At 35.4% G+C, this 72,089-nt stretch overlaps 1 protein-coding gene across 1 annotated transcript; it reads left to right on the top strand.

The window, feature by feature from the left end:
* The first annotated feature begins 31,532 nt into the window (after positions 1-31,532).
* LOC117322526 (sclerostin domain-containing protein 1-like) lies at positions 31,533-65,178 on the top strand. Its single transcript, XM_033877489.1, has 2 exons — positions 31,533-32,128; positions 61,946-65,178. Exons 1-2 carry the CDS (start codon positions 31,954-31,956, stop codon positions 62,383-62,385), a joined length of 615 nt encoding a protein of 204 aa, XP_033733380.1. The 5' UTR covers positions 31,533-31,953; the 3' UTR covers positions 62,386-65,178.
* Positions 65,179-72,089: the final 6,911 nt, after the last annotated feature.

Below are 72,089 nucleotides of genomic sequence, written 5' to 3'. Positions count from 1 at the left end.
CCAGTCTCACTGTTAAGGATCTCTGCTGAGTGGCATGGTTCATATCAAAATGTCATTTTAACAAACAACAATATGGGTTTTATGATCAATGTTAATAAGGGTATTTACGACTGTTTGGCTGAGACCTGGCCTTGGATGTCGTCTGGCAGTGCTACGTCACTGAGCCTGACACGGCCAGCTCGTACCGGGAGGATTTAAGTCTCAGACAAATGATTTGTAAACTTTCGGCACAGCGGTTCAGTCGTATCAAGTAATATAATTGCAAAAAAAAAAAAAAAATTAAAAAAAATATATTGCTTATGAATAAAGATATAGTTTACCTTTAAAATGAACTCTGAGGTAAAATTATAGTTCAGTAGCTAAACAGTTTAAAGACTGTAAAATAAAATGTGACATAATTTGTGTATATCCATAGATGCTCCGGTTACAGATTTTAAATTTGAAGAAACTAAGTAAGTATCATCGATGTTATAAAAGTGTCTATGAACAAACATAAATGCGAAGGAGGGTATAAAGTTGGCCATTTAAAGAAATCACTATGTAAGGATAATCAATGAGGTATACTTTTGGTAAAAGAAACTACGGAATTGATATTGAGTCACGTGCTAATATGACGTCATCACATATCTGTATAGGTAAATAGAGTATAATTAAACGTAAAGCATGGTACGGGAATAGAGACTCGGTATCAAGTTTTCCTCCTAACATACCAACACCGGTATTACCTATATTGTAGAAATCTAAACATGAGATAGGTATTGTTAATATATAAACATGAGATAGGTATTGTTAATAAATAAACATGAGATAGGTATTGTTAATAAATAAACATGAGATAGGTATTGTTAATAAATAAACATGAGATAGGTATTGTTAATAAATAAACATCAGATAGGTATTGTTAATAAATAAACATCAGATAGGTATTGTTAATAAATAAACATGAGATAGGTATTGTTAATAAATAAACATCAGATAGGTATTGTTAAGGTATTGTTAATGAATAAACATGAGATAGATATTGTTAATAAATAAACATCAGATAGGTATTGTTAATAAATAAACATGAGATAGGTATTGTTAATAAATAAACATGAGATAGGTATTGTTAATAAATATACATGAGATAGGTATTGTTAAGGTATTGTTAATAAATAAACATGAGATAGGTATTGTTAATAAATACACGTTTATTTGACAAAAAACTGTCGTTGTCAATATCTAGTTCATATTAAACATTAACAATGGCGTTTTGTTAATTAGTGTCGTCCCATTTAACTATTCATTACAAGACAAAGTTTCTAGTATCAGTCAGACACTTTGGCATCACTATGCTTTAACCATGACGCACTCATCCTCACGCATCACTATACCTAAATTATGCGTCGTTAGTATGAAAAGTTGAGACTACGTTTGTTTTTTCTGTCTGACGTATCCATATCGGCCATAGCTATCAAAACACCACTTTGTAAACATTGTCGGCGTAGTCCCATGCCGGAAGTTGTCATATAAAAGCTATCTTCAGTACCTTGACCTGGCTCTATCTGAAAAGTAAAGCATCTGATACAGGCAATGCAAAAGTAGTTTATATTATAGGTGTGGTGTTAGTAATATTATAGTGTGTGATAAATATAGTCTGACATATTTATAAATATACATTTTATGTTATAACACTCACTATCATTTAACGGCTAATTACACGACAAAGAGCGCAAATGTATAATGCGTGCATGTTTGCATGTGTGTGTGTCTGTTTAAAGGCACGTGTCAGTTACCAAATTAACGGGGGAAAAAACAACAACAAAAAAGGGTTAATCTACCAATTGAACACATCAAAACATGAATATATTTGAAGCAGTTTAAACCAATGTACTGGTCTTTCAGGTAATACGGTAGCATTCTATATTGATCGACTTTCGTGGCAGATTCTGATTTACTGAGGTTACTGTGTATATGTGTTATATATACATTACAATTTGTATCTAATACCGAGTAATCAGCATTGTCTACACTAAGTTAGCCTATCTCTGTACAGACTGCCTACAGAGCGGCAGCCTAGCTGGGTCCTGTAAGTGTTGGTAGGTAACTGTTTCGCTATACCGCCACTTTATATCAGAGTTGTATATTTGAATCGCTCATTCATAAGTTGTGTGACTTTGTCTCGAGACTACACAGGTAATGCTCGTCGTAGATAGGGCTGTCAAGCGGTTCATGAATGGGGATAAATGATCTATATCTAACTCTGGTACCCGGGCAAGCACAGCCAGTTCGATTTACATAATACTGGTTAGTTTTACTACATGAACATCTTCTTGAAATTGTTTGTATATTATTAGAATATGACCATTGTTTTACTATGCAATATTGTCAGAGATATTGCAGCTTGAATAATTTATTATTCGGCGGAATTCATTTAAATACATCAGATTATAAATCAAAATATCCGTTTTACCATTCAAATAGGTTAACACAGTCAGAGATTTCATGACTTTAGTTACACAAATTATAGTAAATATTCAAATGAGTATGTTAATTTTACACATTAAATGTGCCCACCGTTTATCGAGATGGCGGAATCTAAAATAAGGTACAATCCGGACATAGGCCATGGGGACTATTTACAAAGTTAACGTTGTAAAACAGCGTCTTTAAGCTGACCAATCAGTTTCTACGCTATATATCACTTCACCACCCGTCAACAATGACGAATTTCTACCGGGGCTTCCGACAGGATACCCGACCGTCCACAAGGGCTTCCGACAGGATACCCGGCCAGCCACAAGTGTGTTTATATCCCCGAACAGAAGCATGAACAGACCAAGATATATCTAGATCAACAGAAAGGTCATACCGTCAGTCTAACGTTAGCCAACTACACCTGTAGTGTTTATTGTGGGGCACCAGTGAACTACCACCCCATTAGGTGACCTTGTCTGAAGTGGAGTCACGTGACCACTTGTCGCACGCTTATCCTCAAGTAATACCCCTCATGCCAGCGTCGTCACTTGTCAGCGGTCGCCATTTGGCGTGATTAAATTTAAATAAAAGATAGATAACGATGACTTTCAAAGTAAGCCAAGGTCAGGTTGTGTATTTAAATCGCAATATTGGATGTGTATGATTCAATACATAATGAATAGATACCGTTATATGAAATCTATGAATGACTTTTATACATTTAAAGTGATATGTTTAACCTTTTTTTTTGTAGCCGCTCAATCTGAACTGCTTTAAAACGATTCTCCATTTGACTATATATGCTCAAAAGCATTTAACAAATGTTACACAAATAAAATAGGGAAAACAAAAATTGAAAATATAAACATGTCAGAATAGACTATTTCCAACTGGTGTTATTTTAGTCCGGCATTGAATAAAAACACCTATGGCTTAATATTGTTAAGATTTCGAGAGTTGTATGATTGACATCAAAGTTCTTATCAGAAACTAAGTCAGACTGTGTATGTGGTATACCAGTAAGTCAGACCTGTATGTGGTATACCAGTAAGTCAGACTTGTATGTGGTATACCAGTAAGTCAGACTTGTATGTGGTATACCAGTAAGTCAGACGTATATGTGGTATACCAGTAAGTCAGACTTGTATGTGGTATACCAGTAAGTCAGATGTGTATGTGATATTCACGTCAGACCTGTATGTGGTATACCAGTAAGTCATATGTGTATGTGGTATATCAGTAACTCAAACATGTATGGGGTATACCAGTAAGTCAGACTTGTAGGTGGTATACCAGTAAGTCAGACTTGTATGTTATATACCAGTAAGTCAGATGTGTATGTGGTATATCAGTAAGTCAGACGTGTATGTGGTTGATCAGTAAGTCAGACATGTATGTGGTATACCAGTAAGTCAGACGTGTATGTGGTATACCAGTAAGGCAGATGTGTATGTGGTATATCAGTATGTCAGACATGTATGAGGTATACCAGTAAGTCAGACGTGTATGAGGTATACCAGTAAGTCAGATGTGTATGTGGTATATCAGTATGTCAGACCTGTATGTGGTATACCAGTAAGTCAGACTTGTATGAGGTATACCAGTAAGTCAGACGTGTATGTGGTATACCAGTAAGTCAGATCTGTATGTGGTATATCAGTAAGTCAGACTTGTATGTTGTATACCAGTATGTGAGACTTGTATATGGTATACCAGTAAGTCAGACGTGTATGTGGTATACCAGTAAGTCAGACCTGTATGTGGTATATCAGTAAGTCAGACTTGTATGTTGTATACCAGTATGTGAGACTTGTATATGGTATACCAGTAAGTCAGAATTGTATGAGGTATACCAGTAAGGCAGACCTGTATGTGGTATACCAGTAAGTCAGACCTGTATGTGGTATATCAGTAAGTCAGACTTGTATGTTGTATACCAGTATGTGAGACTTGTATATGGTATACCAGTAAGTCAGACGTGTATGTGGTATATCAGTTTGTCAGTCATGTATGTGGTATATCAGTAAGTCAGACGTGTATGTGGTATATCAGTAAGTCAGACATGTATGTGGTATACCAGTAAGTCAGACGTGTATGTGGCATACCAGTAAGTCAGACGTGTATGTGGTATACCAGTAAGTCAGATGTGTATGTGGTATATCAGTAAGTCAGACATGTATGAGGTATACCAGTAAGTCAGACGTGCATGTGGTATACCAGTAAGTCAGACTCGTATGAGGTATACCAGTAAGTCAGACGTGTATGTGGTATACCAATATGTCAGACTTGTATGTTGTATACCAGTATGTCAGACTTGTATGTGGTATACCAGTTAGTCAGACGTGTATGTGGTATACCAGTAAGTCAGACCTGTATGTGGTATATCAGTAAGTCAGACTTGTATGTTGTATACCAGTATGTCAGACTTGTATGTGGTATACCAGTAAGTCAGACGTGTATGTGGTATATCAGTTTGTCAGACATGTATGTGGTATATCAGTAAGTCAGACGTGTATGTGGTATATCAGTAAGTCAGACTTGTATGTGGTATATCAGTAAGTCAGACTTGTATGTGGTATATCAGTAAGTCAGACTTGTATGTGGTATATCAGTAAGTCAGACTTGTATGTGGTATACCAGTAAGTCAGACCTGTATGTTGTATACCAGTAAGTCAGACCTGTATGTGGTATATCAGTAAGTCAGATGTGTATGTGGTATACCAGTAAGTCAGATGTGTATGTTGTATACCAGTATGTCAGACTTGTATGTGGTATACCAGTAAGTCAGACGTGTATGTGGTATATCAGTTTGTCAGACATGTATGTGGTATATCAGTAAGTCAGACGTGTATGTGGTATATCAGTAAGTCAGACTTGTATGTGGTATACCAGTAAGTCAGACTTGTATGTGGTATACCAGTAGGTCAGACATGTATGTGGTATACCAGTAAGTCAGACTTGTATGTGGTATACCAGAAAGTCAGACCTGTATGTGATATACCAGTAAGTCAGACTTGTATGTGGTATACCAGTAAGTCAGACTTGTATGTGGTATACCAATAAGTCAGATGTGTATGTGGTATATCAGTATGTCAGACATGTAGGTGGTATACCAGTAAGTCAGACTTGTATGAGGTATACCAATAAGTCAGACATGTATGTGGTATACCAGTAAGTCAGACGTGTATGTGGTATATCAGTATGTCAGACATGTAGGTGGTATACCAGTAAGTCAGACATGTATGTGGTATACCAGTAAGTCAGACATGTATGTGGTATACCAATAAGTCAGACCTGTATGTGGTATATCAGTAAGTCAGACGTGTATGTGGTATACCAGTAAGTCAGACTTGTATGTGGTATACCAGTAAGTCAGACTTGTATGTGGTATACCAGTAAGTCAGACATGTATGTGGTATACCAGTAAGTCAGACATGTATGTGGTATACCAGTAAGTCAGACTTGTATGTGGTATACCAGTAAGTCAGACGTGTATGTGGTATACCAGTAAGTCAGATGTGTATGTGGTATACCAGTAAGTCAGACTTGTATGTGGTATACCAGTAAGTCAGACGTGTATGTGGTATATCAGTAAGTTAGACATGTATTTGGTATATCAGTAAGTCAGACATGTATGTGGTATACCAGTAACCCAGACATGTATGTGGTATATCAGTAAGTCAGACGTGTATGTGGTATATCAGTAAGACGTGTTTTTGGTTTATCAGTAAGTCAGACGTGTATGTGGTATATCAGTAAGTCAGACTTGTATGTGGTATACCAGTAAGTCAGACGTGTATGTGGTATACCAGTAAGTCAGATGTGTATGTGGTATATCAGTATGTCAGACATGTATGTGGTATACCAATAAGTCAGACGTGTATGTGGTATATCAGTAAGTCAGACATGTATGTGGTATACCAGTAAGTCAGACTTGTATGTTGTATACCAGTAAGTCAGACATGTATGTGGTATACCAGTAAGTCAGACCTGTATGTGGTATACCAGTAAGTCAGACGTGTATGTGGTATATCAGTAAGTCAGATGTGTATGTGGTATACCAGTAAGTCAGACGTGTATGTGGTATACCACTATGTCAGACTTGTATGTTGTATACCAGTATGTCAGACTTGTATGTGGTATACCAGTTAGTCAGACGTGTATGTGGTATACCAGTAAGTCAGACCTGTATGTGGTATATCAGTAAGTCAGACTTGTATGTTGTATACCAGTATGTCAGACTTGTATGTGGTATACCAGTAAGTCAGACGTGTATGTGGTATATCAGTTTGTCAGACATGTATGTGGTATATCAGTAAGTCAGACGTGTATGTGGTATATCAGTAAGTCAGATTTGTATGTGGTATATCAGTAAGTCAGACTTGTATGTGGTATATCAGTAAGTCAGACTTGTATGTGGTATATCAGTAAGTCAGACTTGTATGTGGTATATCAGTAAGTCAGACTTGTATGTGGTATATCAGTAAGTCAGACTTGTATGTGGTATATCAGTAAGTCAGATTTGTATGTGGTATATCAGTAAGTCAGACATGTATGAGGTATACCAGTAAGTCAGACCTGTATGTTGTATACCAGTAAGTCAGACCTGTATGTGGTATATCAGTAAGTCAGATGTGTATGTGGTATACCAGTAAGTCAGATGTGTATGTTGTATACCAGTATGTCAGACTTGTATGTGGTATACCAGTAAGTCAGACGTGTATGTGGTATATCAGTTTGTCAGACATGTATGTGGTATATCAGTAAGTCAGACGTGTATGTGGTATATCAGTAAGTCAGACTTGTATGTGGTATACCAGTAAGTCAGACTTGTATGTGGTATACCAGTAAGTCAGACGTGTATGTGGTATACCAGTAAGTCAGACTTGTATGTGGTATACCAGAAAGTCAGACCTGTATGTGGTATACCAGTAAGTCAGACTTGTATGTGGTATACCAGTAAGTCAGACTTGTATGTGGTATACCAATAAGTCAGATGTGTATGTGGTATATCAGTATGTCAGACATGTAGGTGGTATACCAGTAAGTCAGACTTGTATGAGGTATACCAATAAGTCAGACGTGTATGTGGTATACCAGTAAGTCAGACGTGTATGTGGTATATCAGTATGTCAGACATGTAGGTGGTATACCAGTAAGTCAGACCTGTATGTGGTATACCAGTAAGTCAGACATGTATGTGGTATACCAATAAGTCAGACCTGTATGTGGTATATCAGTAAGTCAGACGTGTATGTGGTATACCAGTAAGTCAGACTTGTATGTGGTATACCAGTAAGTCAGACTTGTATGTGGTATACCAGTAAGGCAGACATGTATGTGGTATACCAGTAAGTCAGACATGTATGTTGTATACCAGTAAGTCAGACTTGTATGTGGTATACCAGTAAGTCAGACGTGTATGTGGTATACCAGTAAGTCAGATGTGTATGTGGTATACCAGTAAGTCAGACTTGTATGTGGTATACCAGTAAGTCAGACGTGTATGTGGTATATCAGTAAGTTAGACATGTATTTGGTATATCAGTAAGTCAGACATGTATGTGGTATACCAGTAAGTCAGACATGTATGTGGTATATCAGTAAGTCAGACGTGTATGTGGTATATCAGTAAGACGTGTTTTTGGTTTATCAGTAAGTCAGACGTGTATGTGGTATATCAGTAAGTCAGACTTGTATGTGGTATACCAGTAAGTCAGACGTGTATGTGGTATACCAGTAAGTCAGATGTGTATGTGGTATATCAGTATGTCAGACATGTATGTGGTATACCAATAAGTCAGACGTGTATGTGGTATATCAGTAAGTCAGACATGTATGTGGTATACCAGTAAGTCAGACTTGTATGTTGTATACCAGTAAGTCAGACATGTATGTGGTATACCAGTAAGTCAGACCTGTATGTGGTATACCAGTAAGTCAGACGTGTATGTGGTATATCAGTAAGTCAGATGTGTATGTGGTATACCAGTAAGTCAGACATGTATGTGGTATTCCAATAAGTCAGACGTGTATGTGGTATATCAGTAAGTCAGACTTGTATGTGGTATACCAGTAAGTCAGACATGTATGTGGTATACCAGTAGGTCAGACGTGTATATGGTATACCAGTAAGTCAGACTTGTATGTGGTATACCAGTAAGTCAGACATGTATGTGGTATACCAGCAAGTCAGACTTGTATGTGGTATATCAGTAAGTCAGACGTGTATGTGGTATACCAGTAAGTCAGATGTGTATGTGATATTCAAGTCAGACCTGTATGTGGTATACCAGTAAGTCAGACGTGTATGTGGTATACCAGTAAGTCAGACGTGTATGTGGTATATCAGTATGTCAGACATGTATGTGGTATACCAATAAGTCAGACGTGTATGTGGTATATCAGTAAGTCAGACATGTATGTGGTATACCAGTAAGTCAGACTTGTATGTTGTATACCAGTAAGTCAGACATGTATGTGGTATACCAGTAAGTCAGATGTGTATGTGGTATACCATAAGTCAGACATGTATGTGGTATACCAGTAAGTCAGACGTGTATGTGGTATATCAGTAAGTCAGATTTGTATGTGGTATACCAGTAAGTCAGATATGTATGTGGTATACCAGTAAGTCAGACGTGTATATGGTATACCAGTAAGTCAGACTTGTATGTGGTATACCAGTAAGTCAGACATGTATGTGGTATACCAGTAAGTCAGACTTGTATGTGGTATATAAGTAAGTCAGATGTGTATGTGATATTCAAGTCAGACCTGTATGTGGTATATCAGTAAGTCAAACGTGTATATGGTATACCAGTAAGTCAGACTTGTATGTGGTATACCAGTAAGTCAGACTTGTATGTGGTATACCAGTAAGTCAGATGTGTATGTGGTATACCATTAAGTCAGACCTGTATGTGGTATACCAGTAAGTCAGATGTGTATGTGGTATACCAGTAAGTCAGACGTGTATGTGGTATACCAGTAAGTCAGACGTGTATGTGGTATACCAGTAAGTCAGACTTGTATGTGGTATAGCAGTAAGCCAGACCTGTATGTGGTATACCATTAAGTCAGACCTGTATGTGGTATACCAGTAAGTCAGACCTGTATGTGGTATACCAGTAAGTCAGATGTGTATGTGGTATACCATTAAGTCAGACCTGTATGTGGTATACCAGTAAGTCAGACCTGTATGTGGTATACCAGTAAGTCAGATGTGTATGCGGTATATCATTAACTCAAACATGTATGTGGTATACCAGTAAGTCAGATGTGTATGTGGTATATAATTAACTCAAACATGTATGTGGTATACCAGTAAGTCAGACTTGTATGTGGTATACCAGTAAGTCAGACATGTATGTGGTATACCAGTAAGTCAGACCTGTATGTGGTATATCAGTAAGTCAGACTTGTATGTGGTATACTAGTAAGTCAGATGTGTATGTGGTATACCAGTAAGTCAGATGCGTATGTGGTATACCAGTAAGTCAGATGCGTATGTGGTATACCAGTAAGTCAGATGCGTATGTGGTATACCAGTAAGTCAGATGCGTATGTGGTATACCATTAAGTCAGACATGTATGTGGTATACCAGTAAGTCAGACATGTATTTGGTATACCAGTATGTCAGATATGTATGTGGTATACCAGTAAGTCAGACGTGTATGTGGTATACCAGTAAGTCAGACGTGTATGTGATATTCAAGTCAGACCTGTATGTGGTATACCAGTAAGTCAGATGTGTATGTGGTATACCAGTAAGTCGGACATGTATGAGGTATATCAGTAAGTTAGACATGTATGTGGTATATCAGTAAGTTAGACATGTATGTGGTATACCAGTAAGTCAGGTGTGTATGTGGTATACCAGTAAGTCAGACGTGTATGTAGTATACCAGTAAGTCAGACATGTATGTGGTATATCAGTAAGTTAGACATGTATGTGGTAAATCAGTAAGTCAGACATGTATGTGGTATATCAGTAAGTCAAACATGTATGTGGTATACCAGTAAGTCAGACCTGTATGTGGTATATCAGTATGTCAGACATGTATGTGGTATACCAGTAAGTCAGACCTGTATGTGGTATATCAGTATGTCAGACGTGTATGTGGTATATCAGTAAGTCAGATGTGTATGTGGTATACCAGTAAATCAGATGTGTATGTGGTTTACCAGTAAGTCAGACCTGTATGTGGTATACCAGTAAGTCAGACGTGTATGTGGTATACCAGTAAGTCAGACGTGTATGTGGTATACCAGTAAGTCAGACGTGTATGTGGTATACCAGTAAGTCAGATGTGTATGTGGTATATCAGTAAGTCAGACGTGTTTGTGGTATACCAGTAAGTCAGACTTGTATGTTGTATACCAGTAAGTCAGACGTGTATGTGGTATATTAGTAAGTCAGACGTGTATGTGGTATATCAGTAAGTCAGACATGTATGTGGTATACCAGTAAGTCAGACGTGTATGTGGTATACCAGTAAGTCAGACATGTATGTGGTATACCAGTAAGTCAGACCTGTATGTGGTATATCAGTAAGTCAGACGTGTATGTGGTATACCAGTAAGTCAGACGTGTATGTGGTATACCAGTAAGTCAGATGTGTATGTGGTATACCAGTAAGTCAGACGCGTATGTGGTATACCAGTAAGTCAGACGTGTATGTGGTATACCAGTAAGTCAGACGTGTATGTGGTATATCAGTAAGTCAGATGTGTATGTGGTATACCAGTAAGTCAGACATGTATGTGGTATACCAGTAAGTCAGACGTGTATGTGGCATACCAGTAAGTCAGACGTGTATGTGATATACCAGTAAGTCAGACGTGTATGTGGTATACCAGTAAGTCAGATGTGTATGTGGTATATCAGTAAGTCAGACGTGTTTGTGGTATACCAGTTAGTCAGACTTGTATGTTGTATACCAGTAAGTCAGACGTGTATGTGGTATACCAGTACGTCAGACGTGTATGTGGTATACCAGTAATTCAGATATGTATGTGGTATACCAGTAAGTCAGACCTGTATGTGGTATACCAGTACGTCAGAAGTGTATGTGGTATACCAGTAAGTGGTATGTGGTATACCAGTAAGTCAGACCTGTATGTGGTATACCAGTAAGTCAGATATGTATGTGGTATACCAGTAAGTGGTATGTGGTATACCAGTAAGTCAGACCTGTATGTGGTATACCAGTAAGTCAGATATGTATGTGGTATACCAGTAAGTCAGACCTGTATGTGGTATACCAGTAAGTCAGATGTGTATGTGGTATACCAGTAAGTCAGACCTGTATGTGGTATACCAGTAAGTCAGACCTGTATGTGGTATACCAGTATGTCAGACCTGTATGTGGTATACCAGTAAGTCAGACGTGTATGTGGTATACCAGTAAGTCAGATGTGTATGTGGTATATCAGTAAGTCAGACTTGTATGTGGTATACCAGTAAGTCAGACGTGTATGTGGTATATCAGTAAGTCAGATGTGTATGTGGTATACCAGTAAGTCAGACTTGTATGTGGTATACCAGTAAGTCAGACCTGTATGTGGTATACCAGTAAGTCAGACGTGTTTGTGGTATAACAGTAAGTCAGACGTGTATGTGGTATACCAGTAAGTCAGACGTGTATGTGGTATACCAGTAAGTCAGACGTGTATGTGGTAAAGCAGTAAGTCAGACGTGTATGTGGTATACCATTAAGTCAGACGTGTATGTGGTATACCAGTAAGTCAGATGTGTATGTGGTATATCAGTAAGTCAGACGTGTATGTGGTATACCAGTAAGTCAGACGTATATGTGGTAAAGCAGTAAGTCAGACGTGTATGTGGTATACCATTAAGTCAGACGTGTATGTGGTATACCATTAAGTCAGACGTGTATGTGGTATACCAGTAAGTCAGACCTGTATGTGGTATACCAGTAAGTCAGACCTGTATGTGGTATATCAGTAAGTCAGACGTGTATGTGGTATACCATTAAGTCAGACGTGTATGTGGTATACCATTAAGTCAGACGTGTATGTGGTATACCAGTAAGTCAGATGTGTATGTGGTATACCAGTAAGTCAGATGTGTATGTGGTATACCAGTAAGTTAGACCTGTATGTGGTATATCAGTAAGTCAGACGTGTATGTGGTATACCATTAAGTCAGACGTGTATGTGGTATACCAGTAAGTCAGATGTGTATGTGGTATATCAGTAAGTCAGACGTGTATGTGGTATACCAGTAAGTCAGACGTGTATGTGGTATACCAGTAAGTCAGACGTGTATGTGGTATACCAGTAAGTCAGACGTGTATGTGGTATACCAGTAAGTCAGACGTGTATGTGGTATACCAGTAAGTCAGACGTGTATGTGGTATACCAGTAAGTCAGATGTGTATGTGGTATACCAGTAAGTCAGACGTGTATGTGGTATACCAGTAAGTCAGACGTGTATGTGGTATACCAGTAAGTCAGACGTGTATGTGGTATACCAGTAAGTCAGACCTGTATGTGGTATACCAGTAACCCAGAACTAGATTTCTGTACGCCTTGTGCTATTTACCTAGTACTGTTAAAGGGTCATCCATATCTAAAGTACTGTTGATAATTTTGCCACATTTTAACTTAGTTTTGTTTTAATGTCAGTATGCTCTGTTATTGTGTGATGAAGTCAGAAGATATACATACTATTTGTAAACTTGTACCAACTGTCAATGTTATCTTATTAGTACAAAGGTATGTATCGCTGGCCGAATAAGTCGTCAGGCCACTACCCGTAGGTCAATAATTTGTTCTGGAATGGGAAGATGATGCAATCTTTTCCGCGGGTAATGAAATCTCATAGTTTATCAAAACATAATCTCTGATATCGTTTTAACATTTTCATCAGCAGTAGACCGATGCGTTATATTCAGGCCCTGTCACACAGTCTCGGACAGTCAGTGCATGATACTTGCGTGGGGGCATTTTTTTCTAACCAGAGCTAACCGCAGACGGCCCGGACCTGGCCGTATCTTACAGGAATCTCACATACACATGCAGGAATCTCACATTTTCAAAACTTGTTTCGGGTAAGTCTCGTGAGTGTGCCCACTCAGAACACCAGCAGAGGGTCCTTTGTGGCCGCGAGGTACAGGCAGTTAACCCGCTAGAAGAAAGTATGTTGGCTATGGGCATGCTGTCATTTCGCGCCAACGCTTGTCGGCAGCGAGCATCCCTGGGCAGAAATCGGGCGTTTTGCGGACAAGGAGTGCGGTATACCAGAGTGAGGGCGTCTTTAGTTTCGGTCCAGTTCCGGAGCTAGCTGCGGCTATGTTGTTGGGTTCTACGAGAAACATTTCAGTATCACTGTGCCTCTTGCAGAACATCTTGGTCTCATGCAGAAACAACTGGGCCTCATACAGACACAACTGGGCCTCATACAGACACAACTGGGCCTCATACAGACACAACTGGGCCTCATACAGAAACAACTGGGTCTCATACAGAAACAACTGGACCTCATGCAGAAACAACTGGGCCTCATGCAGACACAACTGGGCCTCATGCAGACACATCTGGGCCTCATGCAGACACAACTGGACCTCATACAGAAACAACTGGACCTCATACAGACACAACTGGGCCTCATACAGAAACAACTGGGCCTCATAAAGAAACAACTGGACCTCATACAGACACAACTGGGCCTCATACAGACAACTGGGCCTCATACAGAAACAACTGGACCTCATACAGACACAACTGGGCCTCATACAGAAACAACTGGGCCTCATACAGACACAACTGGGCCTCATACAGACACAACTGGGCCTCATACAGACACAACTGGGCCTCATACAGAAACAACTGGGCCTCAGGCAGAAACAACTGGGCCTCATACAGAAACAACTGGGCCTCATGCAGAAACAACTGGACCTCATACAGAAACAACTGGACCTCATACAGAAACAACTGGACCTCATACAGACACAACTGGGCCTCATATAGAAACAACTTGGCCTAATGCAGACACAACTGGACCTCATACAGACACAACTGGACCTCATACAGACACAACTGGGCCTCATACAGACACAACTGGGCCTCATACAGAAACAACTGGGCCTCATACAGACACAACTGGACCTCATACAGACACAACTGGGCATCATACAGACACAACTGGGCCTCATACAGAAACAACTGGGCCTCATACAGAAACAACTGGGCCTCATACAGACACAACTGGACCTCATACAGACACATCTGGACCTCATACAGACACAACTGGGCCTCATACAGACACAACTGGGCCTCATGCAGAAACAACTGGACCTCATACAGTGCGGCAGCATTAATTGGTTCAGATGACGGATAGAACAGAGGTGGACCAAAGAACTGTTGATCCTTGTGTGGTCGAGTCCTGAGATACAAAGACGATCTGGATTGTGCGACCAGCTCATAGTGGCTGGGAACCTGCATGTATATGCCCTTGCGATTTGCAGGCAACTCCCACGCAGCTGTCACGCAGGTGGCCGCAATGCCCGCATGTGGCCCCGAGCTCACCGACCTGTCTGGAAGCCCTCACGCGTCATCCACGCGCCTGACACGTTGGTCACACGAAGCACACGCAAGTACCAAGCAAGCACCACGCGTCCAACAGGCATGGTCCATGCGAAGCTCACTTAAATATCGGCCCGCTTGCAGAAATAATGCTGCGTGCTGCAAAATCCCTAAACAAACCAAGTCCGTATGGCCTGCTCGGAACGACATGAAAGGGCATTTTTAAGGGCCTGACACATCGTGTCGGACATCAATTGTTTCCATTGGTTTACACAATCCTACTTCCAATTCTGAGAATCAAAGTTCTACCAAGCATGCTAACAGTTTTGAATAGTAATGCATCACATAATTTAATAGATACCGGGCAAAATAGATTCTAGCAGCCTCTGCCAATTCCATCAGAAGACATTTTTAGCATCTTACGACAAGGCTTTTAGGCAAGATACATTCTGATATAATCTACTAGCTTCATGAAGCGTGGTACCAGGGATTTTCGGATTAATTCTACCTTGCAATGTATGTGGTCTTCGTGTCCTATCCGCATCTTGTCATTTTGTAGTTACCGATATTTAGTTTGTCCGCCATTTTGTTGGGATATGTTTATCTATCATTTACTCTCATTCAATAATTATAAAACAATATAAACTTCCATTTAAAGACAATCATCCAAATTGCGTGATGCCTTACGCTTTATCAAATAATAACAATTATAATATCTTACGCTACATTGATGACGTCATGAAGTTAATGACGTCACAATACTCACATGCGACATTTTTTCGGCATAGCCGTATAATATTCTTTTGGCTCTGGATATGACGCGACAGGTGGCGTTACTGGTCAAGATGAAGTATGTGATTGGTCAATGTAGCGGTAGATGCAAAAAGCAGATATGCAGTTTAAAACGAAACAAAGTTAAGATTGAATGGAAGCTGAATAAGTGGATGTATCTTTTCAAATGACACATTGATAAAATTATATTCCTGATTCAAATGCAGCCTTATCTTCACCAAAAAATATTTAAACTGATATAATTTTGTTATCCATGCTGAAACGCATTAGTTCATTGATTTATTTCACCAGCAGTTTTACATTATAACTACCAGCATTAAAACTATGTCGTTTATCTTTTTTAAAGATATTTCTTGTTAAATTTTGTTTTTATCTCTTGGAATACCCAGTAAAGTAAGCTTCGTGTTAGACGAACACAGTGTTAATATAAATATACCCAAAACATTTTCTGAATCACCGTGTATAATTGTAGCTCGCTTTAACAGTGTTCAATACTTTCCTCGTATATTATTAAGCAAACAGAACTTATATCTCTGGAGTTTATCATATATACACATAGGTATTACTTAAACAATCCCCGTATATAATGTCAACAGTCCAAAGCCTATAGGAGTCAGAGTGCGGGTAAGACTGGACTTATCTATCGAGACGACTTCTCCAATGATATCCACGTAAAATGATATCATTGACAGTCCTCTTACATGTGGATACCTTACTCTGTCAGTGTGGTCTGTTAAAAAAACTTAGATACAAGGATAGGTGTATACTTATACCTGTACAGTACAAACAGAACTGTAAAAGGGGAATATTAGTTACGTGTTTTAGTGTGTAAAGAGGGAAAACTGTGTACGTTATAATAACATATAGAGGGAAAACTGTGTACGTTATAATAACATATAGAGGGAAAACTGTGTACGTTATAATAACATATAGAGGGAAAACTGTGTACGTTATAATAACATATAGCGGGAAAACTGTGTACGTTATAATAACATATAGAGGGAAAACTGTGTACGTTATAATAACATATAGAAGGAAAACTGTGTACGTTATAATAACATATAGCGGGAAAACTGTGTACGTTATAATAACATATAGCGGGAAAACTGTGTACGTTATGATAACATATAGAAGGAAAACTGTGTACGTTATAATAACATATAGAGGGAAAACTGTGTACCTTATAATAACATATAGAAGGAAAACTGTGTACGTTATAATAACATATAGCGGGGAAACTGTGTACGTTATAATAACATATAGAGGAAAAACTGTGTACGTTATAATAACATATAGAGGGAAAACTGTGTACGTTATAATAACATATAGAGGGGAAACTGTGTACGTTATGATAACATATAGAGGGAAAACTGTGTACGTTATAATAACATATAGAGGAAAACTGTGTACGTTATAATAACATATAGCGGGGAAACTGTGTACGTTATGATAACATATAGAGGGAAAACTGTGTACGTTATAATAACATATAGAGGGAAAACTGTGTACGTTATAATAACATATAGAGGAAAACTGTGTACGTTATAATAACATATAGAGGAAAACTGTGTACGTTATAATAACATATAGAGGGAAAACTGTGTACGTTATAATAACATATAGAGGGAAAACTGTGTACGTTATAATAACATATAGAGGGAAAACTGTGTACGTTATAATAACATATAGAGGAAAACTGTGTACGTTATAATAACATATAGAGGGAAAACTGTGTACGTTATAATAACATATAGAGGGAAAACTGTGTACGTTATAATAACATATAGAGGGAAAACTGTGTACGTTATAATAAATATAGAGGGAAAACTGTGTACGTTATAATAACATATAGAGGGAAAACTGTGTACGTTATAATAGCATATAGAGGGAAAACTGTGTACGTTATAATAACATATAGAGGGAAAACTGTGTACGTTATAATAACATATAGCGGGAAAACTGTGTACGTTATAATAACATATAGAGGGAAAACTGTGTACGTTATAATAACATATAGTGGGAAAACTGTGTACGTTATAATAACATATAGAAGGGAAAACTGTGTACGTTATAATAACATATAGAGGGAAAACTGTGTACGTTATGATAACATATAGAGGGAAAACTGTGTACGTTATAATAACATATAGAGGGAAAACTGTGTACGTTATAATAACATATAGAGGGAAAACTGTGTACGTTATAATAACATATAGAGGAAAACTGTGTACGTTATAATAACATATAGAGGGAAAACTGTGTACGTTATAATAACATATAGAGGGAAAACTGTGTACGTTATAATAACATATAGAGGGAAAACTAGTACGGTATAGATGTTTATAGAGGGAGATCTCGTACGGTATAGATGTTTATAGAGATAAAACTCGGTACGGTATAGATGTTTATAGAGATAAAACTCGGTACGGTATAGATGTTTATAGAGATAAAACTCGGTACGGTATAGATGTTTATAGAGGGAGATCTCGTACGGTATAGATATTTATAGAGATAAAACTCGGTACGGTATAGATGTTTATAGAGATAAAACTCGGTACGGTATAGATGTTTATAGAGGTAAAACTAGGTACGTTATAGATGTTTATAGAGGGAGATCTCGTACGGTATAGATGTTTATAGAGATAAAACTCGGTACGGTATAGATGTTTATAGAGATAAAACTCGGTACGGTATAGATGTTTATAGAGACAAAACTCGGTACGGTATAGATGTTTATAGAGGGAGATCTCGTACGGTATAGATGTTTATAGAGATAAAACTCGGTACGGTATAGATGTTTATAGAGATAAAACTCGGTACGGTATAGATGTTTATAGAGGTAAACCTCAGTACGTTATAGATCATTTATAGAGAAAAAAAACTCAGAAACTCTAAACCCAATGAAATCCACATGTGAATTCTCATCAGAAATAAACATGAAAATACTGGGCAACACTGAATTGTACAAAAAATGGAGGAATAAGGTTACAAATACGATCAGAAATGCAAAGGAAAATTACTTTTCGGAAGTCTTAGAGCAATGCACTGGAAACATTTCAGAAAACTTTTCCCTAAAAACTGAAAAACGATCTCGAACATTTATTCATTTTGAAAATAAAGACATAACAGACACAAATGAAATCAGTAATGTTCTTAACCAGTATTTTACAAACATTTCGTAACAGTATATACTAAACACAAATGGAAGTGTTACCCCGAACATTTGAGTACACTTCAACAGTTTACTGAAGAAAACCTTAAGGATGCCTCTTTTGATATACCTAAAATCGAAGAACAATTTTGTTGAAAAAAAATTGGCCAATATAGACACTTCAAAGGCAACTGGACTTGCCAATATAGGAGCTAAATTTTTGAAATGTTGTATCAAACCCTTTGCACCTGTGATTTGTAAACTGATAAATTCTAGTATCAAAACAAATACCTTTCCCAGTTTTTGGGAAAATGCTAAAGTAAGTCCTCATTTTAAAAAGGGGAAGAGAGAAGAAATTTGTAACTCAAGACTAATATCAGTATGACCAATTCTATCTGATTGTCTAGAAAAACATATTCATCAACAGTTTTACAACTTCTTATGCAGTCATGATCCTATCTTAGAATGCCAATCTGGTTTTAGAGCTCAACATTCCTGTCAGACAGCTCCCTGTCTCAATAAACGATGTAACAATAGAAAATGTGAAACAAGAAAAACTTCTCGGAATTACCATAGATGATTGTCTAACGTGGGACAAACAAATTGCAGAAACATCAAAAAAGTCATCTTACCAAATATTCCAAATGAGACGTATTCGACCTTTTCTCACCGAATCATCCTGTCTGACTTACTACAATGGTTTCATTAATCACCATTTCGACGTCTGTTCTACCATATAGGGAAATGCTTCACAAAATCACATTGCTAAAATTGAAAAAAAAAAAATCAAAAACGTGCTGCAAGGATTATTTTAAAATGTGATTTTTACACACCATCAACAGATATGTTTAAAAAAAACTGAAATTGCTTACTTTTAAAAACGGATTCTATACAAAAACTATTCTGATGTACACAGTCCTTAACAATACGGCCCCAGATTACTTCAATAACTTTAAGTTGTCATCCGAAATTCAAACAAGAACTACCAGATCATCAACACAGAATGTATTTTACATGCAATCTTTTAAAACAAATATATTCAAAGGATCTTTTACCTACCAAGGTCCTTACATATGGAATAGTCTACCATCTTATGTAAAAAAATGCAAAAGTCTTTTCTTTTAAGAAATGCGCCAAACAGTATTTTATGGTGTCGTAATGCAATATGTTTGGACTTTTTTACTATTGAAATATACTATTTAGATGAAAGCATTCAAACCTGTGATAGAAGTATCTGTACTAATTAAAATTGGTAAGTCAGTGTGGAGCCTGGTCAGTCATGCTGATGACTCTGTAGTCGTGGTAAGAGTTGATATGACCAACACAGAAGCATAGCCCTTTGCATGATTGATCAGGCTACAAGAAAACTGGGAAATAAGTGTTATATGCCAATCTCAAATAATATAACTGTGATACTTGTCTATCATTATATTACTATTAAACTATTAACAGCTGCATCTATTACATATTTATGTATACAATTATTATCTTAACTTAACCAGTTGTATTTCTATTTAACTATTAACTATATCAATATTGTAATGATGTTGTAAATAATGTACATTTTACTTGAACATATGTAAGACGTCTCGTTGACTCAATATGTCATCTAGAATAAATAAAGCCTATTATTATAAGAACATTATATATATTTCATAGAAGGAAAACTTGTTAGGTTATAGATGACGTATACAGGATAAACTCGGTATGTCATAGATTATCTATAGCGGAAAAAAATGGGAAGGGTACCGATATTTATGTAGGGGAAACTTGGTATGTGTTATAAATGATTTATAAACGGAAAACTTAGAACGGGCATATCAGCTTAGCTTAGAAACAGAATGTATACTGGCTACTTTATGATTATCTAACAAATGTAGATAAACTGTGAAATTTAATTAATGTACATTATATATATTATGGTTTCCTTACGGATGTAGATAAACTGTAAGTTATGAATAGTGTACAGTGGATACTTTATGATAAACTGTACGTTATAAATAGTGTACACTGGATACTTTATGATAAACTGTACGTTATAAATAATGTACACTGGATATTTTATGATCAACTGTACGTTATTAATAGTGTACATTGGATACTTTATGATAAACTGTACGTTATAAATAGTGGACACTGGATACGTTATGATAAACTGTACGTTATAAATAATGTACACTGGATATTTTATGATCAACTGTACGTTATAAATAGTGTACACTGGATATTTTATGATCAACTGTACGTTATTAATAGTGTACATTGGATACTTTATGATAAACTGTACGTTATTAATAGTGTACACTGGATACTGTATGATAAACTGTACGTTATAAATAGTGTAAACTGGATACTTTATGATAAACTGTACGTTATAAATAGTGTAAACTGGATACGTTATGATAAACTGTACGTTATAAATAGTGGACACTGGATACTTTATGATAAACTGTACGTTATAAATAGTGTACACTGGATACTTTATGATAAACTGTACGTTATAAATAATGTACACTGGATATTTTATGATCAACTGTACGTTATTAATAGTGTACATTGGAAACATTATGATAAACTGTACGTTATTAATAGTGTACACTGGATACTGTATGATAAACTGTACGTTATAAATAGTGTAAACTGGATACTTTATGATAAACTGTACGTTATAAATAGTGTAAACTGGATACGTTATGATAAACTGTACGTTATAAATAGTGTACACTGGATACGTTATGATAAACTGTACGTTATAAATAATGTACACTGGATACTTTATGATAAACTGTACGTTATAAATAGTGTACACTGGATACTTTATGATAAACTGTACGTTATAAATAGTGTACACTGGATACTTTATGATAAACTGTACGTTATAAATAGTGTACACTGGATACTTTATGATAAACTGTACGTTATAAATAGTGTACACTGGATACTTTATGATTACCTAGTAGATGTGGATAAACTGTACGTTATAAATAATGTACACTGGATACTTTGATAAATTGTACGTTATAAATAGTGTACACTGGATACTTAAGGATAAACTGTATGTTATAAATAATGTAGACTGGATACTGTATGATAAACTGTACGTTATAAATAATGTACACTGGATACTTTATGATGAACTGTACGTTATAAATAGTGTACACTGGATACTTTATGATAAACTGTACGTTATAAATAATGTACACTGGATACTTTATGATAAACTGTACGTTATAAATAGTGTACACTGGATACTTTATGATAAACTGTACGTTATAAATAGTGTACACTGGATACTTTATGATAAACTGTACGTTATAAATAGTGTACACTGGATACTTAATGATAAACTGTACGTTATAAATAGTGTACACTGGATACTTTATGATAAACTGTACGTTATAAATAGTGTACACTGGATACTTTATGATTACCTAGTAGATGTGGATAAACTGTACGTTATAAATAGTGTACACTGGATACTTTATGATAAACTGTACGTTATAAATAGTGTACACTGGATACTTTGATAAAATGTAAGTTATAAATAGTGTACACTTGATACTTTGATAAACTGTACGTTATAAATAGTGTACACTGGATACTTTGATCAACTGTACGTTATAAATAGTGTACACTGGATACTTTGATAAACTGTACGTTATAAATAGTGTACACTGGATACTTTATGATAAACTGTAAGTTATAAATAGTGTACACTGGATACTTTATGATAAACTGTACGTTATAAATAGTGTACACTGGATACTTTATGATAAACTGTACGTTATAAATAGTGTACACTGGATACTTTATGATAAACTGTACGTTATAAATAGTGTACACTGGATACTTTATGATAAACTGTACGTTATAAATAGTGTACACTGGATACTTTATGATAAACTGTACGTTATAAATAGTGTACACTGGATACTTTATGATAAACTGTACGTTATAAATAGTGTACACTGGATACTTTGATAAAATGTAAGTTATAAATAGTGTACACTTGATACTTTGATAAACTGTACGTTATAAATAGTGTACACTGGATACTTTGATCAACTGTACGTTATAAATAGTGTACACTGGATACTTTATGATAAACTGTACGTTATAAATAGTGTACACTGGATACTTTATGATAAACTGTACGTTATAAATAATGTACACTGGATACTTTATGATAAACTGTACGTTATAAATAATGTACACTGGATACTTTATGATAAACTGTACGTTATAAATAATGTACACTGGATACTTTATGATAAACTGTAAGTTATAAATAGTGTACACTGGATACTTTATGATAAACTGTACGTTATAAATAGTGTACACTGGATACTTTATGATAAACTGTACGTTATAAATAGTGTATACTGGATACTTAATGATAAACTGTCGTTATAAATAGTGTATACTGGATACTTTATGATAAACTATACGTTATAAATAGTGTATACTGGATACTTTATGATAAACTGTACGTTATAAATAGTGTATACTGGATAATTTATGATAAACTGTACGTTATAAATAGTGTACAATGGATACTTTATGATAAACTATACGTTATAAATAGTGTATACTGGATACTTTATGATAAACTATACGTTATAAATAGTGTATACTGGATACTTTATGATAAACTGTACGTTATAAATAGTGTAAACTGGACACTTTATGATAAACTGTACGTTATAAATAGTGTACACTGGATACTTTATGATAAACTCTACGTTATAAATAGTGTACACTGGATACTGTATGATAAACTATACGTTATAAATAGTGTACACTGGATACTTTATGATTACTTAGTATATGTGGATAAACTGTACGTTATAAATATTCTACACTGGATACTTTATGATAAACTGTACGTTATAAATAGTGTACACTGGATACTTTGATAAAATGTAAGTTATAAATGGTGTACACTTGATACTTTGATCAACTGTACGTTATAAATAGTGTACACTGGATACTTTATGATTACCTAGTAGATGTGGATAAACTGTACGTTATAAATAGTGTACACTGGATACTTTGATAAATTGTACGTTATAAATAGTGTACACTGGATACTTTGATGAAATGTACGTTATAAATAGTGTACACTGGATACTTAATGATAAACTGTACGTTATAAATAGTGTACACTGGATACTTAATGATAAACTGTATGTTGTAAATAGTGTACACTGGATACTTTATGATAAACTGTACGTTATAAATAGTGTACACTGGATACTTTATGATGAACTGTACGTTATAAAAAGAGGAAACTGGATAATTAATGATAAACTGTACGTTATAAATAGTGTACACTGGATACTTTATGATGAACTGTACGTTATAAAAAGAGGACACTGGATAATCAATGATAAACTGTACGTTATAAATAGTGTACACTGGATACTTTATGATAAACTGTAAGTTATAAATAGTGTACACTGGATACTTTGATAAACTGTACGTTATAAATAGTGTACACTGGATACTTTATGTTAAACTGTAAGTTATAAATAGTGTACACTGGATACTTTATGATAAACTGTACGTTATAAATAGTGTACACTGGATACTTTATGAACAACTGTACGTTATAAATAGTGTACACTGGATACTTTATGATCAATTGTAAGTTATAAATAGTGTACACTGGATACTTTATGATCAACTGTACGTTATTAATAGTGTACATTGGATACTTTATGATAAACTGTACGTTATTAATAGTGTACACTGGATACTGTATGATAAACTGTACGTTATAAATAGTGTTAACTGGATACTTTATGATAAACTGTACGTTATAAATAGTGTAAACTGGATACGTTATGATAAACTGTACGTTATAAATAGTGTACACTGGATACTTTATGATAAACTGTACGTTATAAATAGTGTACACTGGATACTTTATGATAAACTGAACGTTGTAAATAGTGTAGACTGGATACTGTATGATAAACTGTACGTTATAAATAATGTACACTGGATACTTTATGATAAACTGTACGTTATAAATAGTGTACACTGGATACTTTATGATAAACTGTACGTTATAAATAGTGTACACCGGATACTTTATGATAAACTGTACGTTATAAATAGTGTACACTGGATACTTTATGATTACCTAGTAGATGTGGATAAACTGTACGTTATAAATAGTGTACACTGGATACTTTATGATAAACTGTACGTTATAAATAGTGTACACTGGATACTTTATGATTACCTAGTAGATGTTGATAAACTGTACGTTATAAATAATGTACACTGGATACTTTATGATAAACTGTACGTTATAATTGGTGTACACTGGATAATTTGATAAAATGTAAGTTATAAATAGTGTACACTTGATACTTTGATCAACTGTACGTTATAAATAGTGTACACTGGATACTTAATGATAAACTGTACGTTATAAATAGTGTACACTGTATACTTTATGATAAACTGTACGTTATAAATAGTGTACACTGGATATTTTATGATAAACTGTACGTTATAAATAGTGTACACTGGATACTTAATGATAAACTGTCGTTACAAATAGTGTACACTGGATACTTAATGATAAACTGTCGTTATAAATAGTGTACACTAGATACGTTATGATAAACTGTACGTTATAAATAGTGTACACTGGATACTTTATGATAAACTGTAGGTTATAAATAGTGTACACTAGATACGTTATGATTACCTAGTAGATGTGGACACTGGATACTTTATGATAAACTGTACGTTATAAATAGTGTACACTGGATACTTAATGATAAACTGTCGTTATAAATAGTGTACACTAGATACGTTATGATTACCTAGTAGATGTGGACACTGGATACTTTATGATAAACTGTACGTTATAAATAGTGTACACTGGATACTTTATGATAAACTGTACGTTATAAATAGTGTACATTGGATACTTTATGATAAACTGTACGTTATAAATAGTGTACACTAGATACTTTATGATAAACTGTACGTTATAAATAGTGTACACTGGATACTTAATGATAAACTGTCGTTATAAATAGTGTACACTAGATACGTTATGATTACCTAGTAGATGTGGATACTGGATACTTTATGATAAACTGTACGTTATAAATAGTGTACACTAGATACGTTATGATAAAATGAACGTTATAAATAGTGTACATTGGATACTTTATTATTACCTAGTAGATGTGGATAAACTGTACGTTATAAATAGCTTATAACGAAGGAATAATCTCGGTCTGCACGGGATGCGACAACACGAAAAGAGATGTGTGTCAAATAATAAATACATTGTAAACACAGTTTTAAATAAACAATACACTGATAAAAATATCCCATTGAATTTTATTCCAATGATAGAACGCTAGAATCTATTGGTGAATATAAAGTGGCCCGACCACTGTTTAGGCTATAGTCTGGTGTCGTTTGTATCTGATTTATACGATAACACGTCCGGGTATCTATAATAAATATCGTTATTCTCATATCCCTATCCACTTGTACTTTAATGTCACAGATAACAAGTGATCTTAAGATTACTGGTCGGGATGTACTGCGTAAATAATCTTTCCTTCGTTATTTTGATTTTGCTTTCATGAATGGAAATCTTTCAATTTTCATGCCGGATCAATATACCAGACCGACCAGGGAACTCATTTATTAAAACATTAACTCATAAAAATCCCACTTCAGCAAATATCTCGAAAAAATATACTTGTCGTGAGGAAATACAACGTACAAGCAGAATGAAGTTTTGTAATGATTTGCTAAGTAATATATTAGTAAACAAAGAAAACAGCTACTTACATGTATATGTGTGTCATGCTAAAAAAACATGCGAAGGAAGAGCAATGAATTAATTCAAACGAATAATGACATACACTTCACGAAAGAAATATAATTAAAGTACACAATCTGGAAAATAAATGTTAGATTTCTTTTTAAGCTAACAGAGCTTCACAAAACTTGGTATTGGATAATTCGTGTTATCGCGTTTCATATTTACTGACACTGATAATTGATTTATCTCGAGATTAACTGAACCTGTTATTGATATGTATAGAAATAAGATATATGAGAATTCGGGATTTACATGGAGAACGTTACTAATATATGCTCAATGGTACCCCAGGAACGCGTGTACACTAAAGCACGGGTATATACGGCCGTGAATAACAAAACAAAACATCGATCTTGTAAGATTTTATGAATGATGGTTACGGAACAAAAGCTGTAAGTTCTTATGAATGATGGCCATGAAAAGTTAATGATTCTATAAATGATGACCATGGAATAAAAGTTGTAAGTTCTTATTAATGATGGCCATGAAGCTATGAAAAAAATAGGTTTTGTAAGAAAATATGAATGGTGGTCATGGAATTAAAAACTCGATGTTGTAAGTCTTATGAATCAAACAAATTTGTAAGTTGTTATGAATGATGGTCATGAGAAAAATCCTCGTGAATTGAATAGAAAGATTAGGTTCTTATTAATGACGGCCATGAAACAAAATATGAAAGTTCTTATGAATGATGGCCATGAAACAAAAGATGTAAGTTAATATATGAATGATGGCCGTGGAAGAAAAATTGTAAGTTCTTATGAATGATGGCGATGAAAAGTTGTTGATCTGGTGAATGATGGTCATGAGAAGTTCATATGAATGACAGCCATTGAACAAAAGTTCTTATGCGTGATGGCAATGGACAAAAACCGAAATTTTAAGATCTTATGAATGAAACAATGCTGTAAATTGTTATGAATTGAAGTAATGAAAATAAAAGATCTAAGAATAATGGCCATGAAAAAAATAATGTTATCAATTATGCTTGATGGTGACAATGATGCAGATGTGTAATGTTATAAATTATTTTGAATGGCTTCCTCAGTTTCTACACATGTATTTCATGTTCTTGAAGATTTATTCGATTTCCATTGTTTCCACCCAGATTGAATTAAAGGGTAAATACGCATCATGTTGTGTAATGTAACTGATATCCAATAAATATACAGATGATTTGTTTTAGTTATTCCCAGAGTGTTAGAACCAACGGATGCATCATCGGAAGATGTAATATTATTCACCAGCTTTTTGGTTAAACAACAAGATGACTTACCAAATGACTCATATATTTTCTTGCCGTATATCATCCCTAAAAAAGGTTTTCTACAATAAACATGTGGATCATCTGCACGGCTGGACAATGTCGCAAATACCGGATATGGTTCTGGAATGGGTTCCTGTTAAACTTATCGACATACTGGAACATAATTTACGTTTATTAACCACGCCAATAAAATAAATATTAGATGATTCAGAGAAAAGGCGATACCAGGATGGTTCTGGGTAATGAACATCTCATCTCAATCACCTATCAGAAACAGCTGATCACTGTTCACGTGTCGCAGTAAACAGGTGGGGCAATGCATCATTGTATCTTCCCTTTTGATTCGGGTTGTTCGTTTTGATGCTATTATTGGAATAGCCTAAATGCGTTTGAAAAGAAGTAGCTTTCGGTAACATTCGATACAAGATTATGGGATAAAAATATAAATAACAAGTTTATTGGTATGCCCATGTTGACATCTGGTTTGTTTTGGATCAACTGATTATGCAAAAGGTCTACACATCATTTGAACATTTCAATAAAAAAGTAGTAAGATTTTACTTGAGCCAAAACGTGAATAACACTGAACCATGTAGCTCTTGCGTTTGTATACGATTCTTCGCTGATGCAAAGTACTTAAACTGTTGATACACCTTGAATGCAGTGGAAAAGGTCAAAAGTAAGTGAATAATTCAACATGTAGATGTGTAACCTGACCTAATTATTACTTAGATTCTCATATCAATTTCTGTTTGTGCACAGTCATTGTAACAAAAGAAACGTTTTCTGACTAAGGTATGTAATGTATTGGTGAGTATAGATTATCGGACATCCCAGGTAGCGTGCAGGTGATTCATGTGTTTAGGATAATCAACGGCACCAGGTGTGTGTCATACAGGTGAGGTATATTGATGAGACCATTATATGTATGAGTAGTAAAGGTCATGTACTGTAGCTAGTAAACACAACTTTATTGACACACATTTTAACACTCCATTGACAAAAAGCATTAGCTTCTTGTAGCCCAATGCAACGTTTTAAGAGGCAACTAATGTGACATTAATATAGTATCGAGGATTTTCCTCTGTAAAAGACCGCTGTGACTTTAGCTTGGGAAGTTACTTTACATCTGTATTCAGGAAGTTATTATAGAAAATTCTAAAGAAAAAAACACTCATTAATAAAATATTCAAAAATAAAACGCAGTAGAAATGTGAACATATTGTCTTTACCTAATTAAAAAAAATAAAAATAAATTCCATTTGTCTAAAATACGTACATTTTAAGTAACCAACAGAGCGCCTTTCGGACGCATTGTTAATAATTTGTATTACTTTTTAGATTGTTAATGTTTTCTGTCAATCATACCACATCCTTCCACATATAGCTGTGTGCTTTCAAAGCAGAACCTAATGAAATACTTTGTGTGATCACAAGAATTGACTTTGGAAATCAACTTCACAATAGCTGTAATGCCATCATTGAAAATATGTTACTGTTCAATATATAGTATGGACACAAAGTTGTTATACTTTTCAGAAATTAATTTGCTGATCAAGTTATAATTTCTAGTCAATCAACAAATGAAATCAAACGTGAATTCCATCTTAATCCGTATAAAATATGTTTTATTGTATCCCCATGTATTTAGAAAGTAACTTCCTCTTCATCTGTCGAAGGTGACGTCGGCTTTAACATCACTATGTCAGATTCATTATTGAACAATTGGATATATTTTAATCCTTCGACGAAACATCAATTAATAACACAATCAATCCAGAGCTGAATTAATCGAGACACTCTGTGTTACCCACAAAAGTATTGTTAATGGTGCTAAAATGTATGATAATATATCATACATATTGTATTTCACGAGTACTGATGACGCAGTTTTGTATCAAATATATAAAACATATTGTTTTTGACGAGAACTGATGACTTAGTTTTGTATATTGTAATATTATGATGTATGACAATATATAATACATATTGTATTTGACGAGTACAGATGACGTAGTTTTGTATATAGTATTTATCATGATGTGCAAAAATGTTAGAATATCTAGTTTTACTCCCGCTCATGAATCTGTTTTCAAATGAAAGCGAAATTTTTAAGGCTACTTTTTTACGAGAAAATATCGTAACCGACTTCTGATGAAGTGACGCACGTGTGAATCTGTGTTCTGACGAAGTGATGAGTATATAAGCTGTATTCTGATGGGGTGACAGGTTTGTATAGTTGTGTACTGATGAGGTGACGGGTATGTGGAGCTGTGTACTGATGAGGTGACGGATATGTGGAGCTGTATTCTGATGAGGTGACGGTTATGTGAAGCTGTGTACTGATGAGGTGACGGGTATGTGAAGCTGTATTCTGATGAGGTGACAGGTATGTGGAGCTGTGTACTGATGAGGTGACGGATATGTGGAGCTGTATTCTGATGAGGTGACGGGTATGTGAAGCTGTGTACTGATGAGGTGACGGTTATGTGAAGCTGTGTACCGATGAAGTGACAGACATATAAAGCTGTGTTGCGATGATATGAGGCCGAAGATAGGATACCCGTATCAGCAGTAACTCCATACTTTAACAGAACGACAAAGTATGTTAAGCTATTCCACATGATGGCGGAATAGATAAGCCTGCTACCCGGAACATAAAGGCGGGGAAGGAACTACAGAATCTTATCTTCTTTACCATCAAATCAGGTGAAGTTTTAGTGGGGACAGATTTTCAAATCAAACACGACCAACTTAGCGTTGGTAGTATCATGTTATCACAGAACACTGCAGACGATCACCAGATCAATTTACTACTTTATTTGATACATTGTAAAACACCTACTGTAAACTTTAGGGTAGATAGATGTATAACGAGTTTAAGCTGACAAGTCACTCCACACCCGACCAGGTAATGCAGGTGGGCTGATTACAGGCACCAGAGACAAAACAACTTCACCGCCTTTATAAACTTAATCTTCAATATACAAGGAAACACAGGCTCAATATACAGGTGGCTTGACAATACAGCCAACAGGTGCTCCGTGTGCTTGCTAGGCAGGCCACTGATGTATACAACACTCACACGAAAAATTATGTAAATTTTACCCGCTCTATAGGGATAGTGAGATCGCACAGATACTCTTCACTGCTATCACACCGACCGAAACCCTTTATTACGGGGACCATGCTTTTCATATACAGTCGCAAGTAGTGTAATACCATTCGGATTCTCGTCCGCGGCATTGTTATACCGATATCCACCCAAATAAGCCAGCTTGCCGGCTACCTCTACATTAAACCGTGGAGGGCTGTGAAGATATGTTTTTTTCCCGTTAAAACTTCCACATCTACTGGGCGGAACAGGATCGCTGACAAATCAAATTCACGGAATACAGTGCAGTCTGTCAATATAGTACTACTGCCTTGTTTCAGTCCATTTTGCATGTGTATATATATTTCTACCTTGTCGGTCGTATATAACATTTTACTATACATACAGTCCCTGTAGGAAAGTTTCATTGACAAACCTACCTGGCTCATGATTGACGTTTGTACGTTCTGCTCCGGTGATAGAGGCCACGCCCAGTGCCCAGTGTTGTGTAGTACGGTACGACGCTACTAGTCAGTCGACTTGGCGAGACCCGGCGCCAGATTAACTAAACATGTTGTCCTCACATGGGAGTATGGCTGTGTACGTTCAATTCTTGGGCCAAATAATGTTGCTTTTTCTAATGCACGAAAATTATTCGCCACATCAATGACATGTGATGCCAAATAAGTGAAAGTTTTCAACCAAATTAATTGTTATACATGTTTTCTTAGGAGTGTTAGTGAATGATACTACTTGCCAAATGACGTAAACCATGCGGCGGATTAAAGACGGAAGCTTGCTTTGCACTGTTTTCGCTCTCTTCAGTGCATATGAAGCAGCACTAGTGCTCACCCCTCCAACACTAACGGATAGTACCAATGAGGGGGTCACAGATGCAGACTTTTTAAACCAAGGATACAGTAATAGACACCTGTATCCTAAACCAGGTAGGTCAATATCTATATACATGTCAATACAAAATGATACATTGTCAAAAATAGGACATACTTATCAACTTGAAAGATATTTGTGGCAACATATAATTCAATGCAATGCTTTCAAACGACATATTAACAGCCTATTATAAATACTACTCCTCTGGAGTAGTGAGCTGTAGCTTGTTATTTATGTATAGACATATAGTAAAAGCTGCATATCTATAAACAATATTTGCATATTTATTATAATGATTATATTGTAGTCTTGATCATGTGCCATAGCATAATTTATGGTTGATATGCTCTACATGTGTTTTGGGGATATCAAACATGGGTAAACTCAGTTTGCGCTTTGTGTCACAGGCGGCATAGTGCTATTTGGTTGTTGAACATTTTCATGATTCGTATAATGCATTGGAAAAATTAATATGAAATTATTTTGCGTGGAGTTGTATTCTATTACAATGAAAATACTTTAATTTTATCGATCAAAATTGAAATCATATTGTTTTAACAAATGTAAAAATGGTTTTCCACGTTTGCATCAAAGAGCATTTGGATATGAACACAGAGCCACGTGTTTCGCTCGCATAACATGAGTTCGTTGTACTCGAAATAATACGGGTGCAATCAATATTCACTGCTGGGAGTGTATACAGGGTGAACATTGATACTAGGATGAGAACTATGATAGAAAGCCTACCTTGATAAGAGTTATCACAGATATATGTTTATACCAGTTTAATGGGCACTTTGATTATGTAGCGGATTTTTTTGGTCTTGTCAATAGACTTCTCAATGATAGTGTAAAATATTTACGAGTGCTATGTAGTCAAATTATTGTGTTTATTATTGAATTAATTATACGATGTGTGGAGAAATTTACGTGTTTCTCACCAACAGAAGGAGGAACCGCAGTAGAATCGTGATTTAAAGTTGTACTCAACTTGAATGACCCACATTTGTGTCACTGCGCAGATGAATGGACACAGAGCCAGGTGGCCGGGTCTTATCCTCTAGATTACTGTGGTATGCAAATCAGACCCTCTCCTGTGTAAATTAGGGTATAGTAAATAGTATGTAAAACAGTGAGTCTACAACAAGATCAATAGGTAAGATACACATGTACGTTTTAAATAAAAATGAATTGAAAAAAAAACGTCGTAACCTATCAGACCTAAATCACTTGTTCCATTTATCGATGAGAGCAGTAATCAAACTACTACACGGGGATTTAAAAAAGTACGTACTGTATAGGGCTAAATAATAGGATTCTTCGAAAATTCTCTAAACCTTGTTGTAAGCCTTCTCAGTACAACCGACCTGTTTTACATTGGTCAGGGTGTTTAATAAAAAGACAAGGATAAATATTGTAATCTTAAAACTTTTTTTTCTTTTTAACAAACTACAGACATACGGAGTTCGCTTGGATCAAATGAACATATAGGGTGTTCCTATTGTCTAAAGACTATAAAGCCTATCCTTAATATTTTATGAGTGTATATCCGATCATTTTTATCAATATGGCTACTCATCAGTCAATCAACCGTTGATGACAAAGAACACGCCAGTTCCTTCATTTTAAGTCAGGTTTAGAAAATATCGTATACATGATTTGCACAGCAATGATATATATCAGGACACCCTTCCATCCTCAAAATTCATTGTAAGTGAGTATATGTGTAGTATCCAGACAAAAACGCATTGTGTATTACGATATAAGGCTATTCCCTAACATTCATGGTAGGTTGTGGGTATAATATATAACGATATCCCGCCACCCCTAACATCCGTGGTAGGTAGTAGGTATAATATATAACGATATCCAGCCACCCCTAACATCCGTGGTAGGTACTAGGTATAATATATAACGATATCCCGCCACCCCTAACATCCGTGGTAGGTAGTAGGTATAATATATAACGATATTCCGCCACCCCTAACATTCATGGTAGGTAGTAGGTATAATATATAACGATATCCCGTCACCCCTTACATCCATGGTAGGTAGTAGGTATGATATATAACGATATCCCGTCACCCCTAACATCCATGGTAGGTAGTAGGTATAATATATAACGATATCCCGTCACCCCTAACATCCATGGTAGGTAGTAGGTATAATATATAACGATATCCCGTCACCCCTAACATCCATGGTAGGTAGTAGGTATGATATATAACGATATCCCGCCACCCCTAACATCCATGGTAGGTAGTAGGTATAATATATAACGATATCCCGCCACCCCTAACATCCGTGGTAGGTAGTAGGTATAATATATAACGGATATCCCGCCACCCCTAACATCCGTGGTAGGTAGTAGGTATAATATATAACGGTATCCCGCCACCCCTAACATCCGTGGTAGGTAGTAGGTATAATATATAACGATATCCCGCCACCCCTAACATCCGTGGTAGGTAGTAGGTATAATATATAACGATATCCCGCCACCCCTAACATCCATGGTAGGTAGTAGTTATAATATATAACTATATCCCGCCATCCCCTAACATCCATGGTAGGTAGTAGGTATAATATATAACGATATCCCGCCACCCCTAACATCCATGGTAGGTAGTAGGTATACTATATAACTATATCCCGCCACCCTAACATCTATGGTAGGTAGTAGGTATAATATATAACGATATCCAGCCACCCCTAACATCCATGGTAGGTAGTAGGTATAATATATAACGATATCCCGCCACCCCTAACATTCATGGTAGGTAGTAGGTATAATATATAACGATATCCGCCACCCCTAACATCTATGGTAGGTAGTAGGTATAATATATAACGATATCCCGTCACCCCTAACATCCATGGTAGGTAGTAGGTATAATATATAACGATATCCCGCCACCCCTAACATCCATGGTAGGTAGTAGGTATAATATATAACGATATCCCGCCACCCCTAACATCTATGGTAGGTAGTAGGTATGATATATAACGATATCCCGTCACCCCTAACATCTATGGTAGGTACTAGGTATAATATATAACGATATCCCGCCACCCCTAACATCCGTGGTAGGTAGTAGGTATAATATATAACGATATCCCGCCGACCCTAACACCCCTGTTTTGTGAATATTGCGAAACATAAACACGAAAACAATTTATCAGATACAATAGCCAGTTAGCGAAATAGTAATCATAATAGGTACAAAAAAGCTATATATCATATAATAAAAGACTTACACAATGGTAACCCATTTACCAAATCATCCAACAACTAAATAAAACACAGCGTTTCCCATGTGCGGTAATGAAACGATTGTGAGCTTACACTTTGTGTATAACAGACAAAAAGATCATATGGATATTTATTAACTCTGATTATAAAGTCAGTAATGCATGAACGTTAGATCTGAGATATAAATCCCCTTTTTACCATGTGGTATGCAAATCAATGTTTAGCAATGTTTGTTAGGGAACAGTCATTACATACTATATCATTAATGCCAGCCACTTTAATGATTGAGCTTAATTACGCCACTTTAGCTGACGATAAAATTACTATATCCGGTTTACGTCACTCCACTAACTAATCAGCAAAATTTACCCCATAATTAGCCCAAGTGTTGCAGGAAGCCGAAAGAACAAATATGACATTTTTGTTGACTGATATAATTAGTATGGTAATTGTTTCTTTCTTTGTATTACTGCAATGGGGTTGCTCGACTAGGTATGGTAGGACAGAGCTAAATACGGGCACTGGGTCATTTGTACAATTGGGGTGCATCATTTATATCTATTATCCACGACAATCTGTTTAATAAAACTTCAAATATGATTTTTGGAATAAGTAACAAGTACATTTTATATTGCCATTATCAGTTTGATTCAGATTCAGATTCAATTCAATTATATTTACCTGGCTATCCTTTAAATCTCAGGTTGTCGATGATGTCGAGAGTTGATACATTAACCTATAACAGCATGCTAAAATGTTCCCAACAACCTTTAAATCTGGCTGTATGTATGAATAAATTACTAACAAAAATACAAATGTATTACCTACGTTATACGATAAATTATCACCACCACGTAATTCAACCTTTTACTGAATGTTACATAGTCCACGAATAGGTTCGCAACAGAAATATTATTAACTAACATAATATAGATATCGAACACGTTATATACAGCATGTTTTAAACACTTAGTTAAGGTTGTCTACCAGAGAGGTCTCATCATACTCCGAGAACTTACAATAAAAAATTCGAAGTCAAAGTTTTTTTTAAATTAGTACTTAAGTAAACACAACATTATAGAAGGCTTTCAGACTAATATGTAGAACTGTCCACGTTATAGAAGGCTTTCAGACTAACATGTAGAACTGTCCACGTTATAGAAGGCTTTCAGACTAACATGTAGAACTGTCCACGTTATAGAAGGCTTTCAGACTAACATGTAGAACTGTCCACGTTATAGAAGGCTTTCAGACTAACATGTAGAACTGTCCACGTTATAGAAGGCTTTCAGACTAACATGTAGAACTGTCCACGTTATAGAAGGCTTTCAGACTAACATGTAGAACTGTCCACGTTATAGAAGGCTTTCAGACTAACATGTAGAACTGTCCACGTTATAGAAGGCTTTCAGACTAACATGTAGAACTGTCCACGTTATAGAAGGCTTTCAGACTAACATGTAGAACTGTCCACGTTATAGAAGGCTTTCAGACTAACATGTAGAACTGTCCACGTTATAGAAGGCTTTCAGACTAACATGTAGAACTGTCCACGTTATAGAAGGCTTTCAGACTAACATGTAGAACTGTCCACGTTATAGAAGGCTTTCAGACTAACATGTAGAACTGTCCACGTTATAGAAGGCTTTCAGACTAATATGTAGAACTGTCCACGTTAAAGTCATGGTCATAATTATTATGTCCAACATTGAAACATTCAACAATACTACTACCGAGCCATGTGATCTAAATATCCATGGTATTTCACGGGGTGCGCAAAAAGGATACCAGAGGCTGTTCTGCAACACTTCTGGTTGTTTTGGATTGGAAATGCTGTCCATTTGGTATGACGTTAGTCTAGTTAATAGGTCTGTATCAGTTAAAATTGTACGTGAAACAGCGCCATGGCGTACGTGACACGTATGTATTAGTATAAACATATAATACAATAACGAACAGTCACAGCCTTTTTCAACAAGATGGTTGTTCCAAAACCACAACCCGAACCTAGAATTCTAACATCTCAAAGACCTCTATCATTCTATACGAATATCACTTCGGATTATTCGGACGTTACAAACTGTTCATACGATTTAACATATTACTAACTTTCACTAACTTTCACTAATTATTATATACATTCCTTCTCAACCAATCATGTACCGATCAGGTATTATAAAGGAGAGCGGAAGTGTCTGATGAAGTGGAATAGGTACTGGATATACAGGACTCCCTCCCTCTGAAGAGAGTCACTAAAATAGACATACTCAAACGGGCGACTTGAAAGGTTAGACGAGTCGTGCCTACAAAGACAAGTTACGTGTTAATAGGTCACAGAGTTCTGCGTCCCAATCAGCAATTTACAAGATAAATGCAATCTCTGATTAGTATCGTTCTAAAGAATGAGCCCTTTTTAAGTTTTAAGAGACCAAAACGAGAAACAAATCACTAAAACTAGCATAGTCAGGTCACAGGTCAACACGCCTAAATGGTGAATTTGAACAGATGCTGTGTTGAAATAGAAGCCTTTTGATGATAGGAAAACATACAAAGAGAAACTACCTCTGCCATGTAATGTCTAACTTCCGAGGAAAAATTGGTGATATTTATTCCCTTACATGTCAATTACATGTCCCGTGAATGGATTAACATGGCAGGCTGGTAGGCAGACAGGCCTCGCAACGTGGGGGAGGGAGCAAGGGTCCTGGAACCTCACGTGCAGCCCTGGGACCACCGACCTGCACATTTATATCAGTATGACATTGATCTGCTGCACATGTGAAGTGTAAGCCTATATACGTAACTATTCGGTAATGGAGGGAGCGAACAGACACTCCCCTTACTAAATTAAAGGGACGTCTTCTAACAAGGCACAGCAGCACTGCAGCTCATATCATAGGTTGATGTTTCCGTAGAAAAATAGATAAACATAATCACAATCATAAACACGAGGCATTCCGTGATTCATTATGATCAGGTATTATGATACTTTAGTAGTTGTTTTTAAAGTTTATTAATTTTGGTAAAGGTATCACACCAGTTCATATGGTTGCCGGTATTTACATTATATATACGCATGATCGTGGATTTAGCCCTGTCAAATTACGACTTTGGTTTTTATTTTATGTTTTTGTCCTTGTAAAGTGAAACATTTTTCTATGTTTGGTGTTAACAAGATTAAACAAGCATCCGACCCGATATCTCATTACATGTCTTTGTAATTGACAGCTTTTATAGGACACGGACACTTAAATTGGGAAATTGAACATCATTCATTATATTTCACACTCCTTCGTTACAATCATTACGTACTCGTCTACGTGTTGCCATAATCGACCATTAAAAGACATAGTAAATCATGGTTCGTATGATTTATTAAAGTGTAATTAGAGTTCATACTAAATATGGATCTTTGTACAATGCAGTGGTTTTATGTTTCTAGTTTCTTTATATCTAGGTTAAGACATACATGACGTAGTACGGTGTTAACTGTCGCTGTATTCTACTCACACACCTGTAACATCACCTGTACAGTGGTATGTCTGTATATTGAACTCCCTGGTAAGCCAGAATGCTTTATAACTATACTTCACATCAGAGTAAGGTTGCCTGTTTTGCTTGATTTTATATTTTCAATTGAATAACCGCTAAACAGACCTCATGATCCTCTTCGATATTTTAAATGTGGCATGTGCCAAGAGTCCGCTTGTCATTTGGTAAAAAGCAATACATAAATTGAACGATATATATACATATATCATTACTTATATCAGGCCCTGTACTTAATACGAACTATTTGAACGGAGCGAAGGAGAACTACATAGAATCCCGACTGTTGAGAAATATCTGTTTAGATGAATGATCCTGTAATTCGTTTGTACTAAATGTTATACATACTGGCATGATAGTTGTATATAGGTGAATTCTACCTATTCATCATTATTTTAATTAACGTAATTTAGTTAAGGTAATAACTTCCATTTCCTTGAAGATCACGTCATGAATGGTAGGGAATACTTTAAACCGACAACACCACGTCATCAGATTAACAAGTATATGTCTGTAGTAGGTTGATTTGAAATCTTAGTAATATGATACACATAAAAGTCACATGATGTCTTTGTTATTGTAGAAACACGTCAGATGATGCTATAGAGAATGTAACACGATTTCTAATGGCGCTATGGAATATAGATCTACGATATCAGTATTGTTAAAGAGTGTACAAAGACTCAACATTCAATGTAAGCTACCATTACAGGTGTTAGAATGTTCATATCAGCTTGTATGGTTAATGCTTGTTCTATATATCATTCAATGGGAATGCTTCTTCTTTTTAAAGTCTAATGTTTTCATTAACAATATGCAAAAAATAGTCTTCTTATTCCTTGACAGTGAGTGAGGATTTAAGTATGTCAATAAATCCTCACAGAACACCAATTGACTGATACTGGTATAATCGCTGTTAACGCCATCTAGGTGATATAGATGTCATTACACTCCATCTGTAGGTTTTTCTGTCTCAATAACTGAGAATAAATCATACTAATGTCATCGTAAAGCTTTAAACATATATAAAGAGTACGTTAAAATGAAATATTTTTGCATCTAGACAGCTGTAACCGGAGATGAAGGGCTGCTATTATGTTATTATAGAGTAAATGTTGGAGGAAATGTCTTATTCCCTAGGTAAATGAAGTCGGTATCTCCATTGTTCCCTGGAGCACGGTCTCTCATGTCAGATAAAGGATGCATATTGTCGGACATTGTTTTATCGAGATAAACAGAAGAGTCGACATTTGCAATATTAATGAACAAAATTGAGCTCTCCGAGCGGGAAATCGAAAGGAAAAATAGGATTTATACTGTATATTTGCTTATAGACAAACGGATGCATGCTAGATCTAAACATATTCATTTAACACTTTTCATACCAGATCTAAACATATCGCAATATGGTGAGGCATAACATTTTTAATGGAGATCAATTTAAGCATGTAATGTTAAGCATTTCGTTTTTAAAAAATATCACGTAGAAGTATTAGATTGGGAAAAACTCCAAAAAAGAGAGATAAATAACTGAGTTACTTTATAATTGATCGATGAATACAATATATAATAATGCAATATACACTAATACAATAAATAATAATACAATATATGATAAAACAATACATAAAAATACAATATGCAACAATACGATATGTAACAATACAATATACAATACTACAATATATGATAATACAATATGTAATGATACAATATGTAATAATACAATATGTAAAAATACAATATTTAAAACAATATATACTAATACAATATATAATAATTCAATATGTAATAATACAATATGCAACAATACGATATGTAATAATACAATATATGATAATATAATATGTAATAATACAATATGTAATAATACAATATGTAATAATACAATATGTAACAATACAATATACAATACTACAATACATGATAATACAATATGTAATGATACAATATGTAATAATACAATATGTAATAATACAATATGTAATAATACAATATTTGAAACAATATATAATACTACAATATATAATAATTCAATATGTATTAATACAATATATGATAAAACAATATGTAATAATACAATATGAAATAATACAATAAATAATACTACAATATATGATAATACAATATGTAATAATACAATATGTAGTAATGCAATATGCAACAATACGATATGTAATAATACAATATATGATAATACAATATGTAATAATACAATATGTAATAATACAATATGTAATAATACAATATGCAACAATACGATATGTAATAATACAATATGTTATAATACAATATGCAACAATACGATATATAATGATAAAATGTGATATAATACAATATGTAATAATACTATATATTATAATAATATATAATATAATACAATATATAATGATACAATATATGATAATACAATATGTAATAATACAATATATTATAATAAAGTATAATATAATGCAATATATAATGATACAATATATGATAATACAATATGTTATAATACAATATATCATTGTCTTCTCTAATTACCTCTGTGACGGGTCTCAATAAAGCCGAAAGAATAGACGTGAAACTTAAAGAGCTGAGCTTATTGTTTCCAACAGACAATAGATTGTGGAGAACAAAAGTATGTCGGTATCCGACCTATCGTTTTGTTGATATCGTCAAATTAGCTTATCAGTGCATTGTATGATGCATTTTGTATATCCAATGTTGCCCAATAACATTATAATGCCTTATTGCATCTGATTGTAAATGATGATTTTAGTATGTCATTACCGAGTTCCCGGTTTAATGTACTATTTTGATAAATAGTGATGAAGTAATTCCTCGGCTTGAGGTCTTACGTTGCGTTTACATCAACGAAATAGTGGTGTTTTTGTTAGTGTCCGCAAGGGTTGGGCGAGACCTTTCAATGAGACGTTTACTCGCTAGAGTGGACGTGTAATGGGCCTAAGAGATGGATAGGGCCGGGTTTCGTGTGAGTAGTGTGTATAGAAAAGCACAAAAACAACACACAATCTGAAGCAACAACGCCAGCGAACCATTGTTCCCGCCTATTGAAATACTGACAGTTGATTTACCTGAAACGCTTCTCACGTGTGCATTGTTTGTAACGTTACCATCCCCCAAACCGACAGCACGGTCCTGTCCCAGACTGGCGCCAACACCTAGTTGTACCAAAACAGTAATACAACCGGAGATGAATAGTCTGCCTAATGTTGCATACATAGATAAGATATATGTCACGTGCATTTTTTTATTGTTTAAGAAATAGCCATAGTCAAGAAAAACATAATACTATTAACCAACATATTTCATGAAGACGGAAATTAAGATGTCTGTTCTGTTTGTGTTGTCATTTTATGATGTATGTGTATGCGAGTTAACAGGATTGTAAAGTAAGCTTTACTATCAATTAGCTATTGTTACTTCTTTGTTAGGCATTTTGATGCCGTAACACAATCCATGTTTAATAGCCCGAAGCTTTGAATAAGCCCCGCAGTTTCATATTTTCGTAAAAATATTGGAAAACTGGGATGCTGTGATGATGAACTTAAAATAATGTGTGATGTTGAAACTGAACGATGTATGTGTCAACTTTATTAGGTAAGTTTATAGTAAATTACAGGATAAAGTGATTACAACGATACAGGATTAAGTATCTAAAACAACATCGCATAAGGTTTGTTCTGATGCTACAGAATAAAGTGTACATACAAGCAGGAAAACGTGTGTACAAACGGTCAGGATAAAGTGTGTAAAAACGGACGGAACAAAGTGCCAAAAAGCCAATGATAAAATGTGTACAAATGGCAGGATGAAGTTTGTACAAACGCTCAGGATAAAGTGTTTACAAACTGTCAGGATAAAGTGTGTTAAAACTGTCAGCAAAAAGTGTGTACAAAAAGCTCAGGATAAAGTCTGAACAAACGGTCAAGATAAAGTGTGTACCAGCGGTCAGAATAAAGTCTGAACAAACGGTCAAGATAAAGTGTGTACCAGCCGTCAGGATAACGTGTGTACCAGCGGTCAGGATAAAGTGTGTACCAACGGTCAAGATAAAGTGTGTACAAACGGTTAGGATAAAATATGAACAACCAGGCAGGATAAAGTGTGTACAAACGTCAGGATGAAATAATACAAAAAAAGCCTAGGATACAGTGTGTGCGAATAGGACAGATAAGTGTGTACAAAAAGTTCAGAATGGAAATCGCACTAACAAGATAAAGTGTGGTCAAAAGCGTCACTATAAAGTGTGTACAAACAGAACTAGATGTGTACAAAAAAAGTGTACACACAGTGCAGGATAATTTCTATGTACAAACTGTACAGGACAATATGTGTACAAACAGTACAGGATTAAGTGTGGTGTGAAAAGGCTACAGTATAAAGAGCGTTCACACATTTCAGGATACAGCGTGTACGGACAGTCAGGTTAAGTGTGTACAAAACGTTCAGGATAAAGATTGTACAAACAGTCAGGTTAAAGTGTGTACAGACAGTCAGGTTAAAGTGTGTACAGACAGTCAGGTTAAAGTGTGTACAATACGTTTAGGATACAGCGTGTACAGACAGTCAGGTTAAAGTGTGTACAAAACGTTCAGGATAAAGAGTGTACAATCACACAGGTTAAAGTGTGTACAAAACGTTTAGAATAAAGAGTTTACGAACGGTACAGACTTCAGTGTGAACAGAAAGTACAGGGTAAAAAGTATGTAAATCTGTATCTTCATTGACAACAAGATTGTATATCTACAACGACAACAAGATAATGTATCTCCATTGACAACAAGATAATGTGTATCCACATAAGTAAAAAGACACTATCAACATTGGCAACAAGATAATATATCCTCACGGTTTATATTAACAACGATTACATCAACACGATAAAATATCTATAATCTCAACAATGTAAAGCAACCATAAAACTTGGAGTATAAAATGTCGACAATAGTTACTAGATAAAATGTTCTTCATTTTGTAAGGAAGTAAAGCATAAAGCGTCTGGAATAAATCCCTGTATAGACACATTTAGTCCGTCATGTTTTGTCGCCAAATGATAGACTAAATAGCCTTTTTCATATGACCTGATAACAAACATGGCTACCATATCCTCACTTTAACGACTTCAGCCCAGAATGAAGACGTTGAGCTAGGACTATTTACGACACAGTATTATGTTTTTATACAAATTTTCTTTGTCCTCACAAAACCGTCTCTTTCAAAGGAAATGTAGCAATCTACGATATTCATAAACGTAAAAGGAAGCCCTGGTGATTTCAAGCTTATTTCACTTCATTTCCACCATTCAACATCAATGTTGTGTAGCAGTTCATTGTATATCACTTCCTAGACTGTATTTGTCTGATGCCACGGGGTCACCGATGCTGTTATCTCTGTCTACAACACAATATTTTACATGAATTGAGATGATGCGATGTTTACTAGTCCCGACAGGCCTAACAGTGCTACATCTACCCGATCCTACCTATTATCTGTCCTATCTAACGAGATGCCTCACCTGTTTCCGGGCTTGTTATTTAAAACCTCAGTTAACTTAACACCCCAAGATGTGTATGGTCTCGGGTCCTAAAGTTTCACACACACAAATGTCACTTTTACATAAACTTCTTGCACAATCCACCTTTTATATTCATCCGTAAATGTCACAACTACCTACCACACCACAGAACGCTTTATTGGACGAGAACTCTTTAATATCCTCCAGCATCTATCTTAAAGAGTCTGTCTACTTCGGTTATAGAGAGATCTGAGTTATTCTTCACACGAAACAAGAAGACATTCTCTTATAAAACAATATTATGATAATAGTATTCATCACGTATGTGACTGAAGTTTTATTGGCGTTTACAAGATGTGAGCGAAATTTTGCCTGGTGCCATGGTGCTCTTTGTTTCACTCATATGCTTAGATTTGGGATGATAGTTTGATTTGGAATGCTGATTATAAGGTTTACTTGAGGAATTCCAATAATATTCCTTTTTAAATGCTAGATGCAGCTTAGAGATGAAATGTCATTATTCAAACTTTGGAATACTTACGAAAATATCAAATAGATGATGTCTAAGGCTGTGCTTTGTGAACACAAAATTATATGGTGATTTTCATTTGGCTGGAATTAAGGGCTGAGTTTGAATATATATTTTATTTTGCTTCTTTCTGTATTGTTATATCTATTCATATCAGTGATACATTTTATTGGTGTCTCCTGAAGTAGACGTCGGTATATAAAACATGTAACCATAGGAAAGCACCATTGTGTTGCCTGATATACACGTTATACATTGTATATAGATACATAGGGAGCTTACCAATTCGTCATGTGCGATAGATATCTTTTTTATTTTTCTTGTAGTTTTGATATTAAATCAATCATACGTATCTGTCGAGTATCATTGTTCACATGTTTTACTCGTTGATGGGATACATGCCAAATGAAGCTTGATGTGTAATCAGATCTTCTGATTTTTAGTTTGTCTCATTGGACTTAAGTTTTAATGACATATTGTTCATTATTCGAATTAATATATTGTTGCGTAAAACGAACATGTATAAATATAATCGTCCAGTGTTTTCTGCTGAATGGTCAACATACGGTTTCATTCGAAATTGAAAGCCATGTGGGTGATAACGTTAAAGGGTTACGCAATTTGATTACTCTTTACGACGTAAATGCATTGTCCGCCAGAGGGAGCCATATGTGATATTCAGTACGATGACTATAATCGTAATGGACTGATAGGTGTAGCTATAAACGGATGATTTCTGGAGGCAGTTTACACTATAACGATGGTGTGGTGAGGATACCTGTCAGCGATAGACGTGAGTGACAGCTGGTATGTGATCTACACAATGTCGCCATTGTAACCGCAGTTTCTTCATTAACCATATCACATACACGCAACAGATACGGGCTCTTTAAAATCCTAGAATGTATCATTGGCGTTAATCTAATCGGAACTTACGTCAGAAAGAAAGCATAATCCGAACGTTTGTTTTAATTCATCTACGTCAGCAGTTAAAATACATCAACAACATTGAGCTACAGATTCAGATTAGTTCAGATGTGTTCCATATGCATTGCATAACTAATGAGTTGGTATTTGTTTCATTTACAATTAACGTTGCATTTTTCTTGTCAAGGCATTTCAGTATACTTGATTCTGCAACAGGACTCGGCATTGATCAAACGTAGAAATCTCGGGGAAGATTCTTCCCTGACTGACACAATGATTTTACTCAACGTGACCTTATTTTAGAAATAAACAAAATTCACTTTCCTACGCAATGAGCAGTATGTTGACCTGTGATATCTTCTACATGTTGTTTTGATTTTCATCCTTGCTACCGGTCTTGTACTTTCTGTAAATTCGTATTAGAAACTTGACAAAAAAGAAATGAGGAGAATTATTGAATATAGATACACCACTCATAGAGTTCTAGAAGTTTCTAATTCATACAAAATACATTAAAGTGCTCGTCGGTGGAACTGAATTAAACCTGGATATGTGTACAATATATTGTTATGAAAACTAATTTTCCTGGCATACAATACGTCGGTACAGAAGGGTAAAATCTAGTTTTTAAAGGGATTAACTGATGTTTTTCGTCTTTGATTTATGTTTTTACGTTCAGATGTAACGAAAGACTCCCTTGTCATACACCTTCAAGAAAGGCACTTCTTTTATTTCTCCGGCAAAATGCCACAGGGAAATTCCTTGAAATTTACTTAACCTATATATTTCGACAGTGAAGTAGAATATTATGTCCCCGTTTGGTTGTAAATAATTGTAGACGACAATCTCCTAGGTGTTTAAGACGAAAGATTCGGCAGTATAAGAGAGCAACGATTATTACACCTTAATAACATCGGCAGGGCGTCCTTTCCTTTTGTTGTCCTTCGATATTGGAGTTACATTTCTCTGTGTGCTGATGATGTCTCATCTGTTTTCATACAACTTAATCTTGCTTCTATCAATGCATTAATTAGTGAGTTAATTGGTTATTTACATGCTGGGAAAATAGCTTGGCTGTCATATTCCTCTGGCAGTTCCAAATCAAGTACGCCTACATTTAGTGTATACATATAATACTGTAATACACAATAAAATGAGATAAGGTGATGAAAAAAAGAAAAATCAAAATGTCATGTTTTTGATTCATTAGTTGTACCAAAGGTCGCAGTTACAAAGTGGTAGAAATAGCGACAGTGCTGAGCTGATTGATATGTAGGTTGTGTACAGGGTAAATAGCTACCCAAGGTTAGTTGTGGCACTGGTGAGGACTAGCGGAATGATTAACGGGTACACAAAACATAGAGAGGTAGGGGTAAACAGATAAACACATGAATTACACGGAGAGAGAAGGGGAGAGGTCAACAGATCTCCAGGTGGCCATGTGTGAATGGATACCTCTGTACGGATTGATGAGTAAATCATTGTATATTTGAATTAAAGAGCGGCCGATTATTTTTGTAAAGATATCCTGAATAAATACCGCGTTGATACGAAAAGGTCATTTGAACCCCACCAGGTGGCACTGTTGTTGTTGAATAAACATGTATGGGATTGGGGAATCAATTAGAAAACTTATAACGGTCGTGTTATAATAGTGTTCAATCGAGCGATCACAGTAATGAATTGGGTAATGAAGGAACTATATGCACTTAATTCATGAATGAACAACGCAGATTTGTAGTAATTTTTAATTAATTATCGTACACTTGGCACTTCAGTGCGTTTCCGCTACAGAAAGTGTAACGGTGATACCATCAATGTTACTCTAGGCGAAGTAGTTACTTATACACCAGGGTACCGAACATGATATAAACCAATGAAATGTTACAGGAAACATTGTATTTATATTTTGCGTTTGCGAGCAATTTACCTTGACTTTGTATTTCCGTCATCGTCATTATTTCGACTTTAAGAAAAGCCATTGAAAAAAATAGCAAAAATTCTAGAAAATAAATGAAAAAACCTAAACAAACAATCAACAAAACGAATCTATTGAAGTAACGAGATCATTACTTATCCTATATTAACTAAATGTCCAGTTACATCGTCGGTAAAAAGCAAATTATATGTTCACAATAGAGGAATACGCAAACATGCCAGACCCCATTGTGTGTCTAAAATGCATCATTATTCCAGTCGTATGTTGTCTACAAAATAAATATCTACTTCATTGTTTGTTTACAGTAACGAATCACTTGCAATAAAATACGTAATTAGTCTTGTCTCTGTAGCTTCTCACCTCATAAAACATAGCATATTTGCACTATTGTACTGCTAGAAGTACAAAAAAACATGTTCGTTTGGAATTATAGAGAGCAACATCCCCTTCTGGTTTAATGCCCTCATAAATGCCCTCTTTTATGTGGCAGGGAGTAGAGCTCTGCCCTTTGTAGAGATGTACAATGCCATATATATATTCTATATAAGTACGAGGACCATTTATTGTACAGGACATCTAACATAAAACAAATAACAAAAACATTGCCATGACAATTCAGGACTGCCTACCTCTGCGATAATGCAGACGCCACTTTTCATTATGCCGAACTGCATTTGTATTTGGCTTGATGTGACATGAGACTTCCGGCACAACGCTCAGAGTTAGAAGTCATACGTTTAATTCAGCTCATTATACTTAATATGTTTTACTGAATTTTGGTATGAAATTTGCAATATTCGATGAGAAACAATAGAAATCAAAAAGTTCCCAATTTAGGATCATCCTAAAGACCAACTACCCATGATTTAGACGTTGATACCATGATGGCAGAATAGCATGGATACTTATAAGAAATGTTACTTATACAAAGTTACAACATGTATTGGTAGCCAGTAGTGTGGTTCACAGTGGTAAATACTGTCATGTATAAATTTCGATATATCAAACCTACGAGTGGGGATTGGTTGTTACATAGACGACCTAGCAACACAGGATGATTCTTTTAAACCCTAATACTGTATAAACGTGTATATATGTGTGTTTAGTTCCTGTGGTAACATCACATCACAACATTGCCGAATCGCCATAACACCACGTCTGTTGATGGCACGATGTCACCGTGTCACATTGCACATTTAACAAGGTGTTGTACACTATGTCTTCCGAAAGAACACACTTTTGGTTTAGATGTGAATATTTCTCTTTTAATCATGCATTTGATAGTTACACAAGCTTGATATTTATCATAACTTCCGGACTCTCCGTGTAAAATCCATCATTAGACGAATATGTTTTTATGATATTAGAGCTAAGGAAATCGTCTTTAAAACATGTTCTACAAAACATTAAAACACCATTCGAGCCATGAACAAAGCCTGCTGTAAGACAGACCAAGCGATTATTATCATTATTGTGAAGAACTGGTTTATTTATCAGCGTATTTATTCCGCTTTACTATAATATTAACTTCATTAATAACTTGATGACTTTTGTTGTTAAATCATGTTTTAGACGCTTTCTCTTCCGGTTCGTCTGGTCCTTATACATTCTGGGTCTCAATGGAAATCTATATTTTTTGTTCATATCTTGTGCTCAATTTATCAATTTTGAGTTAGAATTCGTTATTGCGTCGGTATTTTTTTAGGTGTTGAAACAATTTAATTATTTGATAAAATGTAAAAAGTACATTAAACCAAATGTTACTATCATCAATGTGGCAATCTGTTATTAGCCTACGATGAACCACAAATGCACTTTTGATTTATTGATAAAACTTTGATGTTCCGCCGTGTTTTTGTCGCCCCAGTGAGCGGTATTGTCACATCAATGTCTGTATACAGGTCATATATTCCATATCCTATAGGGCGTAAACTCAATTCATACGCGCTGTGTACTCCAGAGAGGCAGAGGTCATCAGGTGCATATTCTCAATAATAAAAAATATTATTCAAATAAGGTGATGTTATGTAGTTAGTTTCCATGTGGTAGACACATACGTACGGGGCTACCTAGCATTACCACTTTCATGTCTAGTTCCCTTATGCGAACCTCCCAATATTAATTGAGATAAACAAAGGCTACATTCATCAACACCCACACTGGCGGTATATCATGGCGGACCATGTGTTGGTGACATAGATAACCACAATGGCGACTATCCCAGGTCTGGTTATACACCAACAAACCATAAAAAGTTGGTTAGTTATATAAATACGGTAAATACCTTTAATGAGAGCTAAAATGTTTATTTTCATATTTGCATAGACTGTATTGGTATGTACTGATGCATTGCAACCTGATCTATGATAAGGTATCAATTGAGACGTGTTACGATACACTAGCTTGATGATGGGATCAACTACTGTATGTATGTCTGCATTTACATGTCTCTGCATGGTTTCCATTTTAGACCAACCTTTTTATTTTACTGTGGTAACCTAGTGTTAACGTGGTATACCAGTCTCGCTACACCTTACTGTGGTAACCTAGTGTTAACATGGTATACCAGTCTCTATACACGTTACTGTGGTAACCTAGTGTTAACATGGTATACCAGTCTCGCTACACGTCAATGTGGTAACCTAGTGTTAACGTGGTATACCAGTCTCTATACACGTTACTGTGGTAACCTAGTGTTACCCTGGTATACCAGTCTCTATACACGTTACTGTGGTAACCTAGTGTTAACGTGGTATACCAGTCTCTATACACGTCACTGTGGTAACCTAGTGTTAACATGGTATACCAGTCTCTATACACGTCACTGTGGTAACCTAGTGTTAACGTGGTATACCAGTCTCTATACACGTTACTGTGGTAACCTAGTGTTAACGTGGTATACCAGTCTCTATACACGTTACTGTGGTAACCTAGTGTTAACGTGGTATACCAGTCTCTATACACGTCACTGTGGTAACCTAGTGTTACCCTGGTATACCAGTCTCTATACACGTTACTGTGGTAACCTAGTGTTAACGTGGTATACCAGTCTCTATACACGTCACTGTGGTAACCTAGTGTTAACATGGTATACCAGTCTCTATACACGTTACTGTGGTAATCTAGTGTTAACATGGTATACCAGTCTCTATACACGTCACTGTGGTAACCTAGTGTTAACATGGTATACCAGTCTCGCTACACGTTACTGTGGTAATCTAGTGTTAACGTGGTATATCAGTCTTACTTCACGTTTCAGTGGTATACCAATAGTTTTAATGAAACATTTGGCTTCGACACTTTTATTGCTACCTTTTGTACCTATTATATCATATTTTGTCCTATATAACTTTGTCTGTTACAAACGATATGTGAACGTGTTTTTACCGGGCTCTTGTCATTGGTCTAATAAACTGTTACTGTACAGGTGAAAATGAGTAAACCATCGTTATAACATCGCTCAAAATATTAATCGTTTATTCATCGTTTTTCTTTACTTTCCTAATGTTGAGAAACATACGAAATCACATTACACCATATCTATCAAAATCTACACAGGTAAAATGAACTGATATAATTACATGCAGTGACTTTTAAAACGAAGAATCGTCCTTAAAAAGCAGTAGTAAATCCCTAACGAGCTATGTTCCTACCTTCGTATTCACCTACATTAAAACCGCAGAGTGTAGCCGATAAAGATGAGAGGTGTGATGGATCTACCCTTTTGTGGTCGCCCCACGCTGGTTTATACAAACCGCAATCTATTAAACATACCATAGCAGGTACAAATACAGTTAAAACTTATTCAAATACGCATTAAAGCACCGGTCTTTCTCTTGTGATAAAATAACGATTTCATTGAATCAAAGTTTTCTGCGTTATATGATAATGACATTGAGTTGCAACGAACTCAAAGGGTGTCACATCGGGGAATACATTGTATACATGTGTTTATATAACAGAGATTATTGTTCACTTTAGGTTATACTATTCATTACTGTCCGTTAATACATAACAATCTGTTATTTCTAGATATTGTATAAATTTCGGAAAACAAATCTACGGAACTATTCTGGAAGGATGAGAATTTGGGAGGAAATATAAACAAGTGGTTATCACTTATGATTATAGCAAATCCAAAATCACAATATGGCCACTCTAGGTTGAGTTTTACGCGGATTATTGGGATTTAACACGGGCTTTTGTCGAAAGTGGTCAAGTGTACGTGGTCATCGGGATGAAGTGGCCATGTTTATTGCCTGTGGAATGTATACACAATTTGGCACGTGTCAAAACCACTCGAAAGTGTCAGCGATAGTATATAGTGGAATTCCACAACTAAATTACTACTGCAATGTGGAACTACGGGGCTAATGTGCAACAAATGAAACTTAATCCATCTTAATACATTGTTCGATATTAGGTGAAAAAAAGGAAAAAAAAATATTTATCAGACTTTACAAAAACACAATTCACTCAAACCGAGTTTAAACACTTCTTAAAGCGTCTCTGAAAACCTTAACCAATCAGTTTGCAGTATCACTTAGCTAAACGCAGCAAACCATCTGAAGTCGAGAGCCAAAAGAAAGGAAAGCCTCCGTAATAAAAATAATTATAGAGTCATCCCAGATATACATATAAGCCAAGATACGCATAGATATATGATAAAACGAGAATAAGTAGACCGCTCCTAATGTTATCAACATGCAGAAGTAAGAAAAGAGTTATTTTTACATCTTCGGGTAATTGTTATTGATGCATTCAAGAAAACATTAACATGGATTCATTCGACTTTGAAGTTTGAAGGCTATTTTCACTGAGACTTCACTGTTTTATAACTTATTTAAAGCCATACGATGATAGAATCTACAGTTAAAGGGCTTGCGACGAGTAAAACGTATTGCATTTTATATTTTACCAGCCAGGCATTGCGTAAACAAAAAGAAGGTGAACACATTTTCTCACATTGGGCAAATTTAAGATTTCACATTTAGGGGAAAGGATCGATTCTCATCACTAATCGATCAGAACTGGTTTATAATTTCTCTTCAGTTTAACAATAGATAATCAGTTTGAACTGTTTTCCGGATTTGTTATATGTACTCGCATAATACGTATTGCAATACATTTAAGAAATCAATTCAAGTAGTTTTAATCATACACGGCCGTTATAAATGTAGGAAAAACATTTATTGTGAGCGCAGACGAACAGTCGTGGATGCAGAATTTCAACTTTTATGCGTATGAATAGTGACCGACCAACCATCAATTCAGAAAGAGTACTAAGGACACAGACACTTTTTTCCCTATAAAACTGGAAGACCAAAAGCATCAACATTTTTATATTGTGATTGATAATGATATCTCAATGGGGTTTCTGGGACTGTGTGTGAGTAAGGAAGGTAATCCCACAGTAAGAATGACAGCAAAGGCAGGTAATTCAAACAAAAATACCAAGATCACTATTTCCGTTATTTACAAATCTTTAATAAACATGTTTGTATATTGAAACGTATATAATGGTTTGGATAGGGTCAGTTCATATCTGTGATACAGTGTAAGTGTATGGAGTGATAAGACATTCAATGTGAATTCACCACTCCATCCATCTGACTAGCCTGTGTTACGCCAGAATTCAGGTGAGAGAAATGCTAATCTCGTCCTCAATGGTATAGATGGTTGACAGTTAATTAGTTGTCAAATTTGCGTTGCCCCACGTGTTCCTACTATACACCAACAGCGACATGTGTATTGAGCCGCGGAATGATAGCCCGGATCTCGGGATGATAAGTCCCCGGGAAAGCGGATAGCGACAGCGATAGCGGCACATAAGCTTATATCTCCTGTCAATCAAAGTATACTGACGTCTGTAGACATATCAACCTGGAGGAAGAGTTTAAAATCAACTTATCTTAACAATTCATGTTTAACATAGTATCATTGTATTTTTTTTAAACAACTACAAATTACAATTTGTAAAGAAGTGCATTTTTCGCAGAGTTTACGGTTAAGGTTGGAATGCTATCAAGACATATTTGGATGTAGCTTTAAGCTGACTAAGAGCTGTAAGACGGCACCCGTTGTAGATTTAGAACAATGTGTTTATAGATTAAACAGACAAAAGTAAATATCAACGGACCCGATTGCCACCTCGGAGTGTTTGACTTCGTGGTCAATAGCCGCGGGTCAAACTGACCAACATAAAGGGCTGAATTTGTTGGAAATCAGGTGACAAACATCTTTCAATTAAATTCATCAATTCAACACTAGATATGTTTAAAAAAAAACACTGGTCCCACTAGTTGTGCAGAAGTATTTTTTTAGTGCTCTGAAAGATCCATGTTGTTTTTATTTCTTTCCTGTTGTCCTAGTTCCTATACGTTACCTAACAGAAGTATCCAGTTCGAGAGTATGACGTAATCCGGGCTTTAACTGTATTTATATGGTGGGTGTCGTCAAAGAATAAGACGCTCGCCCTCCCGACACCCCTGGCATTATTCTGGAATTGTTTTCAAGGGTCTCCATGAATATCTTTATATTTATTGTTTGCATTTCGCCAATTTTGTTTTCGACTGCGAGTTAGAATTAAGGTTTCATTTCAATACCGGTATTATCTGTTGATTTTGTACATAACGAGGTGTAATCAAGATTTCGTTTAAATTGTGTGTTTTTTTTTTATTATTATAGTTTTTTGTTTTTTGTTGTTGTTTTTCTTCTTTTTGTGTGTGTGTGTATGGATTCGAGCGTAATTATTCGTCTTGTTTATGGATAACTTAACAATTGTCTTCCGAAAGAACAGTTTCATCAACATGACGACACGGCTATCTAAAGGCAAAAAATTAGACGCTGTATTATTGTATACATGTAAAAATCCATCATTAAAGAGGACCAATGATGAACACCATTTTCGTTTAACACGTGTCTTAGGGGCTCTCTTCTTTTTAATTTGATTCGATTCATTTGAGGTTCGTTTTGTCATTGTATCTAAGTTGAAATTGAGCTATGATTCTGTCTTTGTTACAATATGCATTTTAACTAAGTTTCAGTTTTGTTTCCCATTGTAAAATGAATTATTTAAAACAATTAAATCGTTTTTAATTTCCTTTTTCGGGTAATTCCATATACAAATAAGTTGCAGACCAAGTTAATTTCGTCTGGTTTGGTTTATAGAGAGCTTTCAATAGATTCAATTTATCGTTGTGATTCAGCTTATCTTTATCTCAAATGTCAAAAGTACCGAAAATTCCAATTATTGGCCATTGATTGTATTTTTATTGGAAACTCTTATTTCAATTGTTATTCATTGTTGTCTAAATACTGTTGTTTTAATTGGAGTACTGTGATTCCAATGTCATTTATAGTTGTTTTAATTGGAATACTGTTATTCCAATGTCATTTATAGTTGTTTTAATTGGGATACTGTTATTCCAATGTCATATATTGTTGTTTAATTGGAATACTGTTATTCCAATGTAATTTATAGTTGTTGTAATTGGAATACTGTTATTCCAATGTCATATATTGTTGTTTTAATTGGAAAACTGTTATTACAATTTTCATTTATTTTTGTTTGATTGAAATACATGTACTGTTATTCCAATTTTCATTTATTTTTGTTTAATTTAAATGCTGTTATTCCAATGTCATGTATAGTTACTTTCTTTGGAATATTGTTATTCTTATGTCATTTATTGTTGTTTTAATCGGAATACTGTTATTCCAATGAAATTTATTGTCGTTTAATTGGAATACTGTTATTCTAATTTTCATTTATTGTTGTTTGATTGCAATACTGTTTTTCCAATTTATATATATTGTTGTTTTAATTGGAGTACTGTTTTTCCAATTTATATATATTGTTGTTTTAATTGGAGTACTGTTATTCCAATGTCATTAATTGTTGTTTTAATTGGAATACTGTTATTCCAATGTAATTTATTGTTGTTTAATTTGAATACTGTTATTCCAAAGTCGTTTATTGTTGTTTTAATTGGAGTACTGTTATTCAAATTATCACTTATTGTTGTTTTAAATGGCAAGCTTGACCTTGTACGTTTGTTTTACCATTCATTGAATTTGAAATGGAATAGTTCTGTAGTGCCAAACTTGACCTTGTGCGATATATTTGCCGTTCATTGTTGTTTTAAATTGGAATAGTGCTTGAGCGTCAACCTTGACAATGTGCGTTGACATAGTTATATAATGATTTTCTAATTTACAATCGGCATCAATCACGTTTTTTTTATTTTTTAAATCATATACACATGAAAAGGTTATTAATGATGTAATAAGGCTATATACGTAACGACCTAAGCGTTTGTTTTTTATGGAGTTCATTAAGTGTATGCTCTAACTGTGATTGCCCGTCTTTACATCCATGTTGGCTTTGCTGCCATTTCTCTCGAAAAATGACTTAACATTGTTTTTAGTAGCATTTACATCGAACCCGACCATATCCAAATAAAATTACACATTAATGCACAGCTTAAAACATAAAAAAAAACAAAGTGTATTCAAAATAGTTTTAAATAATATTTCAAACGGGCACCGAAATGCTTTTCATTTTCGGGATTAAAGATTTTTAGTTTTGGGTATCTGCATAATATGTCATAGAGCAAACCAGAAAACCAGGTCTGTACCTGAATGGTTGTCTTACCTGCCCCAGTTAAGATTTGTAAGGTTGGGAGGAAAGCTGCCTAACAGCGTGTCAACACACCAATGTTTAACTGTATATATATATGTGTGTACGTACAAATCCCAACTTACAAACCCCATTCATAAATCTGAGTTTACCGCTCGGTACAAATACACGTAGCCTCCACTCACTGGGAGGCGTGCCCAATACAGTTCTGTATGGGTGAGTGGCTAATGTACCCTAACTATACAATCAAAGGGTGCCGTCATACAGATATTGGTATTAACGAAATTTAACAACAGTTAAATAATTAAATATATTTTTAAAGATATATTATTTTTTCACAAAAACTAAACCAGATATTAACTCGGTGTGCCCGCATGCATCCGCACCTGTGACAGCTGTCCTCGCAAACGCTGATAAGGATAGGTGACGTCATCGGTTTAATAGATGTTCCCGGTGAGATTGTGATCTTGTAGTTTGTTTTTATCTCTATGTCCGTAAATACACAGGTAATCTAGGGTAGCTGGAGACAAGGTTGTTTTACTGTATGTCTGTATAAACACCCGTGTTGTTTTCGGGCGGCCTAGTAATATACATATGATATCATTGTGACCTAATTTAAAAACTTATTGAATTAAAAACTCAGACCGTTCGGGTTATCGGTGCCGTATTTTCGTGAATGAAAACAGCATGTTTGATATTATTCAACTCCCTCGACTAGTTCAGTATTATTTATTTTGGGTGACTCAGAGCATGTTTAAATGATTACTAAAGTTGGTGGATTGTGCAATTTTGTCAATACATTTAAATAAGTAATTGATCTGAGTCTCATACCATCATCCTGTTCCTCAGAGGTGATGTTTTAAAACTATACCTTCTGGCTTGTGCCGAATTTTAGCCATGTTTTTTTTTTCAAGTTGATCATATTGGAATTCAGAATGCTTGCGTTGCGATTGTGTCACGTTAAACTCATTGTATCAATGTTGATTTGGTGCAAGAATTCACTCACTGCATACCGTACAGTTGCATTGATTATAATGAGTGTGTATTTACAGCATTTCATTGTTTTCGTTTACGAGTAATTCAACCCAACATATTTATTACGCAATTGAAACACTTAACATTGCTTATTGAAGCACCACCCATTGGTTAAACCGACACCTTATATTCAATGTGCTTGTTTGTGTTGAGATTGTATTTTTGTTTCATCATACAATTGCGATATGTTTTCATTTCGCATGCTTTACACATATACTTACAATTACCATGAAATGCTATATTGAAAATATCCTAATTTAATTAATATTTGGATTGAGGGGCTTTCACACATTCCCATTTCCCTCTTAACATTCCATCCGACCTGTGTTATAGTTTCCCCCCCTCATCAATTCTTCAGGACCCATATATCACTGATAGGTCCTGGAGGGACGTTGCAGCTCTATGATGCAGGTAACTTCATCTTTGCCTGTACTGTATCTAACTCTCGTGTTAAACGTATCGGGTTCCCTTTCTTTGTACGATCGTTCTATGCTTTTCTTAAGGTTTGTAGTGCATTGAGTGAGCAGTTCTCGGCTGATTAATGTGCTACCAACTACCAGACTGTAACTATCAGCATGTGGATGCATGCTCTGTATGTAGTACATGAATCTACCTGTTACGATTTCTTGGCTAATTTGTCGTCTTCTATTTGCAATTTGAATAATTCATTCTCCAAAAAGATAAATACATATTCAAATTGAACGTGCGCACATGTAAATAGGTAGTGTATTGATGGAAATACATTATGTGTAAAAGTATAATTTAGAAATTTTATTTTGCAGTAGATTTGTGATGGTTCATGTTATTAATGCAATTATAAAACAGATAATCGAAGAGGACTAATAATTTGAAGTGTCTGAATTTAAACTTTGTCAAGCGATAACACACGTCTGAAAAACTGCATAATTCGAAGGGATAAAATAGCACATTTGTTTCAATTACAAATTGTATGTAGATAGTGTCATTTACAGTCCTTATCAGCTGTATGATATGAACAATTACTTTAGCTTCAACGTAACATGATTACTTAGAACATAGTCGGACAGGTACTAACGGTCAGCTATATAACAATACGTGGACATGCCGCAGTTATGTTTTAACCAAAATACGAAGAAACAATATTATTTACTTCGTAGTCAGCCATAGCACACTTAACACGGGATCTGGACATCTTTTTTTCTCCTTGGCAGTTAAATCGACAATAATATCAAAAGATATAATCAGAAAAATACCATATTGGCATAATGCCAATTGATTTCAAATTTGCGTTGAATTCATTCTTCGCTCCAATATGATTTATTCCTATGTCAGTTCCCGTTTGATTATATTTTAGTAGGCATTTGGCGCTGTTTTTAGTTTAATAACGTCTGTTTGGAGGCGTCGTGTCACTTTTTATAAAGCTTCGTTCACATGAACGAAACATTTGGACGAGTATATAAATGTCCTCTTAATGTGTATACACATGCGTACATTTTATGAATGGGGAGTCCAACATTTGGCGAGGGACATGGTACATTAATTTTTTACGCCAACACGCGGAGTGGTTGTAAAGTCTGTTCCATCAAAGGGGGCAGCTATTAAGGGCTATGGCCAATCTTGCGTGGAAAACGTACATATGTTACATTTTAAATAGATACTTCGGGGGCTTTAGAAGGGTGTGCCTTGAGCTACATAATGTACGTGTTACATTTTGGATAGGTCCTTATTGGGCTATAGAAAAGTGTGTCTTGAGCTACATGGAACAATTGGGATAGGTACTTATGGGGCTATAGAAGGGTGTATCTTGGGCTACATGGAACAATTGGGATAGGTACTTATGGGGCTATAGAAGGGTGTATCTTGGGCTACATGGAACAATTGGGATAGGTACTTATGGGGCTATAGAAGGGTGTAGCTTGAGCTACATGTTACATTTTGGATATAAAGTAAATCACCGTGTTTGAGCATGATTATAAAGGTAGTTCTTTTTACTTATGTCAGTATGTGTCGACATTTTACACGATAGATCTTTTTTGGCTCATCCTTTAGGGTTAAAACATTATATTGAAATGTAAGGCTAACATCTCTTGAGGTAAATCACCCACGGCTATACCGGTTTGCATCTTTAAGAAGAAAAGTAGTAACAGATATGCTTCCGTAGTGGTATAGCAACACAACATCCAATAGTATAGATGGGCACACATGCACAGAGAGTAAAGTATAAAAGTAAAAATAAATGACAATTGAATTCGGTACCGCTGGTAAAAAGCGATAACTTACAAGCGTTTCAGAAATGGTTTAGATCATGTCGTGTTATAATATAATATTAAAAGATTTGTTCGGTGTAAAGTGTCTATACGCTTTAAACACAGCCAGCTAGCAATCACCAATAATTATGTTAACTTCATGTTAAACTGCTTTTACTACATAAACACGGCAAGCTTTATATTCAACTGTCCATTAACACGGTAAGCTTACGATGACCATAAATTATGTTAACTTTATGTTAAATTGCCGTTACTATATAAACACGACAAGCTTACAATGACCATGAATTATGTTAACTTTATATTCAACTGTCCATTAACACGGCAAGCTTACAATGACCATAAACTATGTTAACTTTATATTAAATTGCCTTTACTATATAAACACGGCAAGCTTACAATGACCATGAATTATGTTAACTTTATATTCAACTGTCCATTAACACGGCCAGGTGACAAACTCTATGTCATGTTTTATGTAGTATCAGCAATAGATCAGGATGTTTTGAAACTCAAAAATGGTCTTCCCTACAGCGTGTATGTGTTAATATAAGGATGTGTACAGTAGCTATAGAATTGAAATTGCTTTGTAAATACAATTAAACATCATAAACGCATACATGACCGCTGTTAGCTTGCGCATTTCTTGGATGTTATGAAAAGCATTTGAGGGACTAATTCTAAATCTCATATATTGCATTAGATGAAGGTGACTGTTGAAGTGTCTTATATCTTTTCTGTGCGGCGGTGAATCATCTCTAACAACGATTGTTACTGTAAAGCTACTATCCAGACGGTTGTTTATAGCGATATAAACTCCCCTATATAAAATGAGTTGTCCTGATTCACTTTAGATTAAAATCCCGACTTTAAAATCCTACCCTACCTTCTCTTATCTTGAAAAAGCCATTCATAAAATACAGCATTTTTAATTTTTGACATGTATTTTTGAAGTGTTCTGATATAAGACATGGGTCAATTAAAACTACTGACCCGATAAACGTTTCCTCTGTAGTGACGTATATTTCCCAGTACAGATCCGAAAGCTTCGCTGTATTGACCAGGACCCTTGTGTTTATATAGACGGAATCGTAAGCCGAGCTGTTTGCTCTTTGACAGCGCTGTATATGTCAATTCAGCACTTTTCTTTTTTTTCTTTTTTTGCGTTCTTACCTGAGCCGACACTCACTGATAACGTTACGTATTGACCTACATCTGTATATATATATATAAGTTCAAAACATTGTGTATGGTATGTATATATATTGGTAGATAGATAGATAGTACGGGAACAATGGGTTTGCTTATGCAATAACGATATTATTAAATGCTCATTTAAACGTTTTTAAGCATGCAACCTGCATTCTATTCTAAAAGATGAGCTATTACGTATAATGGGATGAATAGAGACATGGAATACTGCCCAAATCTTGTGTATGTGACTCATTTGGTGTTATTGTTGAAACCAGGACGTTATGTGTGTGCCGTATACTTGTTTGAGCAGTCATTGCATGCCAGCAGGATGGTACACGGTTGATGTAGGTGTATCAAGATACGTTACCTATGAAGAGAATAGAGCGAAATCATAATTCTGCAACACTCGAGTCTAAACTACGTATTGGGTTTGCACTTCTACACATTTCGAAACACCATGCACGTGAATTTTATTTCATTTCGGAACCCTACATTTAGTTACATCTACATCACCAGATGGCAAAATATAAAAACTGACCTTTAAACTCATTTATTGATCGCTATGCTAGTTATTTCATGCTTATAAGTTTAATGAAATATGGACAATTTGTCCATCAGATACATGACGCACATTCGACGTGTTTGATATGTGTATATAGCATATAAGTTTGTCTTTCCTTCGGGACATTTAATGTGATAAGATTAAACAAGATGATCCCGTGTATTGGGAAAGGGGCGAGGGCATTAACTCATATTGCGTGGATGTGGAAACGGGGCGAAGGCATTAACTCATATTTGGTAGATTGGGAAAGGGATGGAGGCATAAACTCATATTTGGTGGATTGGAAAATGTGCGAAGGCATTAACTTATATTGCGTTGATGGGGAGAGGGGCGAGGGCATTAACTCATATTGGGTGGATGGGGAAAGGGACGAGGGCATTTACTCTAGCTGGTTTTCAGATGATGAAAAGACGGTTTGATATTTTAATTTGTTGATATTGGTATATATTTATATAATTTCTGTCTTTTCAGATGAAGTCACAATCAAATGCAAGATGTTGGTGTCAAAGCGGTTACTGTCCGATGGGAAATGCACATCTAACGAATTCTTAGTGGATAGAGTGTGTGCAGGACGGTGTCATCCTGCTAGACAAGACAATAAGCCTTGGTGGGGCGAGTACCTTAAGTATTGGCATTCCCAGTACGTAAAACACTGGAAGTGTAAGGCGGGAAAAACAGGGCGACAGAGAGTTATCTTATTGTGTCCAAATGGCACGCATCGAACTTATAAAATAAAAGTAGTTAAGACATGTAACTGTGTACAATATTCTAAAAAGGACAATGAATCAAACTGTCGGAAAAGAGGATCACGGCGAAAACGTCGACGGCATCGTTTAAAGAAAAAAAGAGGAGGGCGAAGAAAAAATAAAAACAGTAGGAACTATTTGAACAGTAACAGTCCAGAGTTATGAATGGTTTGTGCAAACTCTAGGAGGAACTTCTCTTCTATTTATAGAATTCTATTTATAGAAACCACGTGTCGTCAACCGTAGTGTAATGGCTAATAATATACTGGATCTGTCGAGTGTGTGCCCACCCGTATATCCCAGACCAGGTTGTGTGTTGATTGGTCTACAATATACTCGACTATTTCCCTCGGATTTTCTGATTTCACGAAAATAAACGATCGAACGTGTTTATGAAAAAAGGAATACCTATTGGGAAACTACAACGACAGACGAACCGCATGTTCTCATGTACATGAAATTACATTGTTCGATATAGTCCTTTTTACGCATGTCATATTTATTGACGAACGGGAAGTGAAGCAAACATTCCCGCGCATGTGCAGTGTTCAGAATTTACGTTTTCCTGTGGTGCATTCAACGAACGACAATCGCCTCTCCATTCTGGAGAACGAGATCCGCGTGGCCTGGCCTACACATGTTAATACATACATTATTAGACAGTACGCCAGAGGAATAAGAAGATTCCAGAAAGGTGCAGAAGTTTCCCCCTGATATCTGTGATCAACATTGTCTTTTTAACATTGTTTTTTTTTTTGAGACTCGTCTGTTATGAATCCCATATCATCATGTTTCATTTGTCATTACATATCGTACGTGCCCCTTGTCCCTTTACTCATTGCATTAAATCCCAATGTAACTGATCTATAGAACAACCCTTTCTTGTGCTACTTTTTTCGTCCTTGTTTTAAATGATTTGTTTATATTTCTTGAAATAACTGCAAACCTGGTGTAAAAATAATAACATTAAGACTAGATCTGTACTCAATGGAGGTTACAATAATTCGGTACACTTCCCTAAGAGCCTTTCGAACAGAACAAACCTATTAATTCAGCAAATTATATATTTGTCGAACAAAATAATTCCATGGCATCTGGTATGTATAGGTATTTCATTTATGATCACTGTAACAGTACAATCATGTATTTATCATGCAAATTCACAAGACCAATCCGAACGACTTAGTAGTATTTATATTGTCTGAATCCCCGAAGAAGAATTATATTCTTTAACACTCTATTAAATGACCATTAAACTCGTACACATATATGTATCCTGAAGTAAGTGTCATTACAGATTGTATTGAAGCCTATTGTCAGATAAGATGTTTATCTTGTAAAAACATTCCGTGATCATGTTCATTATTATATTGATTTTTAATGTTATTAAAGACGAAAGTAAGAAAAACTAAAATTTTAGAATGATAGATTTATGAACTGGGTATCATTAACCATATACAATGTAAATATATCTGCCGCACGTGTTTCATCGACATACAGATTAACTATTGAAAGAGGATTTAAGGATTTACACCATCATGGTTAACATACAAGAATTATTTTTCAATGCCGATATCTTCCAAAAGTGTTTATCTATGGGATTGGCACATACTACAGTTGTAAATATGTTGCTGTCAATTTTGACCAATGACGTCATCTTGCATGTCAATGACTGAAGGCTTATACATCAATACGATTTCCTTCAATAACTCCATCTCATCACTCTGTTTTTTATTTGATTTAGACGCGCGGTATATTTTATTTCTCCAAGACTTTTGTTGTTCAGCCGACCAGCTATATTATGGCATCTTCAAAATATACAAGTGACGTCATTTAGTAGAGTTGATAATGACGTCCAATTACAAGGAATTTACATTCAAGCACATACATCTGTCTAACGCGTTGACTGTGATTAGCAATAAATCTTTACTCGAAAAATACACATTAATCTGTATTGATTGGATAAAAAACAAGTGATTAAGAAAATGTATTTTCTGGTAATCGAAAATGAAATTTAAATTTAAAAGTAAATATACACAAATCAAAAACGATGTTTCAAACAATGAGTTGTATCCATTTTTCCTCGTAATTTTGTAGTATTCATAAATATAATGTATACTTGTTGTATAATCTCAACCACATCACTAAGTGATCAGATTTAAGTATTCAAGTCTTTAAGGCCAGTCAAGCTTGGAATATCAAACAACAACAACATTTGTAAATGCAGTTTTCGTATGAAATGTTCAGCTATAATATATGATATGGTATCTGCTAGAGTTGTATGATAAACTAGTACCACACACCTCCACCATGACACGAGACATCAATATTCTGGTGGAGTTTGGTAATACGCACAAGTTTGTCTCATTTATAATACTGAACTAAATGTCATTGTTATTACATTTCCGTCGTATTAATCTGGAAGAGAAGTTATATTCCTCGTTCGTTTTAACAAAGTAACGATGTTTAGTAGCTGTTGTACTGTCAACATTAAATTTCATTTCCATCTTACTTAATGTAATGGTTTCTTTATAAGTGTATACTTTCAAAATTATGTTGTCATCAATTTAATCTCACTTGAAATCATAAGGAAACGACTATTGATAATCAATATTGTCACAACACGGCGTCGTGTATTTATTATAGTGATATCAATGTAATTGTGATAGCATTCTTTATCATCCAAGTATGTATGCTACATCATTTGAACCATTTCAGCCCGATATGTGTCAACGTCCTATGATGTTGGCTTGTTCTTCATGGACATGTGTGTAAAAACAGGTTAATACGCATCGACATCTGTGTACATCTTTTATGACGTCATTGATATTTGTGTACATCTAATGACGTCACTGACATTTGTGAATACTTTCAAATGTATCTGACGTATTGTCTGCATTCGTTTCTCATACAATGTGCGTACAGATAGACACAATAAATAAAACACATAATTCTATGCGCATCGACTTGTGTTATATGTTAGTAATTGTATCAACATAATGTTGCGGTTTTTCAAAGGACAAAAAATGTGCTTAGAGTGTGGAAATTATTCCAACAAGACGTTAACGTTTTAGTACAAACCGACACGAAGATGTATTAAGTACGATGTACCATTAGATTTTAAATAATATATTTCTCAACGTTAGTGTATTTTAAACATTTAAATATAAAGGACCGGGATTTGTTTAGCTCAATGAAACTCAGACGTGTGCAGATGTATTTATTCTAAAATTTAAATGACTATAATATTCACTTGAAGCCGAACATTTTCTCGAGACTTGATAACAGCTAATTAAATTTTATGTAGCATATGCTTCAGTTCATCATATTGCCTCACAGTACTATTCTGAAATACAATCTTCACAAAAAACAAAACAGCGCATTATGTTCCCTCCTTACGAAAGCATCACTTCTTGTAGCAAAAGCGCAGTTAACTGATTCCATTGTACTTTGTAAGGGTGTATTATTTAAACCCCAGCGAAGCACACAGACTATTGGGACAGGGACAACAGAGACCTGAGAAGTGATACCCTGTCTCTACTTGATCCATGAATCTTCTTACCAACAAAGGGATAAGATATTATCTGTTTAATGGGAACACACATGGCCTAAGTTATAATTTTACGGCCAATTGAACAGCCACTTCAGCACCTGTCGCTCATCGCTTGATAATGGCGGTTGCAGCCAGAGGCGGCTGTATCGGTAGATAATGCTAATCACTAATTAAACCACCGAGAAAACCCCTCAGAATCGTGTATCTATATTTGTAGATACAGTGAATCAAGTTTGTACTCTTTTAGGAGGAAAAAATGATAATAATAAGTAATTTATTATTGTTAATCTATATTTATAAATAGTAGTAAGTATACATAAAGTGACGTGCAACAAATATAAAATGTATGTATTGAAACGCCCGATCCAATTATCATTCTACTTTTACGAGGGTCCAAATGCAAATATTTTTTGAAAGGTAACCGTAATAATGATTCACTATTTTATAAGCAATATAATGTGTGTTCCTTCATACATGTTTACACAATAAAATGTATCATTCTTTAGATAGATTGAGAATACAATAATACTGTTATAAACTGACTATTAGTTAAAGGATAGTCTCAATTACGCAACAAAAGCAAATGTAACAATACAACAAGGTCACTCCACAAAAATCGAGAACACGACCATAATTACAAAACGGTTAAAAGTATTTTTTTAAATCCGAATTACACCATACACGAACCAGAATATCGACCACGATACCAACTTCACAAGCCGCAATGGATTACAGCAAACATTGGCAACACCACAACCACAAAAATAACACATCACCCACAAAAGTTAAGATGAACATAAGTGACCGACCTACGAACGCCTTTAAAGCAAAGGAAGAAAAGCCACAATATACCGCAGTATTACAAAACATGGCTGAACCGGAAAGAGAACTACGGTTTGTAAACACAGTCACATTTATGTAATAGATGGAATAATGACAGAATATCAACGAGATATGCATTCACTGCGACAATTTGGAGAAAGTAAAAGAAAAACAAGCCTATTTGCTCCAGATTCATAAATTATGCTTCTCCGAAGGCAGACGCCATGCCAGCTGAGAAACAAGGTAGTGGAATCGTCAACTGACACACTGAAAGGCAGTAAACACGTTGATCATTACATCACGATGAATTATAGGTAATGATGTTATAAAACTCTCACGGAATGCCGATATGATGTGTCGTCAGTTTTTTGTCTTTACATATTGACTTTAAAGTTTTAAAAAGGCATTGTATTCGTATTTCAGTGCATGTTATACAAACAAGTTCAAGGTGACAGGGAGCAGTAGTGTGCTTCATTGGCTTTTAAAGAAATTAATTAAGTCGGAAAGATTATAGAATGCCACCGACTAAACTATTCATGTAAATTTGAAATCTAATGAGTCGCGAAGGGAATTTGTGAACCTCATTATCAGAAACTACAGTAATTTGATATAATAATAGGTTCATTTTATAGCTGAACAGACTAAATTAGCAGCTAGTTGTACATTCAATAGTTACAATAACATTATTTAAATGATGTCAGTGATACCTGGTATAGGTTTCCCAGTATGGTAACTGTTGACCTCACCAAGATCCCGTTTCTGTACCTGTTACACACATGACTTATACCTGATATCAGTGTAGATTGATATATCACCAGGGGAGGACATCTCACAACCATACTCACATGGAAAACTGGTCTACGCCCGTCATTACTCACACAGCCTGGGTACTCGTTCTCATTTGAACTCATCCCGTATATATGTGTGAATGGTGTAAGTTCATGAAAACATTTAAAGCATATTTTTCCATGTTGCCATTTGGAGATACATTTGCAAAACTTTACGCTTCCGAAACTTTCAAGGATATCCAAATTGATTTATTCCTTATTTGTATTTAGTAATAGTTTCCTCGAAACTGGAAATTTTCGGGGTTATTTCTTTCTATTATTCACTTTACAGCCATTACACCCCATGTGATTCGATAATTCCGAACTTGCTCCTTTTTTACGATTTTCTTTACAGAACTACTGACGGCGAGAATACCAAAACAAAGTTTTGAGAGATGTAGTTTTCGAGATTTTGGTCGACTGATCTGGTCCACCTTTACGCTCAATACGTTAGGTTCTTAGAATCACTGAGGAGTCTTAGAAGGAAAAACAGATGTATGTTGTCCCTAGCATCATCACTGACGTGTCTTAGAAGGACAAAACAGATGTGTGGTGTCTCTAACCTCACTGACGAGTCTTAGAAGGACAAAACAGATGTGTGGTGTCCCTAACCTCACTGACGAGTCTTAGAAGGACAAAACAGATGTGTGGTGTCCCTAACCTCACTGACGAGACTTAAAAGGACAAAACAGATGTGTGGTGTCCCTAACCTCACTGACGAGTCTTAGAAGAAAAACCCCGATGTATATTGTCCCTATCATCATCACTGACGAGTCTTAGAAGAAAAAACCATTGTATGTTGTCCCTAGCATCATCACTGACGAGTCTTAGAAGAAAAAACCATTGTATGTTGTCCCTAGCATCATCACTGACGAGTCTTAGAAGAAAAAACCATTGTATGTTGTCCCTAGCATCATCACTGACGAGTCTTAGAAGGAAAAACCATTGTATGTTGTCCCTAGCATCATCACTGACGAGTCTTAGAAGGAAAAACTCGATGTATGTTGTCACTATCATCATCACTGACGAGACTTAAAAGGACAAAACAGATGTATGTTGTCCCTAACATCATCACTGACGAGTCTAAGAAGGACAAAACAGATGTATGTTGTCCCTAACATCACTGACGATTCTTAGAAGGACGAAACAGTTGTATGATGTCCCTAACATCATTGACGAATCTTAGGACAAAAACGTTGCATGTGTCCCTAGGATAACTGACAAGTCTTAGATGGACAAAACAGCGTCATTGTGTACATTATGGGTCAACTGCATCAAAGTCGCCATCATGTGATGTGAAAGATGTCAATAAATTATTTGTCTTTTGTAACATCCTTTGATAAAGGGTATGGGAGAATGTATGGTGTACACCATGATATAATTGGAAACCATTTCATTTCTTTGTTATATGACGTCAGACTTCTTCATTAGCAGAAACGTCTCCACCTAAATCTTACCTTTGCTCATATTTTGCTCGTTAAAATGATGTTAATACACTTTCGTATGTCATGTCTCTTTTTGTGTTGTGTTGTTTTTGTGACATAAGTCGATCACAAAATCATAGTACGTTTCTGCCACGTTATTAAAATGATATAGCCAAGCTATATCGTATTAACTATAGGGTTAATTGATGTTTTATTTACAAATATTAAGTAAATATTAAAGCATTTAAATTAGAAAAAAAATCGATTTGCCTAAGAAAGGTCAAACAAACTTTCAATTGAAACTTTTACCAATGTGACGTTGATGGCTGTAGCGACAACATAACACAATCTTTATTTGAGACAATTCATTGATAGACAGTATCTTTCCAGGACAATCCCATAAATATGAATATAAAACAGCATTTTGTATGCAAAGTTAAGCAGATATACATATGGATTTATTTCAATATTAATCCCATGGATAGTTCTACAGTCGTCCGTGTGACGCTATCGACGGCCCCCATATAAGTATACACGGCTCGGCAATGACTCTTGTCTATCTCTTTACCAGGCATAAACTATGACACAGAATGAAATATACTACTGCAGGAAAAGTTGGGAAAACGTTCAAACTTAAAGGACTTCATGTAACGATGAATCAGTTCAGTGAAATTTGGGAAATGACCAATAAAAATGTTAAGTATTATATGACTGTATTCATTGATGTTTTCTGGTGTTCCCGTGGGAGGCAAACTCTAGCGTTAATGGCTAGTTTATGGACAGTGCGATACGGAATGCGGACATAATCATTGTTGCGGTTATATTATACATACCATTTTCATATGTCAGATAATTGAAGTATTATGCGATGGATCAAGAGAGATTATAACTATGAAGAAAGTAGAAATGTGGGTTATATTACATTGTGAATGCTGAAGGATACATCCTTATCTCGATACAAAAGGTAGCACCCTTATCTCGATACAAAAGGTAGCATCCTTATCTCGATATAAAAGGTCACATTCTTGACACAATACAAAATGATGCACCCTTATTTCGATACAAAAGGTCGCATCCTTATCCCAAATAAAAAGGACACACCCTCGACGCGATATAATAGGATACACACTTATCATAATTTGACTAAATGTAAAACGACACAATCTTATCTGAAAACAAACGGTGGCAACCCTGACTAAATAAAACAGGTCATACCATTGAGACATCACAAAATGTCATACCCTTGGCACATTATAAATGTCATACCCTTGACACATTATACATGTCATACCCTTGACACATTATAAATGTCATACCCTTGGCACATAATAAATGTCATACCCTTGACACATTATAAATGTCATACCCTTGACACATTATAAATGTCATACCCTTGGCACATTATAAATGTCATACCCTTGGCACATTATAAATGTCATACCCTTGGTACATTATAAATGTCATACCCTTGGCACATTATAAATGTCATACCCTTGGCACATTATAAATGTCATATCCTTGGTACATTATAAATGTCGTACCCTTGGCACATTATAAATGTCATACCCTTCGCACATTATAAATGTCATACCCTTGGCACATTATAAATGTCATACCCTTGGCACATTATAAATGTCATACCCTTGGCACATTATAAATGTCATACCCTTGGCACATTATGTCATACCCTTGGCACATTATAAATGTCATACCCTTGGCACATTATAAATGTCATACCCTTGGCACATTATAAATGTCATACCCTTGGCACATTATGTCATACCTTGGCACATTATAAATGTCATACCCTTGGCACATTATAAATGTCATACCCTTGGCACATTATAATGTCATACCCTTGGCACATTATAAATGTCATACCCTTGGTACATTATAAATGTCATACCCTTGGCACATTATAAATGTCATACCCTTCGCACATTATAAATGTCATACCCTTGGCACATTATAAATGTCATACCCTTGGCACATTATAAATGTCATACCCTTGACACATTATAAATGTCATACCCTTGACACATTATAAATGTCATACCCTTGGCACATTATAAATGTCATACCCTTGGCACATTATAAATGTCATACCCTTGGCACATTATAAATGTCATACCCTTGGCACATTATAAATGTCATACCCTTGGCACATTATAAATGTCATACCCTTGGCACATTATAAATGTCATACCCTTGGTACATTATAAATGTCATACCCTTGGCACATTATAAATGTCGTACTCTTGGCACATTATGTCATACCCTTGGCACATTATAAATGTCATACCCTTGGCACATTATAAATGTCATACCCTTCGCACATTATGTCATACCCTTGGCACATTATAAATGTCATACCCTTGGCACATTATAAATGTCATACCCTTGGCACATTATAAATGTCATACCCTTGGCACATTATGTCATACCCTTGGCACATTATAAATGTCATACCCTTGGCACATTATAAATGTCATACCCTTGGCACATTAATGTCATACCCTTGGCACATTATAAATGTCATACCCTTGGCACATTATAAATGTCATACCCTTGGCACATTATGTCATACCCTTGGCACATTATAAATGTCATACCCTTGGCACATTATAAATGTCATACCCTTGGCACATTATAAATGTCATACCCTTGGCACATTATGTCATACCCTTGGCACATTATAAATGTCATACCCTTGGCACATTATAAATGTCATACCCTTGGCACATTATAAATGTCATACCCTTGGCACATTATAAATGTCATACCCTTGGCACATTATAAATGTCATACCCTTGGCACATTATAAATGTCATACCCTTGGCACATTATAAATGTCATACCCTTGGCACATTATAAATGTCATACCCTTGGCACATTATAAATGTCGTACTCTTGGCACATTATGTCATACCCTTGGCACATTATAAATGTCATACCCTTGGCACATTATAAATGTCATACCCTTGGTACATTATAAATGTCATACCCTTGGCACATTATAAATGTCATACCCTTGGCACATTATGTCATACCCTTGGCACATTATAAATGTCATACCCTTGGCACATTATAAATGTCATACCCTTGGCACATTATAAATGTCATACCCTTGGGACATTATGTCATACCCTTGGCACATTATGTCATACCCTTGGCACATTATGTTATACCCTTGGCACATTATGTCATACCCTTGGCACATTATAAATGTCATACCCTTGGCAC

This window comes from Pecten maximus, chromosome 2, assembly GCF_902652985.1.
Source record: "Pecten maximus chromosome 2, xPecMax1.1, whole genome shotgun sequence".
Taxonomy (NCBI): Eukaryota; Metazoa; Mollusca; class Bivalvia; order Pectinida; family Pectinidae; genus Pecten; species Pecten maximus.
The sequence above is the reverse complement of the archived record's forward strand: the minus strand, read 5'-3'. Positions and strand labels throughout refer to the sequence as shown.

Coding starts and splice junctions, on each gene's coding strand:
- LOC117322526 (XM_033877489.1), top strand. CDS start 31,954: ATGCGGCGGATTAAAGACGGAAGCTTGCTTTGCACTGTTTTCGCTCTC. Junction 32,129..61,945: donor ACACCTGTATCCTAAACCAG/GTAGGTCAATAT, acceptor CTGTCTTTTCAG/ATGAAGTCACAATCAAATGC.